This window comes from Euleptes europaea, chromosome 5, assembly GCF_029931775.1.
Source record: "Euleptes europaea isolate rEulEur1 chromosome 5, rEulEur1.hap1, whole genome shotgun sequence".
NCBI classification, from domain to species: domain Eukaryota; kingdom Metazoa; phylum Chordata; class Lepidosauria; order Squamata; family Sphaerodactylidae; genus Euleptes; species Euleptes europaea.
Genome location: NC_079316.1, coordinates 354,928 through 425,182, shown reverse-complemented (window position 1 = coordinate 425,182; position 70,255 = coordinate 354,928). Strand labels below are relative to the sequence as shown.

At 54.6% G+C, this 70,255-nt stretch overlaps 1 protein-coding gene across 1 annotated transcript; it reads right to left on the bottom strand.

Moving 5' to 3' along the window:
• Positions 1-23,309: 23,309 nt before the first annotated feature.
• Positions 23,310-68,430, bottom strand: ATP13A3 (ATPase 13A3). Its single transcript, XM_056850252.1, has 32 exons — positions 68,383-68,430; positions 67,894-68,067; positions 67,395-67,574; positions 66,858-66,928; positions 66,664-66,744; positions 63,921-63,990; positions 63,245-63,379; positions 61,155-61,227; positions 60,464-60,595; positions 60,023-60,202; positions 53,363-53,520; positions 52,810-52,998; positions 47,624-47,685; positions 46,695-46,845; positions 44,945-45,061; positions 43,839-43,856; positions 43,575-43,728; positions 43,367-43,487; positions 40,527-40,651; positions 38,762-38,940; positions 38,129-38,254; positions 36,853-36,932; positions 33,877-33,919; positions 33,648-33,757; positions 30,538-30,634; positions 30,214-30,286; positions 29,423-29,600; positions 28,466-28,653; positions 27,789-27,877; positions 25,783-25,863; positions 24,394-24,483; positions 23,310-23,507 (listed from the first exon to the last, which is right to left on the bottom strand). The coding sequence occupies exons 1-32, from the start codon at positions 68,428-68,430 to the stop codon at positions 23,310-23,312; spliced, it is 3,771 nt and encodes a 1,256-aa protein (XP_056706230.1).
• Between the last annotated feature and the right edge of the window lie 1,825 nt (positions 68,431-70,255).

Genomic DNA, 70,255 nt, shown 5'->3' with positions numbered 1-70,255 from the left:
GGAAGAGGCCCCTTCAGTGGGACATGCAGGGGAAACACAAGGCTGCTGCCCCCCAAAATAAGGCCCTGCGCATGAGACCAGGGCAGCCCCTTGCGGATGATCATAGAATCATAGAGTTGGAAGGAATCTGGCAGTAGGAGATGTGAAAGACCCTTCTCTGCCTGAGACCCTGGACAGCAGCTGCCAGTCTGAGTAGGCAATGCCAACCTTGATGGAGCAAGGGTCTGATTCAGTAGAAGGCAGCTGCATGTGCCGCTTCCCACCCAAAGCCCACTGTTGCAGTGAACATCATGGGAATGGATCCTTGCTTCGGAGCCCCAGCAGGGATGCCCCATGAGAGGGCAAAGCATAAGTCAGTGGGGGAAATCTCCAGGCCCCTTTCCCCACAGGCCCCACGCTCAGGCCGGGGCCAGGGAGGGAAACCGAGTGGCCTCCGTCATGGAAGCGCCATGGGCAGGGGGAGCTGTGCAGAGCCCAGGAGGTCACAGGGGGGTGGTAAAGCAACCTTCAGGGTGGGGGTGGGGAGGCAGGAACCTGGGCCTTGAGGGCGGCCCCTCAGATTTTCACACAGCCACATGCCGACAGCAGGAGAGGGCAGAAGCGTGGGTGCCTTGTGGGGCCCGTGCCACCTCTGAGCAGCCCTTTGGGGTGCCAGAAAGGTGGAGGGTAGCATCTGGGAGGGTCTGAGAGAAGCGGCACGGGCCTCTTGTTGCTCCCCCCCAAAACATTATTTATGGTCTGCCTTCCTCACTGGGACTCATGGCGGATTACACAGCGGGAGTCAGTACAGACAACAGGATGGGCCATTCCATAGCCACGCAAGAGGATTTGGCTTGTAGAACCAACCAGAAGTCTGGAAAACAGAACTGAAGCCCAGCACGAGTGTTAACACGGCACATTAAATGATGCAAAAATTACACAGTAGGATCCTAGTCCTGGCAAGCTGAACGCCGAGTCAGCAGTAAAGATCACAGGGCCCAATGATTTATCCAAGTCACTTTGTGACTCATTTCGTCCTGTGCAACCCTCGATTGTCTGCGCAGAAAACCACCTCTTGAATCATTCAGTTTTGCACAGTTTGCAGAAGGCCAGGAGCCTTCCTGACCTCCTCAGGCAGGGCCCTTCCACAAGGCAGGGGCCACAAAGGAGAAGGCACCTGCACAGGCAGTCCTCGATTTTGCTCGTTTGTATTTCCCAAACTCAAAGCCGGCTGTGGAGCCTTAGAGCCGGGGGGCAACATGGGAGACCCCCACCCCCGACCTCTTGCGCTGCTGCCATAGCTTGGGAGAGAAACACTGCGGCACCGGCAAGGCTTCCGTCTTTCCAGTCCGCCCTCCGGCTCCTGGAGGGCAGCGAAGGGCGACGTCTCCTCCTTGGAGGGTTGTGGCGCTGCTGGTGAATGAGCACGTGACCTGTGCCATGCTGGAGAACAGGGTCATCAGCGGGCTCTTGCTGTGGGATTGTTCTTTGTGGCTGTTTTTATGAGGAAGAGTTCTTGCTTGTGTTCCAGTTCTCAGTCGTGAGCTGCCTGGCTCAGCTGAACATCCAAATAACAAAAACACATGAGTAAACACCAGTCCTGGAGCAGCTGTAGGGCTTGGCAAAGTCAGGTGTGTTTAATCGGACTGCCACAGGGAGACCTCTCAGTCGTGTCGTCCCCCCCCCCCCACACACATACACACTGCATGCTGTGAGTCGGGATGGGCTGGCAGGATCCCCAGGGGTGGGACTGCGACCTTCCTGCTTGGAACTGCAGACTACAGTGGCCGTCCGATGCTCTGCACATGCACCCCCCCCCAGCTGCTCTCCAGGGCAGAGTGCTGCAGAAAGCACATCTGACTCCAATGATAACATCTGGATGCATTTAAGGAGGGCTAAGCATTTTCCAGTGCAGATCTGTTCTGCATCATGTGGCTTGACAAAGCACAAACCCATGTTCTCTCTTCACGCCAGCCAGGCCTTCAAAGAATGGATGACCCCCCCTCCCCCAAGAGGAGGCCTTGACCTTCTGCAAATGGCAGAGAGGAAGGCTCTGGAAGAAGAAGAAGAAGAAGAAGAAGAGGTGGCGGCTGCGGCGGCGTTGGTTTTTATATCCCAATTTTCTCCACCAGGGGAAACAGGCCCAGCGCAGCCCCTCCTGCTGACCCTGCTGCCCTGTCTGGGCAGACAGCAGAGGACCTCCCTTGGGACAAGAAGAGTCTTGAGTGAGAACAGGACATGATCAAAGATATCGCCTTGGCTGGCTGGCGACCAGGATGGCCATTCGGGGCCAGCTGCCCCTTCTCATTACTGCTGACCCCCCGATGGCATGGCTAGGGTTGCCAGCCTCCAGGTGGTGGCTGGAGATCTCCCACTATTACAACTGATCTTCAGCCGACAGTGATTGGTTTCCCTGGAGAAAATGGCTGCTTTGGCAATTGAACTCTACGGCATTGAAGTCCCTCCCCTCCCCAAGCCCCGCCCTCCTCAGGCTCCGCTCCAAAAACCTCCAGGTATTTCCCAACCTGGAGCCGGCAACCCTAGGCACAGCCCCTGCCTCTGGGGCCTGGCTCAGCTCACCCCTGGCTGTCAGGACCACCACCACTCCACATGTTCCTTTGCCGTTTATGGCTCCGGAGGACTGTCAGGGCCGGACAATTTGAACATGGGAGCGGTTTTGTAGATGGGGAGTGGAGCTGGAGAGGGGGACTGGGGAGGGAGCCGGCAGGAAGGGCTGTGGGGGAGGCTGGGAAACGTGCTGAGAACGTTCCAGGAATGCTGTGAGATCTCTCTCTCTCTCTCTCTCTCATTCTCTCTTTCCAGGGATGTGATGAGCTCTTGACGGGCTCAAAGCCAAGGGGAGGTGGCCTGCCCCTGCAAACAGACTTACGGAACTTGCCTTTTCGTGCTCCAGCAAAACCAGGGTTAAAGTGCCCCTCTGTTCCCTGCCCAGCTGCCTTGCCGTCCACCGCAGTAGTGGCGATACCCTGTTTCTTTCCCATCCAGGGCACCAGCTTTTGCATGGGACGTCGGTTCCCCAACAGGGCTAGCTCTCCCAGCAGGGTCAGCCAGCACATTCTTCTTGATGCTCACGGCTGCAGTGACGCTGTCTTTGGTCTACACCAAACGGTGCTCCCAGCCAGCCAGCCACCGTCCTCCGTCTCCTGTGAAGAAAGGCTGGAGGTGGGGTGAGCTGGCAGCTCGCTTGACCGAGCCCATCTTCTCTTCATCCTCACAATTCCCATCTGCTGAGGATCAGAAACATAGAAACACAGAGTTGGAAGGGACCTCCAAGGTCATCTAGTCCAACCCCCTGCACAATGCCAGACATTTACAACTACTTTCCCTGACCACACCCCCAGTGACCTCTGCACCATGCCCAGAGGAAGGCAAAAACCCTCCAGGATCCCTGGACAATCTGGCTTGGAGGAAAATTCGTTCCTGACCCCGAACTGGTGATCGATCAGCATGACCCTAGGCATGTAAGAAAGGGCCACGAGAGCCAAACACTGAAGCAACCCTTGCTGCCCTCCCTCTCATGATCTGCCTAAGGTCACAGAATCAGCATTGCTGACAGATGGCCATCTAGCCTCTTCTTAAAAACCTCCAGGGAAGGAGAGTCCACCACCTCCCGAGGAAGCCTGTTCTTCCTAATGTTTAGCTGAAAACTCTTTTGATTTAATTTCAACCTGTTGGTTCTGGTCCGACCTTCTGGGGCAATGGGGTGTGTGCATATTGTGCACACATGTCAAGCAATGCACGTTCCTGATCACAATGCCCCCGGAGAACTTGGCTCTTCCTGCCTTCTTGAGGGCTTCACAGCTTTGTTTGCAGACCCTTCTCTGGTTGGCTCACTGGCTAGCCAGCTGTCCTTCACCTCACTGGGTAAAGAGTCTTTTCTCTCTCTCCCCCCCCCCACTCCATGGGGGAGTCCAAATGCTGGGAGAGAGGTCTTTGGCACCCAGGGGGTCCTTCCTGCTTCTCCTCCAGTCTCCGTCTAGAGCCAAGCCACTCGCCTCCCTCATGTCAGGAAATGGACTGGACAGAGTCTTGCTTGGCCCCTGGTCTGTTTTGTCTGGGGTCACACCTGGCCCTGGGCAGTGAGGGACATGGGCCTGGGGGGGTGCATGTTGATTCCACAGCCCATCACCGTTTCAATTTCTACTCATTGCAGCCTGCTTCAAAGGGGCCTTTCTCTGTCTCCCCAGTCACCCTTGGGATCCGTGAGCCAGTGTGGTGTAGTGGCTAAGAGCCGTGGTTAGGAGCAGCGGACACTAATCTGGTGAGCCGGGTTGGTTTCCCCACTCCTCCACATGAAGCCAGCTGGGTGATCTTGGGCTAGAATGTCAGGCATGGCCTGAGAAAAGGATGTTGTGGTTTTTCCAGCTGCTGGCCAAGGCCAGCTCTAGCCCTGCAAACAACGTGTTTTGACTGGACTCTGTGGGAATGCTGGTAGAATCCTACCTCCCTGACAGCTCCTGGGAGGGGGGTTGCCATGGCATCCAGATCTACCCTGATTTGCGCTATGCTCTTTCATATATGCCCTGTACCGTGCTTATAGTTTTCATTAGTGTCCATTTGACTCTTAGCTTCTGTTAACCTGTGGATTTTCCAATAAATCAACTCTCTTTTGGACTACTTGTCTATGGATGTCTGTTTATGGGATTATCATGGGACTAGAGCTGACATTTGGACACTAATCCAAAACTATATTTTCATCCCTGGCTGGAGCCCTGGAGGGTTAACCGGGAGGTCAGGTTAGAGCTTTGGGTCAGCTCCCCGAGGATTCGGATCTAGTGCGTGCTATCCTTGAGGAGGCGCAGCGGACTCAAGCTGAGTCCAACTGACTGACTGAGTCGGTCGTGGAGCAGTGGCATCGACTGGTGGCAGTGGCCCCCTGGGAGACACGGGATGCAGACCTCCGTGCCCACAACAAGTTGTGGTGGCTGGACACCTTGCTGGAAGAGACCCGGTTGGTGCAAGAGGACTTAACGCTTCTAACCCAGCTGTTTACCAAGGTTGCGTCCTGTGGGGCGCAGCGGGTGCCAGCGACCCTGATCCGGGTGCCTGTTTCCCCGTTCCCAATTGCGGGAGCGGGAGGGAGAGATGTCCCGGATCCCAGCCAGCGCAGCCGGGATGCGCAAAACGCAGCCGCCAGGACTGTATTGTCTCTTATGGATTTACCGCCAAGCACGGCGTCGGAGGACGATGTGGTTAAGGTACTGCATCCAGAGTTTGGCTCTTCCTCTATGGAGCTTGCCCGCCAGGTTTTACCGTTACTGGGCAATCATAAGGAACTTCAAGTGTTGCTGGAGCAAGCAGCTGAGCCCCTGGTGGCGGCCGCCGCGGCAGCCCGGGCCGCCGCTTTGGAAGCAGCTCAAGCGCAAGCTACTCAACAACGGGCAGCGGAGCAACGTTTGGTGGAGGCAGCCGCCGCTCAGAAGAAGGCCGCCCTGGAGCGGGCGGCCATAGCCACCGGAGAGCGACCAAAAGGCGGGGGGGCTGGAGTGGCCCTTGTTCTCATTTTCCCCGGAGCCCTATCCGCCCCGGGATGTGGCCCGGCGGCGGCGGCTTGCCTTCGCGCCTGACGTACAGGATTACTTTGATGAGGAGCCCGATGAAGAGGACTCAGACTACTGGAATACAAATCTCTGTGTTAGCCAAGCCCGACGGACTAGGGGGGCTGAGGAGGAGATGCATTGGTTCTTGAGGAGGAGATGCATGTTCTGAAGTATCAGAACCAGGAACTGTTAGAGCGTAGGGCCCAAATGCAGGACCAAATGGACATGCTAGTGAGTGAGTACGGTCACTTGCAGCAGGCCCAAACTGTATCCCAGCCCATACAGGCGCAGGTACCGCCACCCTCCCCAGGGCAGCAGCCAGTTCCGGGACAACAGCCGGTTCCTGGGCAGCCGATACCTGGGCAGCAGCCGGTTCCTGGACAGCTGCCAGCGCTGCCCCCAGGACTGCCTGCCCAGCCGGGGGGCCCACTGCAACCGGTGGTACCGGTTGTACCATGGCAGCAGCCTCGATTGCGGGTGACTTTCGACGGCTCCGCAGACGCACTGCCTTGTTTCCTACACCAAGTGGACAGCTATATGAGAGAACAAGGGCATGCATTCCCCACGGAAGACAGCCAGGTAAGGTTCGTCTCTTCTCTTCTGACTGGGAGGGCTGCAGAGTGGATGATCCTGCAGTTTGACACCTGGGCCCTATCCGTCCGCTCTCTCAATGAATTTATGTGAGCGTTAAGACGGTGGTTCGAGGACCCGTTCCAAGGGGGAAATGTCAAGGCTGCCCTCCTACAACTCCGTCAAGGATCTTCTTTGGTCAGGGAGTTTGCTGATGAGTTTCAGAGACTTGCTAGTAAAATCGTAGATTAGACAGAGGCTACCCGGGTGCATTATTTCCAAGACTTACACTCCGAGATTTTGAACTGGGCTTATATGCAACGGGATCCAGCCACCCTGGAGGAGTGGATCCTACTGGCGGAGGAAGTGGAAAGCTGCCGCCAGTTCATTTCTCTTGCCCGGCATCGGGCCAAGGAGGGGGGAGACCAGAAAAACCCTCCTAGGGCCGCAGCTCCTGTCCTGCGGAGACCAGCTCAACCCGCACAAGACCGAGTGTCACGGTTTCAAAGGGGAGCCTGCCTCATTTGCGGTGCTATGGGTCACTTTGCTGCAGCCTGCCCGTTGCGTCCGGAGCAGCCAGCTCCCACTCCCCGGCCAGAGGGGACACCTCGCGGAAGGGGACGAGCTCGGAGAAGAGGCGCCGCGGCTGATCGTAGCGCCGCACCAGGATGGAAAGCACCCCAGCCCTCCATGTTGAGGAGTCTGCAAACGAGCCTTTGCCAGTGGACCCGTCAGGGTCCTGAATTACAATTACCCCGGGAGGAGACAGCTCTGCTTCGTCGGAAAAAGGCCGCCACTGGGACCCCCCTGCTTTGAACTTGGAGTCTTCCCTGGATCAATCAAAAAACGGACTGGGTCTGCGGTGAGTGGAGCAGCACCGCAGACCTCCGCAGATGTTTCTGCAAAACTCAAGGCTCCCTTAATGGTGAGTGAGGTGGGAGAGACTGTTTATGTGGTTGTAGTGTTGCAACATTATAGAAAGGGCCCCCAGTTACAAGTTAAAGCTCTTATAGACTCTGGATGTGCCCGCTCTTTGATCAATGAATCCACTTTTCAGGCACTCAAAGTTAAGTCGGTGTCTCTACCGGCCCCTGTTCAGTTTGCCCAGATGGATGGCAGTGATTTTAAAGGTGGGCCAGTAGATCGTTGCACTTGGGGAGTGGCGATGGGCATAGGCCAGCACTGGGAGCAAATCGACTTCACTATAGCCCCCAATATTCGCTACCCTGTGGTGTTGGGAATAAATTGGCTCAGGGGACACAGCCCCTCCATTGACTGGGGGGCCGAGACTGACATTTTCCAGTCCGATTTGCAAACGACACCGATACGAAGTAGCTGTCAAAACCGTACTCCCATCAACTCCTGCCTTGGCTTCAGACACTACTGGTTCATCCCAACTACCTGCCGAGTATCAGGACTTTGCGGATGTCTTTAATGTACAGGAGTGTGATGTGTTACCCCCACCACCACAGAACGGACTGTGCTATTGAGGTGGTGGGGGATGGGAAACTACCAAAAAGCAAAAATTATCCCATGAGCGCTTCTGAAAGGACAGTGCTTCGTGATTTCTTAGACAAGAATCTGGCTCAAGGCTTCATCCACCCTCTACCGCCCCTTATTCAGCCCCCGCTTTCTTCGTGTGTAAGAAAACAGGTGACTTGCGGTTGTGCATCAACTTTCGGAAACTCAGTGCGGTCACCCAAACCAATGCCTACCCCATTCCTCTGATCTCAGATCTTTTGGGGCAGCTAAAGGAGGGACACATTTTCACCAAGTTAGACTTGGTCGAAGCCTATTATAGAATCAGAATTCGAGAAGGGGATGAGCCCCTAACAGCCTTTTCCAGATGCTTTGGTATGTTTGAATTTTTGGTGATGCCTTTTGGATTGAAAGAGGCTCCGGGGGTCTTCATGCAACTCATTAATGAGATACTACATGACTTGTTATTCAAAGGAGTGGTGGTTTACTTAGATGACATTTACTCAAAAACCATGGATGAACATGTCGCCCTGATTAGGGAAGTGTTGCAACGTCTTAGAAACAATCAGCTCTATGCTAAGGTGTCCAAGTGCGAGTTCCATCAAAAACAGTTGACTTTTCTGGGCTATATAATTTCACACCAAGGGCTCACGATGGACCCAGAGAAGGTGCAAGCCATAATGAATTGGAAACCACCCTCAACCCGTAAATAGGTTCAAAGATTTCTCGGGTTCGCAAATTTCTACAAGGGGTTCCTCCCCAACTTTGCTCAGATTGTGCTGCCCATCACAGACCTTCTTAAGAATAAAGGAAAAGGAAGCGCAGCTAAAGTGAATTAGACCCCCCAGTGCCAGACTGCTTTTGAAAGTCTCAAACGACTGTTTACCTCCGAACCGGTTTTGAAACACCCTGATTGTGAACAAATGTTTGTGGTCCAGGTAGATGCTTCAGAAGTAGCAATGGGGGTTTGCTGCTACAGCGAGGGGGGGACGGTCAACTACATCCGTGCACGTACTTCTCTAAGAAGTTCATGCAGTCTCAGCTCAATTGGCCGATCTGGGAAAAGGAGGCAGCCGCGGTTAAGCATGCCCTCACGGTGTGGAGACAATTTTTAGAAGGTTCTAAGGACCAAAATATTGTCGAAGGCTTTCACGGTCAGAGTTCATTGGTTCTTGTAGGTTATCCGGGCTGTGTAACCGTGGTCTTGGAATTTTCTTTCCTGACGTTTCGCCAGCAACTGTGGCAGGCATCTTCAGAGTAGTAACACTGAAGGACAGTGTCTCTCAGTGTCAAGGGTGTAGGAAGAGTCTAAGGGTTCTAAGGACCCTTTTGAAGTGTGGAGCGATCACAAGAACCTGGAAGTGTTAACGGGGGCTCACAAACTGTCTGCGAAACAGGTACAATGGGCGGACTTCTTTGCCCAATTCCGCTTTGTATTAAAACATGTGCCAGGGAAGCAAAACTTGCTGGCCGATGCTTTGTCTAGACTGCCCCAATACCCTACCAAGATTGAGCGCCCCACAGAGTCTCTATTCACTTCTGCTCAGAGGGGTTTACTGCCCACCCTGGCAGTTCAAACCCACAGACCCGACTCCCAACGCCGCCTTCGAAAGGGGGGGAAGCCCAAAGCCCGACCACGTCAGTCAGCCTGTCCACTCCACTCCCCTCGCCTCCTTCACCGGCACTGACTCCACCACCCATGCAGTCTACCAGTGCGAGTCCCAAGGTGCAGGGACCCATCCGCCCGGGCGAACCGACCACCCTGCCCCCCTCAATGGCGCCGGCTCCTTCTCCTGCAGAGAAGCCTGCCAGCACAGTGCCCACAACGCCGGATGTGGAGGGGCTAGCTGATTCCTTCAGGGAAACTCTCCGTCACAGTTGCCAAGCCGAGCTCTCCGCGCAAACCCTCCCAGCTTCTCTGATTGAACGCGGGGGTTATTGGTATAGAGAATCAAAGTTGTATGTTCCTAAGGTACTACGGAGGGAGGTTCTGAGTCTGGTTCATGGGGCTAAGACCGCAGGACACTTTGGGTTTCTCAAGACGTTACATCTACTGAGGAGACAGTTTTGGTGGGCAGATATGCGATCAGACATGGACTTGTTCATCCGCAGTTGCCCAGTGCGCGCTGCTACCAAGAGTCCCCAGGGCAAACTACCCAGACTATTGCAACCTTTGGAAACCCCCACTAGACCCTGGGAAGTGATCACAATGGATTTTATGAATGATCTACCCCTCAGTGAAGGAAAAACTGTACTTTGGGTAATCACTGATCTGTTCTCGAAACAAGTGCATCTTGTACCTTGCGCAGGTATCCCTTCCGCCCCAAAATTGGCCTGCCTCTTTGTGTCACATGTCTTCTGATTGCACAGTTTTCCGTGCAAGGTGGTGAGCAACCGCGGGAGCACTTACGTGGCTAAGTTCTGGAAAGCTTTCCTAAAATTGGTTGGGGTGGAACAAGGACTGTCAAGCGCCTTCCATCCCCAAACAGACGGCCAAACAGAATGGGTGAATGCTGTGTTAGAATGCTACTTGTGCTGTTATGTTAATCACCACTAAGATGATTGGGTAGGACTGTTGCCCTTTGCTGAATATGATTACAATAATGCTGTGCACCAGTCCACTGGGTTTAGCCCTTTCCGAGCTGTGTATGGACAAGACTTCGGCCCCATCGGCCATATTGGTATGTCAGGGGTGGAGGGAGGTGGAGATGTGGCTGACTGGGTGTACACGATTCAGACAACCTGGCCGTGGCTGATAAAAAATCTGGAACGAGCAAACGTAAATATAAGACTCAAGCTGACAAACACCATTTGCCGGGTAAAGAGTACGAGGTGGGAGATGTGGTTTATCTGTCCACCAAGAATCTACGATCAACCCGCCCATGCGGCAAATTCAGTGCCAAATATGTGGGTCCGTTCCCCATTTTCCTGATCATCAACCCGGTGACTGTAGAACTCTCCCAAAATCGCTAAGGCGAATCCATCCCATGTTTCATGACAGTCTATTGAAGCCACATGTTCCCTCCCCGGAGTGGCATCCTGAACCACTGCCTGAGGCGCCTGCGATGGTGGGTGGGGAGGAGCATTTTGAAGTTGCAAAAATCCTGGACTCACGTATCCATCATGGTTCTCTCCAATTCCTAGTTCGTTGGAAACGATTCAGTCCTGCTCAGGATGAATGGGTGCACTCGCGTGATGTTTCCACCCCTCTCTTGCTGCGAATTCCATGCTGCTTACCCTCACAAACCAGCACTCGAGAACTGAAGGGGGGGCCTTTGGGGGGCAGAAGGGGAGGAGGGAGGTGGCAAATGTCAGCTCTAGTCCCATGATAATCCCATAAACAGACATCCATAGACAAGTAGTCCAAAAGAGAGTTGATTTATTGGAAAATCCACAGGTTAACAGAAGCTAAGAGTCAAATGGACACTAATGAAAACTATAAGCACGGTACAGGGCATATATGAAAGAGCATAGCGCAAATCAGGGTAGATCTGGATGCCATGGCAACCCCCTCCCAGGAGCTGTCAGGGAGGTAGGATTCTACCAGCATTCCCACAGAGTCCAGTCAAAACACGTTGTTTGCAGGGCCAGAGCTGGCCTTGGCCAGCACCTGGAGAAACCACAACATCCTTTTCTCAAGCCATTCCTGACATAGTCACAGTTCTCTTTGAGCTCTCTCAGCCCCACCTACCTCACAGGGTGTCTGTTGTGGGGAGGGGAAGGTGATTGTATGCCCGTTTGATTCTTCCTTGAGTGGTAGAGAAAGTTGGCATATAAAAAACCGACTCTCCTTCTGTTCCGTCTTCTTCTTCTTCTCTTTGGAGTGTTTGGTAGGACAAGGCCGTCAGAAGGTGGCAGAGGTTATGGGTGTGGTGGCACCAGGGAGGTGGATGCGGGGGTCGGGCCATGAGTTCAGGCAAGGTGTCGTGAGTCAGCCTGAGAATTACTCTTCAGAGGAAGAGGAGACTGAACAAGCCCTCACTCCCTCTCAAGAGATAACACCGGAACAGCAAGATGGGGCCTCTGAGCCAGAGGATCGGCCGGCTGAAACAAGAGAACAGGGAAGAGAAAGCCTTTCACCTTCAGGGTCTCCTCCACCAGTGGAGAGAAGGAGAGTAAAAGGCAGAATGGCATTGCAGCAAAGGAGAAAGTCAGCCCGGCTTTTGGACAAAAGACGTAAGTTGGCGCAGGAGGAATCAGAGTCTGAAACCGACAGTTGAGCTGAAACACCTGGAGAGTCACGAAGGCAATATAAGCAAGACTGACCGTTAAGTGCCTCGTGGAAGGAAATGTTATTGCATGCTGACTGTCTCTTATCTTGAGAAGCTTCATTTAGGAGTCCGGTTTGCCGTGGTGTTGAACTTGGAAGAAAGCCGTGCCTGCCGCCAAGACCTTAAAGGTGAGGAACTTGTATCTGTCTGTGATCTTGTTCCTGTATTGTGTTAAAGAGCTGCCGGCCCCTCCCGGCAAGAGTAAAATACGCGTCAGGTCCTGCTTCCTCCAGCATTGATAAGTTGCTGTGTGGGAAGCAGAGACTCAGACCTGCCTGTACGCAACACAAGGAGAGTTCTCTGCCTGACCCCTCCTCCCCACACGAGGTCTTTCTCCTCTCCCGTGGCATGTGGAGGCTCCTTGGGGCAGAGTGTTTGCCTTCAGCACTAAACCAGGAGCAAGCCGAAAGCTCTCTTTGTCCTGGTCCTCTGCTTCTTCTGAAAAGGGGGGGTGTCTGGGGCACCTGGAAGTCTGCCAGCTCCCATTCCAACCCCCCCCCACAAGCCACCGCGTACTTCCAGTGCCCGGTCCCCTCCCAGCTCTCCTGCTCCACAGAGCTTCATGCTGCGTCCCACCAGACAGTCAGGCCTTGGCAGGCAGCGATTACCCCCCCCCATATATATAAACACACGCAGCTCCAGCTCCATAGCTAAGCCCCCCCCCCCCCGCCTTGGCTGCTTCATGCATGAGAACAGCTACTAAAATTAGCCACAGGCAGCAGAGCCGTGGAGGGGAGCTGGGCTTGCACGCCAGCCAGGCAGCCGGCAGACTTCCCCCTGCCGATGCAAAGGCCAGGGGCTCCAGAGGTGCCAGCTGGGCAGCAGGCCAAGGAGCAGAATCCTGCTAGGCCAGGCCAGGTGGGCATATCAGCCCCTGGAGGCTGTGTTGGTGTTTCGAGGGACAGGATGCAACTCCAGCCCCAGCAGGGCCCTCCAGGTGGCCTGGTTTAAAGGCTGCCCTAAGCTGCCCCCACCCCCACCCCCGCATGAAGGTGCTCACTGTGTGGGCCATTGGGGTGTGTGTATGCTGGGGCAGGTGGGGCCTGGAGACCTCCCAGAAATACAACAGATCTCCAGAACACCGTTTCCAGGAGAAAACGACCACTTCAGAGGGTGGCCTGTGTAGGGCATGACGACCCCCCTGCTGAGGTCTGGAGGGGGTGTCCTGCTGACCTGGAGGAGGTGTCCAGTGGGGGGGACGAGGAGGCCCAGAGATGAACAAGGAACTGCCGGGGTCCGCTGTGTGCCCTTGAGGGTGGGCTGAAGGAACTGCAGAAGTTCTTCACACAACACAGTATTTAACTGCAGGGGAACGGACCTCTTGGCAATCTGGAGATCAGTTGCCGTTTTGGGAGATCTCCAGGCCCTACCTGGAGGTTGGCAACCTTAGCAAGGGCTGTAGCCTTCCATCAAGGGGAGGGGCAATTACGACTTAGCTGTGTGCCCCATGAAGGAAGAGACGGGTTTGCTCTGCTCCGAGCTGGGAGGCTCCTGGGAGGAATGGGCTGGAAACAAGACGGCCTCTATTGGAGGGAGCGACAGGCGGTGCGGCCTCATTGGGGACCCCACGGGCAGCGCCGGCCACCCTGTCCCAAAAAACGGGACTGCAGAGCTGGGGAAAACAGGGGACTGAGGAAAAGAGCAGAAGAGGGCAACTGTGATTAGGGGATTAGGCCATCTACCCTAGGCAGGAAGATGGAAGAGTTGCATCTAGAGAAAAAGACAAGGGAGAGGGGCGTCATGATTTATAACATTATGCATGGGGAGAGGGGGAGAAAGTGGCTCGAGGGAACTTGATGAGTTCAACGGATTCAGGACAGACAACAGGATACCCTTCTTTATGCAACTGATGATGAAATTGTGGCTTCGCTGCCAGAGGAGGCGGTGGGTGGGCACGGGGCACAGACGGCTCTGAAAGGGGGTCGGGCAGATCAGCGGACAGCTCTTACCTGCGGCTACTGGCCAAGGGGGCTGAAGGGAACCTCCACAGTCAGAAGGCGTCAGACCTCTGAATCCCAGGGCTGGGAGGCAGCCATGAGGGGCGGAGGGCCTTGGTCTGGCCCTCCAGGGCAAATGTGTGAGGTACTGTGTTGATTTGCTCTTGGTTTTGCCCGTACAAGCGGCTAGAGCCTGATACGAGAGTCAGGCTCTTGACATGAGTCAGGCCTCTGTTGGTATGTTCTCACTCCCAGTGATTCCCTCCCCTCCGTGTCCTTGACTGCTAACAAGCAACCGCTAACGAGCCAGTCCTTGGTTTTGATGTCTGCTTTGCCTTCCTGCCCAAGACTGTGTTATCAATCCCTTTCCCAGGCCTCTGGGTGATGCACCTGTGATGTAGACGTGTTTAAAGCTATGTAGTATTTTCTAAGTAGTCACTAGCAGCTTTGCTTTTGCGAGTGCCTGGCTGGGCCTGTTGCTTCTACAATAAAGTTTACCTGCTTCTGACCTGATCGTCTGAGCAAGTGACTTTTTGGGAATTGCCCAGGGCAGCTGGAGAGCCTCACAAAATGTTTGGCCCCCGGGTGTGGCGGGGTGGTGGACATGGTCAGATCCAGCAGGGCTCCTCTGGTGTCCTTATGAATGGCCTCTCCTCTGCCTGGCACGGAAGCAACACTGAGCCCGTTTGCACCCACGGCAGACCACACCCACAATGCCCACTGCTCTGCCCTGGATTCACACTGCTTGCCACACCAGGGCCCCGACCTTTGATACTGCTGGGTTTGAGACGTCTCTGGGGTGGGTCAGCAAGCCCCCACACGTGGTCCTCCCCAGCAGTCGCTCAGAGACCAAACAACTATAGACACAGCCCAAGGGAACCACCTGCTTCACTCTGCCCTTCCTGTTGTGGAACAGAGGGCATCACTCGCCCACCACAAAGGAAGCCCTGCTTGGGGGGGGGGGGAACGCCCCGGATGCCAAGCCGGGGTTCCAGCTGCCCTGAGAGGCCTGCCTGATTTCTAACAGCTGGGCCCCGGCCTGGAGAGGGCGCTACTGAGGCTCAACAGGGGAAGCACCTGCTCAAAGAGACCGGCTCCACCCGTCGTGGCTCTCTGGGCATCGGGGCCTCTAGGGCAGGATGGCAGCAATTGGGGCAGGCCCTGGCTGAGCCCCTCCCCCGAGCTAGGTCCTGGATTAGAGGCTTCGACAGCTGCATGGGGGAGACCAACTGCCCATCAATGGCTACTAGCCCTGGTCTCTAAAAAGAACCTCCACATCCAGAGGCAGCAAACCTCTGAAAACCAGCATTAGGAGTAGGGTTGCCAGGTGGGTGGTTTCGGTGGGCAACTGCATCACAGCAGCTGCTTTAGCATTCAAACCCCCATAATGCTAAAGTGGCGGTGGCGATGTGGCACTTTCAGGGGTAAACCCGGAAGTGTTGTCATTGTGTGCGCGCGGGCCCCCCCCAGCCCTGCCCCCGAAAACTTCCCGCCAAGCCAGAGGGGGGACCCAGCAACCCTATAAGTAGGAGGCCACATTGGGGCTTGGGCCTTTCTGCCCTGTCTTTTTGGCCCTCCAGAGCAATTCTTTGGGCGCTGTTCGAGAGAGGGTGCTGGACGACAGGGACCCTCGCTGGTCTGATCCCGCCGGGCTCTGCTGAGGTCCAGAACTGTTTGGCCTCCCAGCAATTGCCTGGCAGAGCCGCCCCCCGCCCCCCCCTGCCTGGGCTGCAGCTGCCACGAGCCCGGCAGGCGCTCAGCAGGGATTTTACTGCGCAAAAGCAATACTGAACCCTGAACCCAAAGCCTGTATCTTCAGGACCAGTTTGTATGGTGCTGGTTGTTGTTGTTGTTGTTGCTTCTTCTTCTTCTTCTTCTTCTGTCACAGTATGTCCCTGCATACCACATTCATGCCCGCATGATGCTAGTTTGTTTTTCTCTTTGCATAAATATTAAGACTTATTTAGATCTTTAAAAACAAACATGGCCAAAAAAAAAGAAAACCCTACAAGGAAATCAAGGGGGCACTTAAGCATGGGGGCTATTCAAATAACAATACTGATACAGCCCAGATTTTACGTAAATCATGCAGACCAGGACAGGACGTGCACGCATATATACGCCCCCTGGGTCTGCAGCCAGTGTGGTTTTCATCAGCTCCCCCCACTGGGCAAAAGCAGAGGAGGGGAATTGGGGGCCAGGCGGGAGCCCCTTTCTCCCCTCTGCCCCCAATGCAACTGGTGCAGCCAACACTAGGTCATCCGTCAAGACTCCCCCAAGCTTCCTCTCTGTACAAGAGCAGATTTTCTGTAGGTGTCTGTCCTCATCCGAGGCGAGGCTAAGGAGTGGAGCTGTAGGGTTGCCAACCTTCAGGTACTAGCTGGAGATCTCCTGCTATTCCAACTGATCGCCAACCGATAGAGATCCGTTCCCCTGGAGAAAATGGCCGTTTTGGCAATTGGAAGAAGAAGGAGAAGTCCCTCCCGCCCCAAACCCTGCCCTCCTCAGGGTCCGCCCCCAAAATCTCCCACCGGTGGCGAAAAGGGACCTGGCAACCCTGTGTGGGGCATCGTGGTTGTCCATTTCCGGCACTTTCTAGAACTGCGCTGTCCTTTCTGAGATGGGACTGGGGAACGTCGGCTGTGTTCTGCATTCATTTGGGTCAGCTTTGGCCTCATATCATCCCGTAACTAAAGTCTCCATAACGGAACAAAGATGGGTTTTTCAAGGGCTTGGGGTCCGTTCCCTGGCTGAGGTTCCCAGGCTCAGAAACTGCTGATGTCAACGAGGATTGTTTAGGCTATCTCTGCAGGTGCGGGTCAGCAGCTTCAACCACTTAAGTGGTCAACAAAGTGTCTCGTTCCCAGGCCCATTTCTCACGTGTGCTCCTGGTGTCCCCTGCAGGACATTTAGATACAAGAACTCATCTGGAGGCAGCGATGTGGGCCTCTGTAAATATCTGCTCTGACCTGGCAGAGAGAGAGAGAGAAACAGTGGAAGAAAGAATGACTGGACTTGACCAGCAGCTTTGCAAGATGGAAAAGGCTTAGCAAGATGGGTACCTGAGCAAGACGGGTACCCGAGGCATTCCCTGCTCATCGGTGCAGGAGTCAGAAGTCTAAATAGTAGTGATCTGATTAGATTCAGGGAGCAAGTCTCTCTCTGCTGGCTGTTCCTCAGCATCAGATCCTGGGAAGAAACCCCAAATCCTCCTGAAATGTGGGAATTAATTCTACCTGCTCCCCAACTGTACATAACTGTGTCCTGTCCATCAGAGGGAATCCCTTGACCTGTTGGGTACCACAAGCATGCTTTACAGGGGCTCCCAACTGGAAAGACCACACTGAAAGCTCCAGAATGCACTGTTGGTTGTTGACCAAGCAAGGAGACTCACAAACACCTGCAACTCTGACAAACAGGAACACAGGTCTCTTGAACAATAAGAGCTCAGACTGATGTATTGTTTCAGGGTACTTGGAGAGATGCTATGGGAAAGGCACACTTGGTCCCGAGTGCCAAAGTACACAATAAATGAAGGGAGATTGTTACATGTCCACACCTCTTTCCCCACCCTATGGGAATGGGAACCTCCAGGATGATAAGAACCCATCGGAATAGAGGCCTCCTGCTTAAGGGGACTGAATTAATATTCTGCACAAGATGGAAGGCAAACATAAGACAAACCCTGGCACATCTCAACTCAGGCTGTGCCAGATTGTCAACAGGTTTGAATGTTGATGTGTAAAACAGCAAAGCCCCCCTCCCCATCTTCAGTGTGTGGCTGCTTTAGCACCATTTGGAGTGCCTCTTTCTGACTAACAGATTTCCCAGCATCATGAGGGCCAACAAAGGCCAAGGGGCCAGGAAGAGGGGAGAACGCATCCCTGATCCTTCACACTTTGGAAGTTGTGCGAGTACAAAGGAGTGTTGTGTGGTCCCCACCTGGCTGCCCAAGCACCCCCCCCCCCCATTCTAACTCAAGGGAGAGTAGCGGGGTTGCCTCAGCTACGGAGACAGGCTCCCTGACCCCGGCTGAAGTTCCTCCCCCTCCCACAAAGGGGTGTGAAAAGATCCCAAGGGAAATTGTAGCTCAGCGCCAGTTTTGACCGAGACTAAACATCGCAAGACGCCTTTGGGTTTAGTTCCTCAGCACGGCTGATTTGGACGAGCCTCCTGCTGAGCTGGCGCTTCCTCTTCGAGCCAGAGAGCCCGTTCACAGGGGTCTCTGTCCACACTTCCCCTCTTTGCTGAGTTCCACGAGGGTGCATCGGGGAGCTCTTGAGCATGTCCTGGACAGTGTGGGACCACAAGCTGCTGTTCTACATCGCTGAGCAAGTGGTTGATGACTCGGGACCACAGAGACCGAGCGCTGGCCCACCGCTTGGCTCCTCTGTCTTTAAAAGGGAGTTTCCAACTCTCTGCCTCATGCCTTTTAATCAAAGGGCGATCCCAAAGAGGAGTCTCATTTCATCAAGAGGGTTTGGTAGACACATTTTTTTGTGGGGGGGGGGGGAGGCACAAGTCTCCACAGAAGAGTCCACTAAGACACTGCTGCGAACAGGCTGTTAAAGAATTCCAAAAGGTGAGGGTTGACCTTGTCAGGCGCAATGCCGGCTCTTCCTTGGTAAGGCTTGCTTGTCAGAATGGTGACCCTCAGGGAGGGGCAGTGGCTCAGTGGCAGAGGATCTGCTTGGCATGCACAGGCTCCCTAGTTCAATTCCCAGCATTTCCAGTTAAAACGTTTAGGTAGCAGGTGATGGGAAAGACCGCTGTTTGTCCAAGACCCCGGAGAGCCACTGCCAGTCTGAGTAGGCAGTTCTGACCCCGATGGCCGGAGGGCCGAGTCAGCAGAAGGCAGCTAGCTGCATGTGCCCACGTTCCCTCTCTCCCAGCTATGTTTCCCAGCACCCTCTCCAGCCCAGAACCCCAATTAACCTGTCCCTACCTGCATCTCTCCTTAACCAATCTTTTTACACCGTTGCTCTACTGGACACCAGCGTTCTCCTGATAAGGAGCATGGCTTTAGTGGTTTTTTAAAAAGTATTTTACAGAGTAATTCAGCAATCACACCTCTCAGGCAAATGCCATCTGGTTCTGGCATTGTTACCAGTTGACATGTTTGGGGGGGGGGATTCCTTGGGAAAAATTGGCTGGAGACCCACACTCCTTTCTCTCCTGCATCCTCTGCAGCGGAGACAGGAGGAGAGGACACCCGGCGTTGCTTCCCTCTGAAGGGGAAGGGCTGCAGCTCAGAGGCAAAGGTTCTGCTCTGCAGGCAGGACGGAAGATGTCAGGCCAAGGAGGGGGCAACACGGGCCCTCAGAGGCTGACAGTGACTCAGGAGGCAGCTCTGTTTACGGAAGGGCCGGGGCTAAAGATGAAAAGGCCCAGGGGGGGGGGAGGGAAAAAATCCCACTAGTTCCCCCTTCCAAAGCCTCTGCCCCTAATTGTTCCAATGGAAATACTGGGAAATTTGGATCAGCATGTGGGGGGGGGGGGGAACACCTCTATTGCCAAAAGGACCAGCTCGGAGGAGGTGGGGAAGCCCTACAAAGCTGAGACCTTGGAGAGCCACTGCCAGTCAGTGGGGACAATACCAAATGGCCAGACCCAGTACCAGGCAGGCTGAGGGTTCACCTCCTGGTTCAAGGTCCTCTCTAGCTTTCAGGTAAAACCATGTATCTAACGAAGGGAGAGCTCATGCTCAAAAGCTCCTACCCAATAATCGTGTTGGTCTCGAAGGTGCCATTTGATTCATCAAGACAAAGGTAGTCCCCTGGGCAAGCACCGGGTCCTTCCTGACCCATGGGGTGACGTCACATCCCAACGTTTACTAAGCAGACTTTTGTTTGCGGGGTGGTTTGCCAGTGCCTTCCCCAGTCATCTTCCCTTTACCCCCAGCAAGCTGGGTCCTCATTTTACCGACCTCGGAAGTACGGAAGGCTGAGTCAACCTTGAGCCGGCTACCTGAAACCCATTTCCGTCGGGATCGAACTCAGGTCGTGAGCAGAGCTCTTGACTGCAGTCCTGCAGCTTAACACTCTGCGCCACGGGGCTGGATTCATAGCTAACCATTTATCAATACGTCCCTTTGAACAACTGGATCTCCAAATGTTGTCTCTGCTTGTTTTCAACTAACATTGTATTTGACAGCATTTGGGGCTTTTTAAAACATTGGGCCCTTATAACAAATTCTTCACTTGTTGAAGAAAACTGGGATTCCTCGCGGTGCGCCCAGAGCCTGAGCGGCCTCCCTTGCCCCCTTCTTAGCCTACGACACCCAATTTTGTACTTCTATTATAGATGTGAGATGACTTCCCTTACAAAATCCCTTTTGACTACTGCTTGTTGAGTAACTTCCCCTACCAAAATAGCTTCAGAGTTGACTTGTGAAACTGAATCGTGGCTGGGCGCTGCCGTTTTGTAACCGGGTGGGCATGAGTGGGCAGCCCAGGGCACGGAAAGGGGCAACCTCGCCACATTTTTATTTCAAATAGTTTATAGCAGAAAAACCGATTTTACAAGGCTATTTACAATGTACACTTGTTACACAAAATGCCTTTTTTACAACCAGGTACCATTATGGAGCAGCCAACATGTTTTTTATCTCGGAAGCAGCTGGCTCCCCTTGGGAACCCAAATGCAGCTTCCGGAACAGTCTAAGACGGCGTGGCCTTGTCAAGCAGCAGCTGGTGGTGGAATTGCATCAGTGATCCAACCATTTAAAACTGGTTGATAACGGCGTAAAAATAAACAGATCTCAGATGTCAAAAGGGATGAAACGTTTCATCAAATGTTCAAACAGGTTTTTGAGAATTCAGAATTGTCAGGGATAAAGTCATGAAAACTCAAATCTGTGATGAACAGGGAAAGATTAAAGGGGAAATGTTCCAGTGTCGAGAAAAACAGTCCTTCATCTCTTGCACAAGAGTTGCGTACAGACAGACCAATACAGCAGATCAACTCTTCCAGTTGGCACAATCTTCATAAACACTCCCCGCAAAAAAAATAAATTAACAAAAACCGAGCGCAATTTGTTAACAATTCCAACTTAAAGACTGTAAGGAAATACACATCTTTGCCACTTATTTGGTCAGGACCACCCACGGCACATTTGACAACAAAGCCCCTTCTCCCCCCCCCCCCAGCTTTTGAGATCCAGGGCCAGGCCCCTCCTCCTCACTCAGGCTTGTGGTGCTGGATGCCCCGGGGGTCCAGAGGCGGTGGGCTGTTTGCCCATGGCCCCTCCCCATCACCACAGCTATTGACAGACAAGGGACACCCAACTTGACCACTAACCGTCCACGATGGAAAGCAGAGGAAAGGGGGCATTTCCTTTAAAAGACCTGGTTGTTTATTTTACTTTTTTTAAAAAGTGAACCTGACGTTGAACAACCGCGGCCTTTGGCCGGTCCATTTGGTCTGGGCAGGAACAATAAATAACCCTCCTCAGCTGGCCCGGCTTCCAATCCTCACACGCTCAAGAAAGACTGCATAGCTAGCAAATAATTTAATAAGGAACTCTGAATCCAGGGCAACGCTGGACTTTTCTGCCGCAGACCGCCCGGCCCAGGGAGTTTCCACACAACCTAGTTTCTTCGCTGAATTCATGAGCTTTCAAGGAACGTCTTCCAAAAAACAGTCTTTTAAAATCAAATGACAGACTTGGACGCACAAGTCAGATTTCCCAGCGTGCCCCCCTGGCAGTAAGATGCCACCCGCATTCTGTAGTTCTGAACAGACAAACCCCCCTTTCAACCGCCCTCCACACAAACAAGTGAAGGGAATTAGTCCAGGAATTTCAGGGAAGGTTTTTCAGATGCTGCAAACAGCTGAAAAGCGACCCCAAGCAAGGGGGCCCAGGTTATCCCCCCCCCCATGCAATGCTGGCATGATGCTTTCAGCCCGGGTCTTTCGTGCCAAGGCGTGGGCAGGCCGTCCCTTTCCCCAGTCGCTACAAAGCAGAGATGAGAGGCAGGGAGAGAGACAGTGAGGAAGAGCAGGGGGAAGAGCACAAACAGCGCACAAGGCGGTTGTGAGTCACAGTTCCCAGGTCAAAGGTGCATAGCTACTTGGGTGCCTCCCCACCCACATTAAAATAAAATCACCTGAATTTTAAAACCAGCTGCCTCAGGCTTCTCCCCACCCCACCCCCCACTGCACGGTCAGCTGTCTCCAAGGACGGTCAGCCAGAGACCCCCGCCGGGCCTTAGACGGATTCCTGGAACTCTGAAGCCGGGGCGATCCTGCAGACCGTTCAGCCGCGCTGTGGCCCCACAAGGCCTGCCCCAGACACCATGGCCAGCAGGGGGTAAGGCCCTCTTGGCATCCTTTGGCCAGGCCCGCCCGCACCCCTTCACCCGCAGAAGGAAGGAGCCGAAGGGAGAACTGCTACGCTGCCACCCCAGAGAGTTTTCCAAAGTGAGGACAGAGGCAGGAGCGTTTGGGGCCCAAGCAAGAGGGCCCCCAGACCCCAAATTCCTCCGTGTCTTGAGAAGATCCCCCTCTCCAATCTCCCAGAATCCTCTGCATCAGATTTCTGCGTGAGTGTGTGGAAGGGATCCGTGGCACGGGGCCGAGGCCTGCAGGGCCTGCAACTCTTGCTCCTCCTTGCTGTGAAAGAACTTGCCGGTTTCTGGCATTTTGACCCTCCCCGTGCCCGCCCAACTGGCCTCCTTCCAGCACCTCCCAAGTGGCAGAAAAGCCGGCCTGGGCAGCGCTGGAGTCACGGCAGCCTCCTCCCCTCATCCTGCACAGACTTGGGCAGATCCAGAGGGGCGTTTTGTTTCCTGGCTCCTCCCTCCCCCACTGCATCAGACTGCAGACTGCAGCCTCCACCCGGGGTTCCTGTGGTTGGGTTATCTGCCCACAGGGACCCCCCCACAAGCAACACGGATGGAGGTCACAAGTCAAGGAGCGAGGGCTCTCTTTGGTGAGTGAGGGTCCTTTGCACAGCCCAGCCGGCTGCCAGGAGCCTTTGTGCTTGGGGGGGGGGGGGAGAGAGCAGGGTGCTCTCCCACCTGCTGGCCCAAACTGCCACACCCAGCCAGAAGGGAGAGCCGCTCCCCGGTTCAGCTGGGCGGCCAGCCAGATAGGCCAGCGCTGGCTCAAAGCAAACCATTGGCTGAGCAAAAGGACAGCAGAGACCATGCTGGGGGACCCCTCGAGAGACTGCCGGCATTCCCACCCCCCACCCCACCCCCCGCAAGATGGCCTCTATGAACGAAGCGCCCTGCACTTCCCCACAGCTAGCTGGACAGGACAGGTGCTGCCCTCAGAGCAGAAGGCCGAGGGGCTTCCCCCTCCCTGGAAGGGCTCTAAAGTGCAGCCTGAACGCAGGACGGGCCGACGGAACGGAGGAAATGAGCCCGGGAAAGAGGCCTTTGCCTCGGCTGGAAAAGCACCTCGCCCCACCCGGCAGAGGCCAAGTCTGAGCGACGGAGAGTCCGGCATCGAGACGCTCGGCGGGCCGGCAGGTCCCTGAAGGCGGCGCGTGAGTTGGTCGCCCGCTGCTACGTGACGGTGACGATGCGGCAGGAGCCGTTCCGGAGGGGCGGGGCTTTGGCTTCGGTGGTGGTGCTGGGCTTGGGCGGCCAGTCGGGGTCCACCCGCAGCTCCTGGGCCAGGTGGGCGTACTTGGCCTTGGGGGGCGCCTTGCGAAAGCCCAGCAGAGCAGGGAGGCGGCACCTCTGCCAGCGGTCCAGTGCCTCCTGGGGGGGAAAAGGGCAGAGAGAGAGAGACATGACTGTGACGCCACTGGGAAGGGAAGGGCGGAACTCCCCACATCCACTGCCTGGGACAGGGGGGTGGGGGGGCCTTGAAGGGCGATCCCACACCACTCCGGTAATATGTGCATGAAGGAATCGGGTGGAGGACGAGGGACACGTGGAGCCCCGTTCCTTCGTAAACTGGCTGCCAGAGCATCACGGGGGTCACGGCAAGGGCCGGCTGTGGCGCTGGGGGCTTCTGCTTCTTGAAAGAGGACCTGCAGTTTTTGGCCTCGGACAGCCAAGTGCTGTTTGCTGCAAGGACCACCGGCGCGTTGCTGGGGTGGCCACGGGACCGCACGAGAGGCCGGCTCAGCCGCAGAAGGCCCCCGAGGCCCTGGCCTTTGGGCCCAAAGAGGCGCAACACGGGGCTGCAGTTTCGATTTGGCCTCTTCTTCCCAGAATTGGAAGGGGATCTTAGAGGCAGGAAATCCAACATGAGACCACCCCCAAGGCCAGCCTGCCCAACCTCTTTCAAAGCAGCTGCCCCAGAACTGCGGCCCTGGCAAGATCGCTGGCCGAACCCCCCTCTTTCGTGGAGTTCCCTGGGTTGCCCAAGCGAGCTGCTCCTTCCCTCTTCAGTCTTACTTACCTCGCAGAGCTGTTGCACATGCTCTGAGCTCCCACGGGCAAGACCCCCCCCTCCCCATCACTGAAAAGAGATATTTTATGGGCCACCCTCACCACCACACTGAGCTTACAGGTGTCTGGAAAGGGTGGTGGTGGGGGGACAGGTCTAGCCTCCCGCCCCACACCCACCCCATGGGGCCTCCCACAACACGGCACACGGCATGCTTGAAGGATGGACAGTAAAACACGGAGTTCCAACCTGTGGTGGGTGGGAGGAGGGCGGGTGGGAATCCCCTTGCTTGTCCTGGCGGAAGAGGACTTTCCAGAGCAGCATGTCAAGCAGGGCATTCTGCGGGGTGTCGCAGGGAGCAGGAGAACCAAGAAGACCGTCATCATTTCTGGCTAGCCAGCACTTCACAGACAAGAGGTAGGCGGAGGGTCACCGACCCCCAGCAGAAGGGAACCCCTGGGGGGTTCGGGCTAGCAAGGTTAGTTTACTGGAGCAGAAGCGTTGGGCAGGGCAGAAGGGAGAGCACGTGTGCAGGGGGTGGGGGGTGGGGTCTGTTTCACAAGCATTGTGGAAAGCACAGCTGGACACTTTCACTCCAGTAAATTTGGATCCTGTTGTTCTATAACGACTGCTTGTCGGCTGCCTTGAGCCACGAGGAAAGGCAGGGAACAAATTGCTTGAATAATAAAATAAACCCCAAGACTCTCATAAAATCATAAGAGATGGATGGGACCACCAGGGTCATCTAGTCCAGCCCCCTGCACAATGCAGGAAATTCACAACTATCTCCCCCCACACACACACCCAGTGACCCCTACTCCATGCCCAGAAGATGGCCAAGGTGCCCTCCCTCTCATTATATGCCTAAAGTCACAGAATCAGCACAGCTGACTGGTGGCCATCCAGCCTTTCTCTCTCCAGCCTCCCCAGCCAGCATGGCGAATGGAAAGGTTCTGTGGCTCAGGATAGCAGGTAAGTCATTTTGCACATTTCTTTGATGAGCCTGGGGGAACTGCTCCCCACAGAGTTAGTGAAAGCGAGGTCAACGTATGTCCCCCCCTCCCTCTGGCGTCTGCAGGGGAGGGCCGCTCCAACCCTTCCAAGCCTGCTTGGGGGCAGCATCCAAGCCCAGCTCAGCCAAGGCCAGGGTTCTGCAGGTGCAGTGGGGGAAAAAGGCAGACGGTTCCCCCGTGCCCAGCATTCAGCTTCCCCGTACCACCGGCCTTCACTTTTAAAAACCCAGCAACCCACCCATGTTTCTAGGCCTGACAGCTGCTGCTGAAGATCCCCTGGGGCTGGAGGGGGGGGGGCTCAGTGCCCAGCCGCCCCACAACTCACCACAAAAGGACACATTTCACGAACAGAAAAAACGGAAGAACAGTGGTGAGAAAGAGCAGAGATCGGCTTAGCTGGCCAAACAGCCAAACGCAGATTGCAGAGCCTGGATTTCCTGGCTGCAGAACTCCAGACCCTGAGCCAGAAAAGCCCTTTCCAGCGGGCTTCAAGGCATGGGGCAGCATCACAGAAGGGTGTGGGAACACGGACACTCTCTCCGCAAGGTTCAAAGGTGAAGCAGGGGGAGGTGGCTGCCCCCAGCCCAGCCTCAGCACCCCTCCCGTGTGGCCCCCGATGACTCACCTCCACCAGGACGGACACCGCGCCGTTGAGGAGCACAATGATGAGCATCGCCACTCGCCACGGGAAGGGCACGCACACCAGCTGCAAGAGAAGCGCCCCCCACACGCACACACGCAGGTGAGAAGAGCAGCCAGCCAGCCAGCCAGCCCAGTCCCAACTGCTGGGTCCGCACCTCCTCCTGCTGTGGGCTGGTGGCCCGGGGGGTGGTGGTGGGGGATTGCTTTGCAGGGGGCGCCCCGGCAGAGCAGGAAGTCTGTATTCACAGCTATCTCCACACACATCCCTGTGTGGATGTTACGTCCGGCCTGCTGGACCCTGGATACCGCTTTTGGGCTTCAAGGTTTGAAATGTCTCAGTTGTGGAGAAAAACGACCCTCAAGACACAACCCACCCCCGCCTCCCAGAAGTACCCCTTCTCCCCAACACGCTCAGATAGAACTGGACAGAAGCAGCCGTACAAAGGGTCCTGTTCCCCTCCGCCCACGTTTCCCAGATCTGACCCCAATGAAAAGAACGAGGGAGTTTTGCTACAAGAGGTCTGCTGGAAAGTGGCCCGGAAGGCCTTGGGGGGGCTCCCGCTCCTCCTCCTCCCTGGGCCTCCAGCTGCCCAGCCTTCTTCGACAGGCCTCCTTCTTCACACAAGAATGAGAAGGAAGGGGCCTCTTGCCAGAACCAACCCCCGGCTGAACCAAGTCCCAGGGACAAATCCCGCTTTCACCCTCAGAGGCACATCCTGCACAGGACAAGAGCCCTGCTGGAATTCAAAATATGCAGACAGAGGCTCAGCAGCCCAGAAAGGATATTCCTCCAAGCAGACCAGAGGGACACGGGCGCGGCCCTTGAATCCCCAGGCAGAATCAGGTCCAATAATAATGGGCAGAGGGGCATTTGGAGGGGCTTCCATGAGGCCAGGGCTGACGCCGAGGGCACGGCATCATTTTTTGCCCCTTTCCATGGCATTCAGAATGAATTGTGCACACTAAAAATGAGATCAGGGGAAGCCACACACTGCCCTCCTAGCATGGCAAACTCTGAGCGCAAGCGAACACAGGCGTGCCCTGTCCTGAGCAACCTCCACACCCCCACCCCCAAGTAAGCCGCTGAACTGGATTTCTCTGCAAACTCAGAACTTGCAAAGTCTGCAGAAGCCAAGGAGGTGAAGAAGCCCATGAAACATCCAGCGTGGCAGGAGAATTCCACCCCCACGCACTCTTCCGTTTGGTGGTCCCCACCTTGAATAACGTCCAGGGTCATTCTATAAGAAGCAGGCTTGAGTCCAGCAGCATTAGAGACCCACAAGGTTTACGGGAAATTGACATCCAATACCTGACGAAGGGAGGAGCTCTGGCTCATGACTGCTCCCACCCCGAAACTCTTGTTGGGTCTCTAAGGTGTTACTGAACTCGAATTGAGCTCCCCTACTGCAGACCCACACGGCCCACCTCTGGGGCAATTCTATAAGAGGTTTCAGTTACAAGCTCCCGCCTCCCCTCCCCCTCCCAAGCAGTCCAGGTGCCAACCAGGCAAGACCCTGGGAGACACGTGGCCGGAGCAGCTCCCAGCGGTTCAAAAGTTCCCTCCTCCGGCACAAGGTGGAGAGAGATGCTGCTGCTGCTGAGGGCCAGGAAATGAGGGGAGGGGGATTTCAGCCTCCTCCCCCCTCACCATTTTCCTCATTGTGGCACCACTGGAGTCCAGATCCAGATGCCCGCATCTTGGCCCCAAGAGGACACTCAGCAGCTTCCTGGGGGGCCGTTTTAGATTAGAGAAATGGGGCAGGAAGGAGGACTTTGCCCCTCCTTCTGCCACCACCCCTGTCTGAGCCCAGGTCGCCAGGTCTGATCAACACTGGGTGCGCCAGCCACAGAACTCCCGGCGCCTTGCGGTCTGCTGTCTTTCCCCCCCTAATCCCTCCTGATGCCAAAGGGAAGGGCGGGGTCCCAGGGGTGGGGGGCAGATGAATGCCCGGCAGGGCACGGGCAGAGCAGAGCCTCTTAGGATCATACCTCCAGGGCCCAGTCAATGGCCCTGACTGGATGCAGCATGATGAAAAGCATGAAGGCATACAGAACCATCACCGACAGGACAAAGAGATCTGCAAGACCGAAGGGAAAAGGCTGCTTGAGGCTTCCCCTCAGCAGAAGCCAGAATCAAGTGGCCCCAAGAGAGACGGAGCCCTTGGGCAGCCGACATCCCCAGCCCTCTGGGCAAAACGGTGGCCCGGGGGCAACCAGCCAGGAGAGAGCCGGTTCTCGCCCCGGCTCAGCCCCACCGCCAGTGCTGACGTCCCCCGTCTTCCGGGAGGCAGGTAGTCCCGTCTCGGGCTGGAGCAGCGCTGCCTGGCACTCGGAAGAATGGCGGGCCACCGGGGGAACTTTTCCTTCCCTGGCTTCCCTGGAGCCAACTGCCCTGCTCCTGAAGCCCTTGGCCCTCTGGGGGGGGGGGAGTGGTCAGGAGAGGCGCTGAACCTGCCCTTCCGCCTGGAAGCTGGCCGAGAGGCCAGGCAGTGCTCTCAGCCCTGCGCTCCCGCCGGCCTCCCCAGGGGCAAAACCCGCTCTGGCCCCACGGCAGCAGCTGGTCTGGGAGGCCGCGGGGCCCTCCCCCTCCCCAGAGCCCTGCTCGCCCAACAAACTAACCACCCGGAGAGTAAGCCCCACCCCCAGCACCAGACAAGGGGGCGTACAGTTCTTGTGGCAGGGCTGCCGGAAGGGCTTCCCTTTGGAGAACGCGACGGCCACGGTGAGGTACTGGAAGCTGGAGATGAAGAAGAGGGTGGTGTTCTCGTAGTTGCGGATGTTGTGCTCGTCGTGAAGCGTCCCGTTCCCATGCGTAGAAGCGTTGGCCTCCGGGGCCCCGGGCAAGCGGCAAGCGCTGCAACAGGACGGGCAGGTGGCAAAGGGGCCCACGGAGCGCCGGAGAGAGAGGCGGGGCTCTAGCCTCGCAGGCGGGGCGCCAGGGCAGGAACCTCGCCTCAGAGACCACCCTCCCAGGTCTCGCCCAGGCGGCTGAGGGGTGGAGGTGGGGAGCGGGTGGGGGGGGGTCAGGGCTGACCGACTTAGAAAGCAGTTTCCCAGAAAGCCTTGGAAGTCCTCTGTGCTTCCTTTTCTAGCCCACCCTTTCTCGAATTAGCTCAGGGCAGCACATCATGCAAGGGGGGGCCGGGTGAGAGACCCACAAGCAAGGCAGGAGAGGGAGGAGCCATCTGCCCCCCCCCCCCCAGCAAGCTCCACCGCTCGGCAGGGATCTGAAGCCAGGGCTCCCTGCCTCCAATCCACCACACACACGCATATACACACACACACACACATGTATGCACACACTCTGGCGCCAAGCTGAGGTGGCCATGAGCTCATACAGGTGGGCAGCTCTCTCTCTCTCTCTCCTCCCGTCAAGAGAACGACGGGAAGGGCACCCGGGAGAGAGCATGTGGGCGAGGCAGACCGGAAAAAGCAAGCGGGCCGCTCACCAGCCCTGGTAGCCCCAGCAAGGAGAAGGGGGCCCCATCCTGGAGATGAGGCCCCTGCAAGACTGTCAAGTCATGCCCCACCACAAAAGGCCAGTCAGTGAGGCCAACACAGGGGAATCCATGCACACGCACACACACACCCGCTCCCCAGCCCAGAGTGAGCCCCCCACTTACTCCGAGTGCGGGGTCCACGGCTCGTACCAGGGCTGCTGCCTGACCCAGAGGAAGCCCAGGGCCTGGAAGCCGAGGCAGATGAGGATCTGGGTGAGGACGGAGCACAGCAGGGGCCCGGAGATGAGGCCGGCGGGGGGCCGCTGGGCAACCAGCTCCTTCCAAGCCGGATTCAGGCTCACTGCAGAGACACAGGCGGGCAGGGGTCACGCACTGGGCTGGGCTGGGCGACCGAGCTGGCGGTCCCATGGCTGCCCCCAAACAACAGCCCAATGCAGCCATCTTCATAGACAGGGGACGTTTAGCAAGTCCTGAACCACCTGCATCTTTTGTGCAAGGCTGCATCTCCCCCCTCCCCCAGAAATGGAGAAGTGCAAGGGGCTCCCCACTGGGGCACTGACCCCCCACCCCGCTTCTGAGACTGGACCAGGCCCCCAACCTCCCTTTGCAGCACGAGGGGCTATAAGCTGGCCTCTTTAAAGTCCCGCCAGCCTCTGCTTCTCAGGGGGCTGAACCCTGCGGGGGCCAGCTCCCTGCCCAGGATTTGCCAGGCCCAGGCCCACTTGGCCAGCGAGGTTTTCTGCCCATCGCTTGAGCCACGAGAAGCAAGGAAGCAACTGTGGCCCTGAGCCCACGCACGGGATCTCTCACAGGCTGGCCCCGGAAATTGAATTGGACACAAGGCCCAGACCCGAGAGTTCTCCAGGACTGTTCTCAGGAGGGAAAGAAAGCTGACAAGAAACGAGGCCTCCTTTGGGCGGGGGGTGGGTGGGTGGGGGAAGCGTCGTACTCACTGGTGAAGACCACCACCAGAATGATGGCCAGATCGATGAAGAGGAACTGGAGATCTCCCAAGTTGCTCAGCATCTACAAAGAAGCAGGTGGCACCATCCGCTCGAGGAAAGGCTGCCTCGCGCTGGGGAGAGCCGAGGCCCGTCTCCGGCCGAGCTGCTCGGTGCCTCTCCCTCCCTGGGGCCCAACACGGCAGGGCAATGGGCCTCGCAGCACCGGGGCCACCCACAGAAAAGCTCTGCTGGGAGTTGCGTGCCTGCCAGACGAGGGGGAGGGAGGCAAAAGGGGAACAGGGACTCCCTCTTTGCCAGAAGAGGCACACTCACCGAGTACAGGAGGGTGACAGACACGTACTGGATGATGCTGTACAGGGCCATGAATTTAAACACGCAGAAGGATGTTATCAGAGCTGCCCGGCCTTCCCTGGGGAAACGACAGCAGCCCAGTCAGGCTAGCAGCCAGCGCTGGCCTCAGCGGCACGCAGAAGGTCCCCAGTTCAATCCCTGGTAGGGCCTCCAGTTCAAAGGGCCCGGAAGCGGGTGATGGGAAAGGCTCTCCACCCCAAACCCGAGGCCGTGGACAGCCACTTCTTGACGGGCACAAGCGCCAACTGGCACACCCAACAGCACACAAGCAGGGCCAACCCACAGAATTCAGGAGCGAGGGCAGGATTCAGCCCCCAAGAGCTCCATAAGAACATAAGATACAAAAGACCACCTTATTTCCAGGATGTACAAATTACTACTAGAAATCCACTGCGAACAAGAACGGATTAAACCAACTATGATTACTTGGGCACAAACTTTGGGTCATGATATACTGTTGGATAAATGGGAAAGGCTTTGGTCCCGTGACCTGAAATGTGTTCTTGCTCAATCTATGAGAGAAAATGTTTATAAAATGATGTATAGGTGGTACTTAACTCCTAAAAAGATGGCGAGGATTTATAATGTAATGTCTCCAAAATATTGGAAATGTAACACAGAAATTGGTTCATTTCATCATATGTGGTGGACCTGTGACAAAGCAAAAAACTTTTGGGATATGATTTATAATGTAATAAGGTTGATTATTCAAAATAATATACCTAAATCACCAGAAATGATGTTACTTAGTATGATACCGGACATTATTATGACTCAAAGATCCTTTTTAATTTATGCCACCACGACTGCAAGGTTGGTTTATGCAGCTAAATGGAAATCAATGGACACTCCAGAAAAAAAAGACTGGATACTAAAAATGCTGGAACTGGAGGAGATGGCGAAACTTATGGCGCTTATAAATCAAAAGGATAATTTGCAATTTATGGGAGACTGGGAGGCTTGAAAGAGCTATTGTGAAAATGAATTACATTTGGGGAAATTTGAAGGATATTCTTTGATCTGATCTATTATGTATTAATTTTTTTCTTCTTTTATATGAAAAAACTTTAGACGGAAAGATGGTTGATAGTTATATTTGAGAATGTACTTATGTGTATAAAATACTATTAGGATCAGAACTATACTCGAAAGAGTTTACAAATTTATTCTGAGATTGACGGAGATGGAGGGGAAGTCCCATAGTTTAGTTAAATGTATTATTTGTATTTTCAATAACAATTTTACATTTTTCTTTATTCAAATGATTTATATAAATTGTTGATATATATGTGTATGTGTTTTAAAATATAAAAACCAATAAAAATTATTATAAAAAAAAGAACATAAGAAAGGCCCTGCTGGATCAGACCAAGGCCCATCAAGTCCAGCAGTCTGTTCACACAGTGGGCAACCGGGTGCCTCTAGGAAGCCACAAACAAGATGACTGCAGCAGCACCATCCTGCCTGCGCTCCACCGCACCCAAATTAATAGGTATGCTCCTCTGATACTAGAGAGAATAGGTATGGAGCATGACTAGTATCCATTCTAACAAACAGCCATGAATACCCCTCTCCTCCATGAATATGTCCACTCCCCTCTTAAAGCTCTCCAAGCTGGCAGCCATCACCACATCCTGGGGCAGGGAGTTCCACAATTTAACTATGCGTTGTGTGAAAAAATACTTCCTTTTATCTGTTTTGAATCTCTCGCCCTCCAGCTTTAGCAGATGACCCCGTGTTCTAGTATTATGGGAGAGGGAGAAAAACTTCTCCCTGTCCACTCTCTCCAAACCATGCATAATTTTATAGACCTCTATCATGTCTCCCCTCAGCCGCCTTCTTTCCAAGCTAAACAGCCCTAAGCGTCTTAACCGCTCCCCATAGGACAGTTGCTCTAGTCCCCTAATCATTTTGGTTGCTCTTTTCTGCACCTTCTCAAGCTCTGTAATATCCTTTTTTAGGTGTGGTGACCAGAACTGTACACAGTATTCCAAGTGTGGTCTCACCATAGATTTGTACAAGGGCAGTATGATATCAGCAGTTTTATTCTCTATTCCTCGTCTAATTATGGCCAGCATCAATTTGCCTTTTTTTACAGCAGCCGCACACTGGGTTGACATCTTCATTGAGCTATCCACTACCACCCCAAGATCCCTTTCTTGGTCTGTCGCTGCCAGCACAGATCCCATCAGTGTATATGGGAAGTTGGGATTTTTTGTCCCAATATGCATCACTTTACACTTACTCACATTGAATCTCATTTGCCATTTTAATGCCCATTCTTCCAGTACGCAGAGATCCTTCTGGAGCTCTTCACAGTCCGATTTTGTTTTAACCATCCTAAATAATTTGGTGTCATCTGCAAACTTGGCTACTTCACTGTTTAACCCCAACTCCAGGTCATTGATGAACAGGTTGAAAAGCACCGGTCCCAACACAGATCCCTGAGGCACCCCACTGCTCACATCCCGCCACTGGGAGAACTGACCATTGATTCCTACTCTCTGCTTCCTATTTTTCAGCCAGCTCTCAATCCGTAAGAGGACTTGTCCTCTTATCCCATGACTATGAAGTTTGCTTAGCAGTCTTCAGTGGGGGACTTTGTCAAAAGCTTTTTGGAAATCCAAATACACAATATCTACAGGCTCATTCCTGCCCATATACTTGTTGACGCTTTCAAAAAACTCTAACAGGTTAGTGAGACAGGACCTACCCTTACAGAAGCCATGTTGGGTTTTGCCCAGCAGACCTTGCCCTTCTATATGCTTGACAATTCTATCTTTAATAATGCTTTCCACTAATTTACCCGGAACAGACGTTAAGCTAACTGGCCTGTAATTTCCTGGGTCCCCCCTGGAACCTGCAACAAGAGCTCCTGCTCAGAGCAAGCTGCTCGCCATCGCAGCAACGGAGATGCGCCGGAACAGCCGAAATCTCCAGAGGCGGAGGCAGACTCTCCCCTTGGAAGAGGAGCTCGCCTCTCCCAGGAAAAACCTCTGCCCAGCTACCCAGCGATGCCTCAGTGAAGCAGCATCTGCCGTGATGGCCGGACACCTCCCGAGCAGCTGTACCTGATCAGATTTGGCACGCAGGAGATGCTGGGGGTCCTGGAGGTGAACGGCGATGCCACGGAAGCCTCCAGCTCAGACAAGGAAATGCCGCCGTGGGCCCTCTTCAGTGCCTGCCAGCAGATTGGGGGGAGGAGGAGAGAGACAGAGAGAGAAGGCGAGCAAGTGAGGGTTCGATCTTCTCCCCAGGCAAACAGTACCAGGTGAGGGAGGGAAGGAGGCGGGTACTCACCCCGCAGTCGTTCGCCCCGTCGCCACACATGCCCACGTAGTAGCTGCAAAAGCACAAACCCCCATGAGGCTCCTGCTGGAGATCAGCTTGAGAGCCCCTCCCTCCCCCACACTAGGTGGGCCTCAGCCCCGGCAAGGAGACCCCTCAGCACAGCGGCACAGCGACAAGCTCCACCGGGAGGCCGGAACACCCCGGGGGACATTTCCCACCACCAGCAGAGGAAAGCGAGACTCGCTGTAGGGACACCCGCTCAGCTTCTCGCCCCCCTGCTCGACTGGATCTCGAGGAGTCCTCTTGAGCCCTGGGGGCACGGGCAAGGCAGGCCTGGGGGGGGGCAAGGGTGGGGGAGGTGCTGGTAGAGAGCCAGCCAAAGCGGAGGGCCAGGCCCCATGAGGATGAGTCGGCCAGCTGCTCAGATGGGACTGCTGGCGATAAGACGCGGCTGCTCTGCCGCTTGGGGGAAGAAACCCAGCATGGAGGCGCCCCGAGGAAGGCCTGCCGACCTCTGCCAGCCAGAACCACCAGCAGCAGCTCCCTCACGGCATCATCCCACACAGGAGGGAGGGAGGGAGGGAGGGAGGGAGGGAGAAGCTGGTGCCAACAAACCCAGCCAGCAGCATGCCAGGGCAGAAAGGGGGGGTGCTGAATTGGACTGGTTCCAGGCGTGGGTGACCACGGAAGGGTGGGCCGGGCTGAGTCGCAGGCTCTTCCCCTCCGCACCCCAAGGGCAGGCAGCCGAACGCCCAGCAGGCAGGAGCACAGCTCGAGGGATGATTTCTGCCCCAAAGGTCTGGGGAGATTGCAAACTGGGGCCTAGGGGGAGGGGTTATGGGGTGGAAGAGGGTCAGGCAAGTGAAGCTCCATCCAGGCCAGACCAAGAGACTCACGGTGAACAGAGCAGTCCCGCCAGGACAGAGGAGACACTTGCCCTGGAGGGGGCTGCCCTCCCCCCCCCCCCCAGCAAGCGGTTTGGTTGCTCAGGGGTTGCTGCTGGGCCCTGGTCTCTATGGGGAGGCTGCGGTCTTCCCCCGGCTGAAGAGCAGCTTTCCCCAGCACTGGCCGAGGGGAACATCCATGGCTGGCTCTGAAAAGCCTGCCCTGGGCCCCGGGAGCCACGCTCTGATCACGCACGTCTGAGATTACTGCAATGCGTCCCATGGGGGGGGGGGGGCTGCCTCTGAAGATGGTCTGCAAACTTTCAATTGGTCTATAATGCAGCAGTTGGATAAAGGGATGGGACCACCCCTGTGAGCACCAAGAGCTGCACCGGCTGCCTGTCTGCTTCCAGGCACAACCCAAGTGCTGCTTCCTACCTCCAAAGCCCCAAGAGGCCTGGCGGCAGGGGGCCTGAGGGACTCTTTAGCCCACCAGCTGAGACCCTCTCCTGAAGCCCTGCTCTCCTAGGTCACCCCCCTGCAGGGGGGGGTGGCCGCCGAGGAGAAGGGCTTTTTTGGTGGTGGCACCTGGCCTGTGGAATGCCCTTTCCTAGGAGGAGCTCCTGGTACCTACTTTTTTGGGAGAGGTTTATAACATTATGCTTGGGATAGAGAGAGTGGGCAGAGATCTTTTCCTTCCTCTCCCAAAAGACAAGAACTCAAAGGCATTTAATGAAGCCGACAGGCAGGAGATTCAGGATGGACGAAAGGAAATAGTTTTTTACACAGCAAATGATTAAAATGTGGAATTTGCCACCAGTGGGCACAGGGACGGCCACAGGAAGAGACAGCTTTAAAATGGGATTTGACAGATTAACGGAGCGGAGGTCTCTCAGTGGCTACTAGGGTGGGTGACTAAAGGGAACCTGCCCATTCAGAGGCAGTCAACCTCTGAATTCCAGTGCCAGGAGGCAACATCAGGGGAAGGCCTCAGCCTTCGTGTCCTGTTGCTGGACCTCCAGAGGAACTGGTTGACCACTGTGTGAGGCGGGATGGCGGACTGGATGGACCCTCATTGGGTCTGATCCAGCAGGGCTCTTCTGATGTTCTTCTGCCAGGCAAAAACACTCCTTTTCACTCAGGCTATTAACTCAGGGGTTTTTCTCTTCTTCCGCTGTCTTACAGCCTGTTTCTGGCTCAAGGCCTGCTTTATCTAACATTATTTTAGGCTGCTCAACATGTAAATTGTGCTGTTTTTATGTCCTGCCTTGTCCTGATGGCTCTGTTGTATTGTTTTAGCTGTACACCACTCCAAGTGGAAGCGGTATAGGCATTTTCCAAATAAACAATAAATCACAGGGGGGGGGGGGGCTCGACCCAGGCTGCTGACCAAAGTCCAGGGTCCAACGAGCCTGAGCCAGGCGGTAATTCTTGCGCCACCAATCCGAAGGGAGTGCTTGAGGTAGGACAAACAAGCCAAGAACACCCTTGAACGAGGGGAAAGAGCCGCTCGGCTTGGGGTCCAGGGGAAGAGAACACAGCAGGCACAAAATGCCCAGCCCTGGTGCTCTGACTCGGGGGTGGAGGAGGCGCTTGCCCCTTCCGTGCCCTGCCTGTGGAGACCTCCCTCTGTCTCCCGCCCCCACCGGTGCCACCAGCAAGACCCCCAGCGGAGGCCTACCCTGTGTGAGGCCCACCCAGCCAAGCGGTCCCCTGGCCCAGCAGCCCCCGGAAAGGGCGCATCCAACGCTCCCAGTGCTGAGCACCCGACTGCCCCAAGCAGGAAGAGGCCCCCTTGCTTGAGAAGCCCAAGCTGGTTCCAGGGAGCTCCCTGGGACCAGAGGGCTGCTCAAGCAGGAGGGGGGCTCCTCCTGCTTGGGGCAGTCTGGTGCCCCCTGAGAGGGCCCCGGGCACTCCGCCCACGGTGCCCCTGCTCCACCGAGTGCCAGCTGCCGCCACGCAGAGCCCCAGGTCAGAGCTGCTCTCCTGACCCTCCAGCTTGCATACTCGAGACCCAGGTGCAGCTGGGGGGCGGGGGGGCTGCTGCTGGGTCCTCTGCCCACTCCAGAGGCAGCTGGGTCACAAGGGGCACGATACTCACTCAACGTTCTGCAGCGCTTCCACCAGCTGGGTCTTCTGATCTGGCGCCATGCGGGCAAAGACGGTGCCATGCAGCACAAGCTGTGGGGGGGGGGGGGGAGATGGGAACACTCTCAGCGATGCCCACATCCTGTCGCCTTCAGATCACAGAGGCCAAAGTACTTGTGAAGCCCCAGGGGCAGGGAAGGGCCATCCAAGCTCTGCCAGGGCCAGACTTGGGAGGCAAGGCACTGGGGAAGGCAGCTGCCAGCCGGCTTTGGGTTTGCGGGCTCTCTGCGGGGTGAGGGCTCCTTGGCCTGCCCACAGGGCTGGTGGGCCGCTGGCAGCTCTCCTGCGACAACATCTAAAGACAGCAAGTGCTCGACTGTGGGGCCGTGTCTCAGTGGTAGAGCCTCTGCATGGCATGCAGAAGGTCCCAGGTTCAATCCCCAGTGGAATCTCCAGTTAAAGGGGCCAGCTAAGAAAGAAGGTGATGGGAAAGACCTCAGCCTGAGACCCAGGAGAGCCTGAGTAGACAAGACTGACTTTGATGGACTAAGGGGGGGGGGGGTCTGATTCAGTACAAAGCAGCTTCGTGTGTGTGTTCATGATGCGTCAACAAAGAGCTCTCTGCTGGGCAGGCTGAGAACTGCTGTTGTGGGATGGACCGCCCCGTGGAAAGAGACAAGGGGCACTCGTGGGGGGGAGGTATGGGGGGCTCCTATAACAGGCACACAAACACCATCAGTCACACAGAAGGACTTCCGGCACAGCCCTGCCCGTTCAGAAAGGAAAGCAACAAACTCCAGACCTCAGAGCTTGTGTGTGTGTGTCCTGCTAAACACACACACACACACACACACACACATATATCTATAATTTTGTTAAATCTTTTTTTCCATTTGAAACATACTGGGCGAGGAAAGTACAAGAAGAAGAGTTGGTTTTTATATGCCGGCCTTCTCTACCACTTAAGGAAGAATCAAAACGGCTTACAATCTCCTTCCCTTCCCCTCCCGACAACACACACCCTGTGAGGTAGGTGAGGCTGCGAGAGAGTGTGACTAGCCCAAGGTCCCCCAGCTGGCTTCGTGTGTAGGAGTGGGGAAACCAACCCAGTTCACCAGATTAGCCTCTGCCACTCATGTGGAGGAGCTGAGAATCAAACCCAGTTCTCCAGATCAAACTCCATCGCTCCAAACCACTGCTCTTAACCACTACAAGACACGTGCCCACCCCACCCACCCACCCCGTTCTTCTGCGCAGAAGGAAGCCAAGAGGCCATTCCAGATACAGACCTTTGGCAGCAGATCCTGAAAGTGCTCCTGGATGACCGCGAAGGACTTCCCACTCATCGCAAAATGGTACTTGGTCACGGGGAGGAGGTCCTCCAGGTTTTCCGGGGCCAGTTTGATAGGGATCTCCTGCCACACAGATGGGGAGGGCATGACTGACTCATCCCTCTTCCCATTGCCTGCAGCAAAACCTCTCCCTTCCTCACCACAAGGACATTCCGACCTGCGGAAGCTGGGCAGGCAGAGAGCTCCCCTCCTCCTGCGGTGCTGCTTCTCCGTTTCAGCCCACCCACCCACACTCGTCTTTGGCCTGGGACGGAGAGCTTCCTTTTTCCTTGCGGGGCAAAGAGCAGCTGCCGGTGATGGAAAGCCAGGAAAACAGTCCAGGGAAGCCTCACCCACGCCAGGCCCAAATTCTGTTCAGGGAGCCTCCCCATTGAAAAAGGGAGAAAGGAGGAGGTGCTTCCGAGGATGGATCTCCTGGGCCTCGCATCGTTTGGACCTTAGAGTCCCCACCGAGTCTCCGCAACGGCTGCTTCCGGCCCTTCCTGGCATCCCACTCAGCCCCTGCTTGGACTTGGCCAAGACTCCCCCCCACCCGCCTCACAAGCACAGAGGACAGGGGCCAGGGGCTACCTCCGGATGAATGGCTGGCGAGGGATCGGTGCCCTTGCTGAGCATGTCCGCGTAGTGCCATATGATCCTGGCAGGCTGCCCGTCCTTCGGAACAAGCGCTTCTGCAACGATCACCTTGTCTGGCGGCTGAATCATGCCGCAGTCCCGAGCCACGGAGATGGCCGTCAGCAGGTTGTCGCCTGCGAAGCAAGCAGAGAGGGATGATGGGGCTCGGGTGCCACCATTGCTCTCTCTCTCTCTCTCTCTCACACACACACACACACACAAAACCATCCAGCCACAAACAGATGAAGCTGGCTTAAACTCAATCAGACCATCAGTCCATCAAGGTCAATCTTGTCTACTCAGACTGGCAGCCGCTCTCTGGGTCTCAGGCAGAGGTATTTCACAGCACCTACTGCCAGATTCTTTGTAACTGGAGATGCCGGGGATTGAACCTGGGACCTTCTGCATGCCAAGAAGATGCTCCAGCACTGAGCCACGGCCCCTCTTAATTGGCCCAGAGTGACATCTTAGCACCTTCCATAAATGGGGCACCGGTTTTTCCTTCCCAAGCATCTGATTTCGCATTAGCTAATATTTGGCTTAGGTGTTTAGAATGTTTCTAAATTTTAACATTACTTTTTAACTTGGAATTGCAAACATTTGGTCACACAGGCTTCTCAGAAAGCAGAATGCCCCCTCCAAACCAGCGCACTATCAAACGCCCCTGCCTTGTGTGGCCATCAGGCAAAAAACCCAGAGCCAGCCGAAACACGGTCAATTAGGGCTACACAATATCGGGGGATACTTCAAGCATGGGAACCCGAACACAATCCCTGTGCCTGCCTCAGCCATTCCCGCTGCACTGCCAAGCCAAGCCACGCTGAAGGCCCCCCAGCAGCTGCAGCGGCAAGCCCTGCCAGCCGGCCCTCAGCCCCAGGAAATATGGACGAGTGCCGCTCTCTATGCTCAGAGGCGGTGGAGCTCTGGCCGCCAAGTACTGGGGGGGCGGCGGCTTTGGCCTTGGGGGCCTCCCGGGCATATAGCTGGCCTCTGTGGGAAACAGGATGATGGCCCAGGTGGACTTCCCATGGTCTGCCCCAGGTGGCTTGCTGGACCTTCTCTTGAAAAAACGCTAATGCGATGATCTTGGGGTGCATCAACAGAGGCATCACATGCAAATCACAAGATGTCATAGTTCTGCTGTACACTGTATTGGTCAGGTCATGCATGGAGTCCTGTTTTCAGTTCTGGAGGCCTCACTTCAAAAAAGATGTGGACGGAATGGAGCGGGTGCAGAGGAGAGCAACAAGGATGATCAGGGGCCTGGAGACCAAAGCCCTACCAGGAAAGGTGAAGGGAGTTGGGAATGTTCAGTCTAGAGAAGAGGCGGCGGAGGGGGAACAGGATTGCTCTCTCTGTTCCTGTTGGCGGCAGAGGATCATAGGATTCACAATAATGGGGTTAAATTGCAAGCGGAAAGGTACCAACTGGATATTAGGGGGAAAGTTTTTACAGTAAGAGTTGTTTGACAGTGGAACTGGCTACCCAGAGAGGTGGTGAGCTCCCCCTCACCGGCAGTCTTTAAGCAGAGGCTGGACAAGCACCAGAAGCAGCTCCCCAGAGCCTCCCTCTCAGTGCAGCTGCGACCCAAGAGCCCTGCAGGCAGCCCCCACCCCAAGACCAGGCTGGCAGCTCACCACCTGCAATTGCCAAGTCCAGCTCCCAAAAGAGAACAGCCTCTGCAGCTGGTCCCGAAGCACCACAAGAAGAGTTTGCTCACCTGTCACCATGACGGTGCGGATATTGGCTTTATGCAGGTCTTCAAGCACCACCGGAGTTTCTTGCTTGAGTTTATTCTGCATTATAATTAAGCCCAAGAAATCCATATTGGCCTCGATTGCCTCTCTGCAGTGGAATGGGGGGGGGGGGAGAGAGAGAAGAAACGCTATTATGAAAGCTACAAACTTCCAGCTCTGGTCGACTTATCTGACAGCAAAGAAACCAAGACAGCGACCAGGGAGGGGGACGCAGCCAGGTTTGTAGGAAGCGTCCCATTATCCAAGTTAGCAAAATCCAGAGTGGACCCTGAAGAACCCAGAGACAGGGCTCAAGGGGGTGACCGGGCGACAGCCGGGCAGGAGAGACGGATGGGGCTGGATCCAGGGAACCATGAAAGGAACAAGCCACACCGAAAGGGGTTCTCCATTCCCCCTGGACCCCCAAAGCTGCTCCAGGGAGTGGGAAGAGAGAGAAGACAGTGTCAGCGCTTGCGATCCAAGGCAAAGGAGCTCGATTTGAGCCCAGGAGCACCTCAGAGACCAACGGGATTTTCAGGGCACGGGCCCCTGAGAGTAGAGGCTCCCTTGGGAATTCTGACCTATCTGACGAAGGGAGCTTTGGCTCTTGAAAGCTCATAGCCCCAAAAGCCTAGCTGGTCTCTGAGGTGCTCCTGGACTTGAATCTGTGTGTGTAAAAAGTGCTGTCGAGTCGCAGCCAACTTACAGCGACCCCAGCAAGGGGCTTTCAAGGAAAGTGACTAAGCAGAGGTGGTCGGCCATCGTCTTCCTTGGAGGTCTCCCATCCAAGTACAGAACCTGCTTAGCTTCCGAGATCTGACAGGATCAGGCTGTGCTACACCACTGCACACTCCACAACTGAATCTAGCTGCAAGCAAAGGCAGCTAAAGGAACAGAAGAGCAGCCCCTCCTGGATCAAAGCAATAAGGGTCCATCCAGGCCAGCCTCCTGCTTCACCCAGCAGCCAGGGAAAGGAGGGGGAAGAGCAGCCCAGGCCCTTCCCTGATGCAGCTGCCCAGCCCCTTCCCTGATGCAGCTGCCCAGCCCTGGCATTCGACGGGTTCTCCCTGGAGTCACCAGGGCCACTGATGGGCCGCTCCCCTGATAAAACTACGCTGCACTACAAGAGAGAGAGAGAACAAAAATCCCTCCATCCACTTTCTCCACCCATCTCCCCCTCCCCAGTCCTTTTTTCTAGACTGGAAAATTCCAGACTCTTGAGGCTTTTCTCATAGCAAAGGTGCTCCAATCTCTTAATCATCGTGGTTGCCCTCTTCCGGATTTTTTCCAGCTCTGCAGTGTCTTTTTTGAGATACAGAGACCAAAATGGCGCCCCCCCCTCCCCATCATCCCACAGTTAGGTTAAGGTAGCCCCCCTGTGAAAGCAGCAGGTCATCACTGGCCCACGGGGAGTGGCGTCACATCCCAATGTTGATTACCTGCGTGTGTGTGTGTGTGTGTGTGTGTGGGGTGTTCAACTGCTCGACTGTGGCCAACAGGGGCCACCTGCTACCCTTTTCTGTGAACTTCCCTCTTGATATTTTATAGTTATTTATGATCGCTGTTGTTTTTAAGCTGGAGTTTTATGGTTTTATGTTGTTTTAAATGTTGTTACCCAACCTGAGCCCTGACCTGGCTAGGAATGAGGGTGGGCTAAAAAGAAATAAAGAAAATTTTAAAAAATGCTTGTTCACTTTCTCCAGGAACTCCCAAAGGTTGGCAAGGCAGGACTTCCCTTGGCTGATTCCCTTGGCTGATTCTCCCTCCGCAGGCTCTGGTTCCCCAGTGTGTTTAATTGCCATCTCTGTAGTCTGCCTTGGACAGATGCTCGGCTGACTAGACTGCAATTCCCTGGATCCCCTCTGGAGCCCTTTTTAAAATACGTGTGACGCTCGCTACCTGTCAGTCGTCTGGCAGGGAGACCGATTTTAGTGACCAGATACAACTGATCAACAGATTCCCATCTGAATTCTTTCCCATTGATACGAACTGGGGCTCAAGGGCATCGCAGTCACTGTTGCCAATCGGTGAAGCATCGGGTACTTCTCACGCCTGGTCCAGAGTCCTGCTCAGAACCAGGCTCAGGGTTGCCCCCTGCCTGCTTGGCTCTGTGACCCGCCAGTCTGAAGCACAGTCCTTGACGGCATCCAGAGACCTTCCTCTCTGTAGCACCGCAAGCACGGGCGGGCCCGGCTCCCCTGCCTTGGCTGGGAGGCTTCTGGCATCAGCACCGAGACCCCTGTGCCTCCTCGCCCGCTCTCAGGGTTCCCTCAGACCCTTACACAGCACCCCCCCTTCACTGCCCTGCTGTGGCGGGCAAGTCCTTGTGGGCTCCTAAAATCTCACCCCGAGTGTTGACAGCATCAACCCTTTGGGTCTGAGTCATCCCGGACCAGACCCTCCCCAGCCCGAGAGCTTCCTTTCCCCCAGGAGAGCCGGGAAGCTGCTCTGTTGCCCCCTTTCTGAGCCTGGTTCCTTTTTGGTCCCAGGGCAGCCTCCCCCGCTCTCCTGCAGGAACAGCCAGCTCTCATTCCTGCCTGCTGGGGACCGACTGACAAAGGAGGCCCGAAGCCCAGCGGGAGATCTGCTCTGACCCAGCCGGACAAGGCTGCTGCCCTCTGGCCTCCATGCCCAGCTGAGGCGGCACTGACAGGGGAGGAGGTCTGTCCAACTGCTGCTGGACACAGGGACCCCACCCCAAGAGAAGGCAGAGAGCAGACTCAAACCACCCAAAGCAGACCCACCCACCCCCGGGGGGAGGAGAGAAGTGCCAGCCGTTGCTTTGCACCTGGGCAGCAAAGCCCCAGGGATCTGGCCAACTTACCGCCCCACGTTCTGCACTCTGTGCCAAGTCAGCCTGGACTCCAACCGCCGGTGTGCGACGGCGATGACCCGCAGCCCCTGCTTCGTGTACTCTTCCAACACCCGCTCAAAGTCAACAGGCACTAGCAAACACCAAAACAACACACACTCAGAAGGGTCAGCCCTCCTCGCTGCAGCGGGTCCCGAGGGTCTCACACGCCTCTCTTTACCTGTCTCCGGCTTGCACAAGCCAGCTACCACCTCGGGCGCCCCCTTCACATAGGCATCCATCTTCTTTTGCCCAAGGGCTCTGGCCACCACGCACATCCGCTGAAGTGCAGATGAAAACGGGAACTGCCGCACTATCCCAATCTCGTAAGTGGCCTGATCCGGCAAGAGGCAGAAGGAGAAAGCGAAGACGAGCATCAGGCCGACCCCTTTGCAGGCCCGTCCCGGGGAGCCCCAAAACCCAGAGAAAGAGCACAGGTACTCACCGGAAGTTCAAACAGCTCCTGCCAATGGAAAGAGAGAAGAAGAGGGCATCACCCCTGGCACAGCCCAAAGGCACCACAGGCATCCCGTTGCTACCCTCAGCCCTCGGGCAGGCAGGGTTAGGGTGGCCCTCGAGTTCCCTTGCTTCCCCCCGCCACCTCTAACCCTTCCTCAGAAACTCCCTCTGGCGTGTAGCCTTCACAGAACCCCCCTTTAGTCCCGCCCCCCCGCCCAATAATGAAACTAAACCCCAGCCTCTGCAACTGAAACAGGAGTGGGTTCTTCCTGCTGCCCCACAGCCCCAGCCATCTGCTACCCCCCTTCCAGCACGTCTTCAGATTACACAAGAGATCCAACAGCCTGGTTCTCTCTCAAGCCCCAGGGACTCGACAGCAGTGGCGAGGGCAGAACAGCACGTCATGCGGCACTGACCGCCTCTCCCCTGTCACTCCTGGACATCAGGGGTCAGGACCTCCCCCAGGTGCTCTTTCTGGAGAAAAACTCCTGCGAGCGGCTCTCTCAGGGTCCGCCGGTGACTCCGCCGGTGACAATACCGTCCCCAGGCAGTTTGCGCCCCAAGAGCTCCCCAAAGGGCAGTGAACGTCTGTTTCTCGTTTCTTGGACCCCAGAACAAAACTGCTTTTCTCACTGGGTTAATTGCTTTCAATAGGGTGACACGCATACATATACCACCAAACATAAGTGTGTGTGTTTACATTTGCAGAGCACCTGGATTGTGTCACCGAGACTTCTGTGGTCAAACACAATCCTGTTTCATGAGGGTTTGTCATTTGTAAACACCAAGGAATCAATCTGATGTAACCAATTGTCCCCTTTCCCCTCCCCACCTGGCAACAAACACATTTTTCCTGTGTCCTGGCAAGATTAAATTACTTTACTAATTGGCCAGTGTTCCCTCTGCCCCCGCCGTTAACATCCCAGTAGAGGACCATCACCCCAGGCCTCTCATTTTTAGCCACCCCACTGACCCCTCCAAGAGCTGGACAGCAAGAGCAAGAGGCCAGGCCGGACACACAAGAGACCCCAGGGCTTGGGACCAACCCACAGAAGAACGGGGGAGAGTGCAAAGCCGGGGGCCCCTCCCTACCAGGTCCTTGTTGGCTGCTGGCTGGGGCTCTGGAAGAAGCTGCTTGGGTGGCCGGACCACAGTGGGCATAATACGGTTGTGAAGGGCGGTTTCCTCCTCGGTCGCCTCTTCAAGAATCTGTGGGAAGCACATGGCGATGGTTAACTGCTGCATCACGTTCCACAGTCAGAGACCGCAGGCATGGCTCGGGGGTGGAGCCTCTGCTTGGCATGCAAAAGGTCCCAGGTTCAATCTCTAGCTTCTCCAGTTAAAAGGTTCAAGGAGTAGGTGGCGGGAAAGATCCTCCTCTGCCTGAGACCCCGAAGAGCCACTGCCAGTCCGAGTAGGCAGGAGTGACCTTGATGCGCTTGAGAGAGGCACGTGCCGGGGTGGGATGAGTGGGGCTGCACCCCTTCCGGCTTGCCAACTCACAAGCTGCTGCACACGCCTGACCTAAACAGTGCGCAGAACCAGGTAATGGCCCTGACCGCGGGGGCTGGATGGCCTCCCTCCCTCCCTCGTGCCCATTTGTCAAAAGCAGACCTTTCAGGCAAGGAACAGGGAGAATATTTTGGGGCTCTGCAGGTATGCAATTTTCATTACTGCCAATGACGAGTACAGTTACATTCCTCTTCCAATGGTGACCCTTGCCCCCGGCAGAAGGATAAAGACCAGCCACAATTTCAACTCATGTAGAAGCCACGGGGTCTTCATGGAGGGGGCCAAAAGTCTCCCCCCCCCGTGGCAGCAAGCGACCCACCCACGTGTTGCTTCCCAGACATATCTTCGTATTCACAATGCAATCTTTAATCATAATGGTTTGTCTGTCCCTAAAACATTAAAGTTTGAAAAAAAAAACACCACGCAGACAGGTTCCCAGGCCCAGCTACCTCCAATCTCCTTTCAGGCTGCGGAATTTCACGTGGCTCCTTTTATCACTTGTGATGTCCTCTGTGGCTCTTCCTATTATTTGATTGGATTGTTGCTACTCTGTGAGCCACCTCAAGCTCACCTCGGGACAGGTGGCCACACCTCCTCCTCCCCTCAGCCACCCCGCTCACCTCCTTGCCCAGGCAGGGCTGGACAGAAGGGGAGGGGCGGGCAGCCTGCTTCCGGGCAGTCCCTTCTCCTCCTCACCACTGGCCCCCAGCTCTGCCAACGGCTCCAGGGGGGCTGCAAAGCGTCGGTGCTGTTTGGGTGGAGAGGGACTGCCCGCGACAGCCTGTGCTTCTTCCCAGCTCCAGCAGCGCCACGGCTCAGCACCGCCTGCCTCAGGCTGCCTTCTCCCCCTAGCCCTGCCGATTCATCTTCTAGGCAACCATATAAATGGAGGATGAGGATCTCACCACCGTTTTTTAATTAGGGGAGATTTAATCCCCCAACACCACCTTTTTCACATTTTGCTGCAAACCTGGGTTTGTAGGGGGGGGGGGGTTGCTTTGTTTTTTGCAAACCTGGTTTTGTGCAGAAATCTCCCCTAGCTTTACTAGGTCCCATTGTGTGGATTTTTTAATCTGCACCCTGAGGTCCAGGTTCAGCATTACGTAGATTGATAAATAAAAGCATCACAACCAAACTGCAATTGCTAGAAACCGAGTAAAGGAGACTCTCCACCACTGATGGAGAAGTCCATCTTTCCTGTCTATAAAAATAAGTACTGGGAGTTCTCACATAAGTGTGCACCCTTCATTAAGCCATTCATTCCTGAGGCAGGCCCCTCCTGGCCTTCCGGACCCCACCCCCCTTCCCACTGGCAGGTGTGGCTCCTCACCCAGCCGGTAGCTTCGAACATCTTCAGATCCAGGGGGTCCCCAGAGATCACGCCTTCGATCTTGGTGAGGGAGTGGCAGGCGGCCATGCAGGCCACAAAGGGAGACTTGACCAGCAGCTTGCTGAATGCGTTTTCCTCTGGCAAAAGGAAGCTGAACACGGAGACAATCGACATCAGTTTGGGGATAGCATTTGCACTAGAACAGAATGTCTGATTTCTACATCCCCAGATATCCCTCTATTTAAAAGGCTCGAGTGAACGATCTTATCCTATGAACCTGGCAGAGGAAGTAGTAGAGAAGAGCTGCTGGTTTTGCGGAGGACGCAAAATATTTGGGGCAACTAAGGGCAACTCGTAGGTTATCCGGGCTGTGTGACCGTGGTCTTGGTATTTTCTTTCCTGACGTTTTGCCAGCAGCTGTGGCCGGCATCTTCAGAGGAGTAACACTGAAGGACAGTGTCTCTGTGATACTCCTCTGAAGATGCCGGCCACAGCTGCTGGCGAAACGTCAGGAAAGAAAATACCAAGACCACGGTTACACAGCACGGATAACCTACGAGAACCAATGAACTCTGACCGTGAAAGCCTTCGACAATATTTTTAACTAAGGGCAACGCTTACTGTTTTTTAAACTATGGCTTGGTCTGCTTGAGATTTTGCTTTAGACCCCCGTGGCTCTGTGCAATCTCTCTCTTCTACGTCCTGGTTGTACAGTCTGGGAAATGGAGCCCCCTCCCATGGCCTGATCAAGTGTCACCCAGATAACCCCCCCACACACAAACACGCCGGGCCAGCTGGAACTAACACCAAGGTCTAACGTGCAGCCTCTGGGCATCTTGGCTCATCGGCCTGACCCGAGCGCCGCCCAGGCCTTTCTGCTCTCTCCTGGCAACCGCAGCATTCTGCAGCTCAGCTCGACAAGGACTTACCGAGCGTTTTCCACTCTCTGGATCCCCCAAAGATCGAGGCCATCTTCAGTCAGAGTGCCTGTCTGCCGAGGGAAAGCAACATTTAAAAGTCGCGTTTGCCATAGCAGGGAACGTTATCTCATGTGCAAATCCTCCTTTTTCTTCTGCCGCTGCTCAATGGGCCCAGTCCTCATTAATGCCTGAACGGGAGACGGTCCAGGACCTGGGCCTCTCGCCTATGCATCTGCAGAGCTGCAGTTCCAGAGGACCTCATGCCTTAAATTCTATTCTGTCCTCTATTCTGTAAGAACGAAATTTCTTGCAGCGCTTCTAAATGACCTAAATCTCTTTTCAGATTCTGAGAAGTTGCTCTCTCTCCCCTCAGCTGCCGATCCACTTGTCTCCTGTAGCGTGTCGCTCTTTGCCTGAGCAGCCAAGAAAATTCGGGCTAAAGCTGTATTTAATCAGGGCATTAACGACTAGCATTTTTTGATCAGACTGCTTTAATGTTACTATTTATGACTAGGTTTTATATGACAGATTGTCAGGGCCTTTGGCCGCAAACAGTAAACTTTATCATATCGTATTGTACTTAGTGAGGATTGAGCTTGAGCAGGGAGGCAGGGGCGCCCAACAAATGTTTCCTCACCCCCCCTTTGCAAAAGAAAGTGAAAGGCAGGGGAGAGGAAAGGAGGCAGGGTCTCTGCGATGAAGGCAAGCGGGCCGAGGCTCCCTTGATGCAGCCCGGGACACTAAGCGGTCGAGCTGAGGCAAAAGGCTACTGGGGGAATGCTTAGAACATAAGAAAGGCCCTGCTGAATCAGACCCAGGCCCATCAAGTCCAGCAGTCTGTTCACACAGTGGCCAACCAGGTGCCTCCAGGAAGCCACAAACAAGACAACTGCAGCAGCATTTATCCTGCCTGTGTTCCACAGCACCCAATATAAGATAAAAGTTCCAGATAAAAGTGTGGACTGCCCCCCTTGCTCTCCCCAAACAGCCTCTGCCACATTCTGCCCTCGCTCAAGGGGCAGGAAGGGCAAAATTTCCCATAACCACATGGCTCAAGTGAGTGGCAGGGCCCTCTCTTCTGGCCCCCCTTCCACAGCAGTAGGTCAGACAACAGCTGCTGCCAACAGGCACAAAAACTTGCAGGGAAGAGGCTGCGAGGAAGACATCTTCAGTTTTGCCCCCCCCCCCAACTGTTGCAGAGAAAACCAAATCCCATGAAACGGCAGTACACCAGGCTCCACAGAGGGCAAGAGTGAACATAAGAAAGGCCCTGCTGGATCAGACCCAGGCCCGTCAAGCCCAGCAGTCTGTTCACACAGTGGCCAACCAGGTGCCTCTAGGAAGCCCACAAACAAGACGACTGCAGCAGCACCATCCTGTCTGTGTTCCACCGCACCCAAAATAATTGGCATGCTCCTCTGATACTAGAGAGAATAGGTGTGCATCATGACTAGTATCCATTTTGACTAGTAGCCATGAATACCCCTCTCCTCCCCTCTTAAAGCCTTCTCCTCTCCCCTCTTAAAACCTTCTCCTCTTAAAGCCTTCCAAGTTGGCAGCCATCACCACATCCTGCCCATTGCCCCAATATGCATCACTTTACCCTTGCTCACACTGAATCTCATTTGCCATTTCAATGCCCCCATATCCCCTACAGTATGCAGAGACCTTTTTGGAGTTCTTCACAGTCCAATTTTGTTTTAATCACCCTAAATAATTTGGTGTCATCTGCAAACTTGGCCACCTCACTGTTCATCCCCAACTCCAGGTCATTGATGAACAGGTTGAAAAGCACCGGTCCCAACACAGACCCCTGAGGTACCCCACTGCTCACATCCCTCCATTGGGAGAGCTGACCATTGATTCCTACTCTCTGCTTCCTATTTTTCAGCCAGCTCTCAATCCATAAGAGGACTTGTCCTCTTATCCCATGACTATGAAGTTTGCTTAGCAGTCTTGGGGGGGGGGGGACTTTGTCAAAAGCCTTCTGGAAATCCAAATACACAATATTGCTGAAGGCTTTCACGGTCAGAGTTCATTGGTTCTTGTAGGTTATCCGGGCTGTGTGACCGTGGTCTTGGTATTTTCTTTCCTGACGTTTCGCCAGCAGCTGTGGCAGGCATCTTCAGAGGAGTAACACTGAGACCCTGTCCTTCAGTTTTACTCCTCTGAAGATGCCTGCCACAGCTGCTGGCGAAATGTCAGGAAAGAAAATACCAAGACCACGGTCACACAGCCCGGATAACCTACAAGAACCAACAAATACACAATGTCCACTGGCAAATTCCTGTCTACATAGAATCATAGAGTTGGAAGGGACCACCAGGGTCATCTAGGCAACCCCCTGCACAATGCAGGAAATTCACAACTTCCTCCCCGCCCCCCCCCACATGCTTACTGACACTTATTCAACTGCCCATAGAGGAACCTTTTCAGGACACCCTCCTTCCTCCTCCTGCTTTCAGGGCACAGCTTTAGAAGGCCACACCTGCCCTCCAATATGCCCGTCATTCCAGCCCCGAACATGTGGGCCCGGCACGCACCCCTCCCAACCCCAGTAGCCAGCAACCATGGAAAACCTTGTTCACGCAAGGGAGATTTGCTCTCTGGCCAGAGGAAGCACAACGGAACGGGCCTTCCCAGAGATCAGAGGCGGCTTGGCTACTGCTGGCCAGTTTTCTTCTCAAAAAGCCTGCAGGAGCAGGCCAAACATGACCGGGGCAGCGAAGGACAGTTCAGCCTCTTCAGAAAAACCAACCCCCTACACGCTGGGGCTGTAACGGACACTGAAAGGGTATTGAGAACCTCATAAAGTTTTCCCTCAGGCCTGCCTACGCCACTCAGAGCCCAAGCATTCTCACTCCAACAAAGGACAAATTATTCTGTGGCGGTTCAACGCCGACCCCTCCCTCCTGCAGAAATGGCTGACGTTGAAGGTTTCATTAAAACGGTATTGGGGTCAGTAACAACTCCAAGCACAAGGGAGAAAATATGAAAGGCTGGACATGCGAGGCATTGGGGGGGGGGGTCTAAAGGACCCACTCTGGAAAAACCTCCACTGAACACGACAATACCCTGGTTAAAAGAAGGAGGCACAAACCCTTCAGGGGTTCCTCAATTCTAAGTTTTGAGTTATAGTCACAGAGTCACAGAATGATAGAGTTGGAAGAAGGGACCACCAGACTCATCTAGTTCAACCCCCTGCACAATGCAGGGAGTTCACAACTATCTCCCCCGCCCCACAACCCAGCGACCCCTATTCCACGCCCAGAAGACGGCAAAAAGGGAAAAAAACAACCCTCCAGGCTCCTTGGCCAATCTGGCAGAACGCACAAAGTCCTCCATAAGAATTAACCCTGGGGGTCATTACTGACCCCAAATACCAGTCCTGCACATTCATATTCATTCACTGTGAAAAATAATCTTCAAAAAAATATCATTTACATGGAATCCTCAGCAACAGCATTTCACTGTTGTTTTTTAAGCCATGAATTAATTGGGGCCTACCAATTAACAGGCGGCATCCCAATCCCTACAGCTGCCACAAACCCCGCCCATGTCGGGACACACACACACAAATTCTGGGAGCGGGAATCCACTGGGGAAGGGAACTGTCCCCCCCCCCCCCGGACTGTCCCAACACGCCACCCGTGACCATCTGCCGCTGCCATTTTCAATCCAACAATCACAACTGATATGCAAGAAGGGTGGGGTGGGGGTGGGGATTACATTCTCCCAGCAATAACTGGATATTTGCAGCATGGCTGAGCTTTGGAGAAGAGACCTGTGGTAGTGTGGGGGGGCAGGGACTTTGAGGTCAAAGAGCTGGCAGGAGAAACTCAGCTCAACCCGCCTGCAAGAGCAATTCCCGCCATCCACGCAACAGCCTCGTGGGCCAGGCGGAGACCGTGGCTGGTTAAACTGCTGGTGGAGGAGGCTTTAGAACTCTCTGAGCCACATTAAGATTCTAAGCAAGGAACACCAACAAACATTCGCCCTCACACTCAGTCAACAAGCCCAAATTGTCTTGTGTCGGATCCTATGAGGCACGAGCAGAGAGCGGTCCAAAGATGTTTTTCCCCCACCTGCCCCTGCAGCCCCTTAAGACCCCTGAAAAGCTCAGGATCAGCGTTACAGGAACCCCACAGACAAGGGGCCAGGGGGCACAGGGGGTGGCTGTGAAGGGGGTGGGCATCAGGTGGCCCTTTCTGGCCTTTTTCATCATCAGACACCACATCGGTGGGATCACGTCCCCCGTTTTCCTTCAATTCCAAGAAGCCCCTCCGGTGCCCCATGGTGTTTTGTCCAGTGAGTTCATCTGACCCTGGTGGCCACTCAGAGGGTGGGGGAAAAGATCATCTGTGCAGTTGAGAGGCCCCAACCCAAGAAGGCAGCCGGGGGGGGGGGGTCAAAGAACCAACACTGTGGGGGGCCCAGCCCACCACCCATTTTCTTCTGTTTCCTTAACGGACTGTAGAAAAGGGCAAGAGTCCAGTAGAACCTTAAAGACTAACAAAAATATTTTCTGGTAGGGTATGAGCTTTCGTGACTAAAGACTAACAAAAATATTAAAGACTAACAAAAATATTTTCTGGTAGGGTATGAGCTTTCGTGAGCTCATACCCTACCAGAAAATATTTTTGTTAGTCTTTAAGGTGCTACTGGACTCTTGCCCTTTTCTACTACTGCAGACAGACTAACACGACTACCCACTGTGACTTAACGGACTGGTAACAGTTGATTTTGACCGACGCAAGTTGGAAAGTTTGGCAGCGGGCCCGAGGCGTGGCCCATGGGCTCTGTCGTAAAGTCCTGGCCCTGGCATCCCAAAACCTTGACACCGCTGACCTTAAGGGACAGATCTGTCATCAACCAAAAGCAAGCACAATTAATTCTATCTGCTGTTTCATGGGTGTTCTAATGAGTGTTCTAATGAATTATTCCTTCCCCAGAGGCGTTGGGATCAGGCAGGCCCAGCAGGCCACGCAGGACGACTAGGAGCGGCCGAGGCGGCCGCCCTGTGCCAAGTTTCCACTCTGCCCTCAGCTCTGTTTAGCACAATCCGCACATAGGATCCAAGAGGAAAGAGCCTGGCTGACCTCAGTGAGGTCACTCTGAAAGCCAGGCTGGGGGAGGCTCTCGGCCCCCTCAGCACAGGATTTGCCAAGCAGAAGGAGGAACCCAGCAGGCCAGACCTTGTCGAAGCAGACGAGATTCAGCTGGCCGCAGATGTTGATCCTTTGCGGGCTGATGCAGAAGATGCCGACCTTCTTCAGTCGCCTCTGTGCATAAACAATCCCAGCAGTCATTGCAGCGGGCAGTGCGGGGGGGACGGTGATGGTGATGATGTCAAGAGACTCAATGATGATGATGCCAGCAGGAACCTGCAAGAAGAGGACGAAGACGACGAAGGCCAGTGAGCTCAAGCAGGCACATGGGGCTTGCCTGGGAACACTCTTCAAAGAACTCATGGGAGATAAGACCATTGTTTGGAATCGTGCGGTGCTCCTGAGCCCCAGGATCGGTGTTTCTAAAGGATATTCATCGAACGAGCAAGAGATGAGGGGCCAGGGCCTCAATCCAACAGTTGCCCTGAGCGTCTGCACCATTGCATTCCCACCTGCCCAACTGCAGCAGGGCTATGGAGGGAAACTGGAATCGGACATGCCTCTTGCAAGAAGAGGCTGTGGATCTACTGCGTCTTGAGGCTAACCCAAGAGTTCACGGAGTCAGAGAAGAAAAGAATACCTTATGAAGAATGCTGTTGACAACCGTATACAGAAATCCAACACCGGCCACCCCAACAAGAAAGAGCAAGAACATGTAGGCATCCCTGTAGAGCTTAAAATCGGTCGGCTTTGGGTACAAGATGGAACGCACCAGCTGCCCCTTCGACGTGCTGAAGCCTACAAGAGACAAAAGGGAGCTTTAGAGAACCCTGAAGGAGCAGCAAACACACCTGCACACACACATAAGAACATAAGAAAGGCCCTGCTGGATCAGACCAAGGCCCATCAAGTCCAGCAGTCGGTTCACACAGTGGCCAACCAGGTGCCTTTAGGAAGCCACAAACAAGACGACTGCAGCAGCACCATCCTGCCTGTGTTCCATCGCACCCAAAATAATAGGCATGCTCCTCTGATACTAGAGAGAATAGGTATGCGGCATGACCAGTATCCATTCTAACTAACAGCCATGCATACCCCTCTCCTCCATGAATATGTCCACTCCCCTCTTAAAGCTCTCCAAGCTGGCAGCCATCACCACATCCTGGGGCAGGGAGTTCCACAATTTAACTATGCGTTGTGTGAAAAAATACTTCCTTTTATCTGTTTTGAATCTCTCGCCCTCCAGCTTTAGCAGATGACCCCGTGTTCTAGTATTATGGGAGAGGGAGAAAAACTTCTCCCTGTCCACTCTCTCCAAACCATGCATAATTTTATAGACCTCTATCATGTCTCCCCTCAGCCGCCTTCTTTCCAAGCTAAACAGCCCTAAGCGTCTTAACCGCTCCCCATAGGACAGTTGCTCTAGTCCCCTAATCATTTTGGTTGCTCTTTTCTGCACTTTCTCAAGCTCTGTAATATCCTTTTTTAGGTGTGGTGACCAGAACTGTACACAGTATTCCAAGTGTGGTCTCACCATAGATTTGTACAAGGGCAGTATGATATCAGCAGTTTTATTCTCTATTCCTCGTCTAATTATGGCCAGCATGCAATTTGCCTTTTTTACAGCAGCAGCAGCACACTGGGTTGACATCTTCATTGAGCTATCCACTACCACCCCAAGATCCCTTTCTTGGTCTGTCGCTGCCAGCACAGATCCCATCAGTGTATATGGGAAGTTGGGATTTTTTGTCCCAATATGCATCACTTTACACTTGCTCACATTGAATCTCATTTGCCATTTTAATGCCCATTCTTCCAGTACGCAGAGATCCTTCTGGAGCTCTTCACAGTTCGATTTTGTTTTAACAACCCTAAATAATTTGGTATCATCTGCAAACTTGGCCACCTCACTGTTTAACCCCAACTCCAGGTCATTGATGAACGGGTTGAAAAGCACCGGTCCCAACACAGATCCCTGAGGGACCCCACTGCTCACATCCCGCCATTGGGAGAACTGACCATTGATTCCTACTCTCTGCTTCCTATTTTTCAGCCAGCTCTCAATCCGTAAGAGGACTTGTCCTCTTATCCCATGACTATGAAATTTGCTTAGCAGTCTTCGGTGGGGGACTTTGTCAAAAGCTTTTTGGAAATCCAAATACACAATATCCACAGGCTCATTCCTGCCCACATGCTTGTTGACGCTTTCAAAAAACTCTAACTGGTTAGGGAGACAGGACCTACCCTTACAGAAGCCATGTTGGGTCTTGCCCAGCAGACCTTGTCCTTCTATATGCTTGACAATTCTATCTTTAATAATGCTTTCCACTAATTTACCCGGAACAGACGTTAAGCTAACTGGCCTGTAATTTCCTGGGTCCCCCCTGGAACCTTTTTTAAAAATGGGTGTTACATTGGCCATTCTCCAGTCCTCTGGGACAGAGCCTGATCGAAGGGACATAATACATATCTTTGCTAGAAGTTCAGCAATTTCCCATTTGAGTTCTTGAAGAACTCTAGGATGAATACCATCTGGTCCCTGTGACTTGTTAGTTTGCAGTTTGTCTAGATGTTCTAGGACTTCCTGCCTTGTTACCACTATTTGCCTCAGTTCCTCATTTTCCCCTCTCCAAAATCTCTGTTCAGGAGAAGGAATCTGCCCTGTATCTTCAACAGTGAAGACAGATGAGAAGAATTCATTTAGTTTTTCAGCAATCACTTTATCCTCCCTTAGAGTTCCTTTACTCCCATTGTCATCCAATGGTCCAACTGCTTCCCTAGCTGGTTTCCTACTCCTAATATACTTAAAGAATTTCTTATTGTTTGTTTTGATGTGTTTAGCAATAAGCCCCTCAAAATCTTTTTTGTATCTCTAATTATCTGCTTGCATTTCCTTTGTGCAAGTTTGTGTTTGCTTCTGTTCGCCTCGTTTGGGCAAACCTTCCAGTCTCTGAAGGAAGACTTTTTTCCTCTAATTGCTTCCTTCACCTTACCCGTTAGCCATGGTGGTGACCTCTTGGACTTATTACCACCTTTCCTGACCTGCGGTATACAAGCTAGCTGAGCCTCTAGTAATGTGGACTTGAGTAACCCCCAAGCCTTTTCAAGAGATTTAACCCTCTTAACTGTTCCTTTCAACTTCCTTTTTACCAGTTTTTTCATTTTAGAGAAGTTCCCTATTTTAAAGTCAAAGGTAATTGTGTGAGATTTCCCAGTCACTTTCCCACTTACATCTAAATTAAATTTGATGCCATTGTGATCACTATTGCCAACTGGCTTAACTACATCCACATCCCACACTAAGTCACCGGCAGCACCACAGAGTATTAAATCCAGGATCGCTTCCCCTCTGGTTGGGTCTATGACCAACTGTTCGAGGGCACAGTCATTTAGAATGTCTAAAATTTTTATCTCTTTGGCTTGTCTGGAGCATACATTTATCCAATCAATATGAGGGAAGTTGAAGTCTCCCATTATTACTACTTCGTTACCTTTACATGCTTCCTTAATTTCATTCTCCATCTCAAGATCACCCTGAGCCATTTGGTCAGGGGGCCGGTAGAACGTCCGAAGTACTAAATCTCCTTTGGGACCCGAAATTGTCACCCATAAGGATTCTGTGGACGAGTCTGCCCTTTTTATGATCTCTAGCTTATTAGACAATATGCCTTCCTTGATATGCATAGCAACACCCCCTCCAATACGCCCTTCCCTGTCATTTCTATACAGTTTGTAACCAGGGATGACTGTATCCCACTGGTTCTCTCCCCTCCACCAGGTTTCTGTAATGCTCACTATATCTATGTTTTCTCTTAAAACCATGCACTCTAATTCCCCCATTTTTGCTTGGAGGCTTCTAGCATTAGCATAGAAACACCACACTGTTTCTCTCTTCCGACTTGCCTGGCATGTGCCTTTGGGCATCATTCTTTTCCCATTCCCTTTCATGTCCAAGTAATTCCCATGTGGGCAATCTGAAACAATTTTCCCTTTGTCCATATGCACTGAGTTTGCCCGAACCGGATGCTTCTCAGCTCCTGTCGGCTTTCCCCCCAGGTTCAGTTTAAAAGCTGCTCTGCCACCTTTTTTATATTATGCACCAGCAGTCTGGTTCCATCCTGGTTCAAGTGGAGCCCATCCCTTTTGTATAGGCCCGGCTTGTCCCAAAATGTTGCCCAGTTCCTTACAAATCTAAAGCCCTCTTCCCTGCACCACCGTCTCATCAATGCATTGAGACTCACCAACTGTGCCTGCCTAGCTGGTCCTGCACGTGGAACAGGTAGCATTTCTGAAAAAGCTACATTGGAGGTCCTGGCTTTCAGTCACCTGCCTAGCAACCTAAATTTGGATTCCAAGACCTCCGGACTACATTTCCCCACGTCGTTGGTGCCAACATGCACCACAACCACTGGCTCCTCCCCAGCACTATCTACCAGACTACCTATATGACGGGTAATGTCCGCAACCTTCGCACCAGGCAGGCAAGTCACCGTGCGGTCCATGCACCCACCAGAAACCCAGCTATCTACATTCCTAAGGATTGAATCCCCCACTACAAGAAGCCCCCTCCCCTCTGAGGCACATCCTCGGTACGAGAGGATATCTGTTCATCCACCAAGGAAGAGGTCCCTTCTAAGGAACCACATTCCCCTACCTCAGTGAGATGGCCTCCTTCCCCAAGGGCTCCACCATCCGTGACTGGCAGGTTGCCATCACCTTGGGACTGGGATGTGACTATTTCATCCGTCACCTCTCTCTCTGCCTGCCTCAGCTCCTCCAGTTGAGCTACCTTGGCCTCAAGGAAGTGAACTCGCTTCCTGAAAGCCAGGAGCTCCCCACACCGAGCACACACCCACGACTTCTGTCCAGCAGGCAGATAATCATACATGTGACACTCCATGCAGCACACTGGATAGCCCCCCAACCCCTGCTGGCTTTCTACCTTCGTAACTGCTATTTTATTTAGTTATTAATTATTATATTATTCTTGGGTGTTGTAACCCTGCCTTTTACTCTCTTGCACTCTTCCTGTACCAAATAAGAACTGAGTGCCGAAGTTCCTTGCCCTGCAGCTATCTGCTACTAATTCACAGGGATATTCAGTTGTGTGGTACTCCAACTGGATGGAGCAGTTACTCTGCCAAGATAACAAGATTTTATACTCACCCTACAGATCCCCAGTCACGATCCACAGGCTAAGAGCCACAGGGCAAGAGCAGGAGCCTTGGAATTTAAATGCTTACAGCCCCCACCTCTCTCACACAAGCTCCAATCACAACAGCCCCACTTAACAAGGTAACAATCAAGCTTTCAGGCAGCTATCAACCTTAATCACCCACTGGCACAACAACTACAATCCTCTCCCAGCAAACCTCAATTAAATTCTCAGTTTAGTTAGGCTTCCCAGTGTTTAAAAAAGGCAAAGTTTAAACTCACCCCTGCCTGTAGTCCCCAGCTTAGCTCAGCTGAATCAAAATGCAGCCTCTGGAGAGCAGGAGCCTTGGAATTTAAATGCTCACAGCCCCCACCTCTCTCACACAAGCTCCAATCACAACAGCCCCACTTAACAAGGTAACAATCAAGCTTTCAGGCAGCAATCAACCTTAATCACCCACTGGCACAACAACCACAATCCTCTCCCAGCAAACACAACTATGCCACCGGTTAGGAAGCAGATGGATTCTTTAACGGCGCAGAAAATCCGACCATAACTGTGCCTAGCTCTTTGGGAAGGCCCCCCAACAGAAGGGTTACGGAGTGATCTTCAAGCACAAAGAAGCTCTTCAGAAGGAGGGGCTTCCTTAACAAAGAGGCGAGACCCTCCTGCACCCAACATACAAACACACCCCAGTAGAAAGTATCGCCTGTGTCAAAGCCAGCAAGGACCGCTGTCTACCAGCGACTACCAAGAGTCACGGTCAGAGGAGTCCGGACTGGGCAAGAGGGCAGGTTCCCCCCGGCATGAAAGGGTCTTTTGGCAGCCCCTTTGAGGCTGGCTGTGGAGAAAGCAGGATGGCTTTGGTGCACCACAGGAGGTGCACCCGAAAATCCAGGCTGGCTCGCTGCAAGACCCAAGAGGTCAAAAAATAAGGCCAAGGCCAAGGGTGTGTGTGTGTGCAAGTAAAGTACAAAAAAAAGAAGGTATTTTTATTTCTCAGCTAAAAATTCCCCACACATTCCACTAACAGGCTTCTTCAGGGGAAGCTGTATAAGTCTTTCAGTGTTCCTCCAACAAGAGCACAAGATCTTGGCCTTATTTTTTAATCTCTCAGTGATGGGTGCGGCCCTTTTATTTGCTCACTGCAAACTCCAAACACAAAACCCATGCAAGGCCTTTTATTACAGCCAACCAAACTCCACACTTTGTGCAATCGACTCTTGAGGACCATGAAGCCGCCTGAAGAGTCCTGTAAAACTCAACGAGCATGCACAGTGGGCCGCGTTCCAGGCAGGGCACGTTTCTAGGCAAAGCCCCCACAGCTGCCAAAGAAGCACTGAGACCACCAGCAATAGCAGGAACAGGTAGTGGCTAATTTCACACCTGCTGAGAGCGCCTGAATGAAGGCAGACATCTTCTCACCTACTACAGCTGTCCAGTTAGGGTAGCTAATCTATGGCGAGGCATGCTTCACACAAGGGGGTGGGGTGCTGCTGCCAATGCTTATGCCGAAGCCTTTTGTGCATTGCTGGGGCCTCTCGCCCGCCCAGGCAATTCAGCTCCTTCTGCCCCCCTTCCCCATTCTCTCCTCTTTCCTGATGGGTGCACACGGGGGGGGGGGGCATGCACACTGAGAACCTACCCCACATATCTGAAACTGGGTCCAGCCCAGGCAGGGCCCCGTCACACACAGGGTGCCACAAGATTCCCTTCCCTGCTGTGACCAGTGAACCCAGCTGCCTGCCTGCGATCCTTCAGGAAGAAGCCGTGAGGGGGTTCACACAAGGCAGCAAGGCAGAGTGGTCAGAGAGCAAGATGGAGGCGAGGGCCGCCTAAGTGCAAACTTCCAGAAAACCTGACCTGACAAACGTGGGCCAGTCACTGCCTCTACTCTACCTGCAAGGTTGTTGTCAGGAGACAGAGGGGCAGCATGCGACTCCTCCCCCCGAGCCCTTTGGTGGAGAGGTGGGATAAAAAGGTAATAAGCAAATGAAGCAGTCCTTCATGAAGCTCTGGTGCGGAGCAAGAGAAAAACCCCAGTCCAAACCGCTGGAGAATTCCTTCTCTCCCCTCCCCAGAGCCACGTGCCCACCATGCCTGAGCCGCACAGGCCTCCAACCACAGCCAGGCAAACCCACTGACCCGTCCGGACCACGACAGCCTTGACCAACTCTGCCGTGTAGAAGCGGGTCTGGATGACGGTGGTGCCACAGAAGAGGGTGTGCCGCCGGTGCCCCTCTGGGCTGTAGGCTTCGGCCTCCAGGGCTTTGGGGTCCTCGCTGGGATTCGGGAGGTTGGTCTTGGTGACGGGGACGCTCTCGCCTGAAATGGGAGGAAAGGAGGGGCTGCTGAGGCCCCCAGACACACAGCCACTCGGCCACTGGAGGCTACGGGGGGGGGGGGGGGACTCTTCCATCGGGCAGCTGCTCTCTAGCGGGGTCTCAAGGGGGGAAAGGAGACCCCTCCCTCAAGGCCCCTTCCGCGCACCAAGCGCCAATGGCAGGCTGACTCCAGGGGGGGCCTCTTCCCAGCGTGCTCCCAGCCCGGGAAGGGCCCCCTGTCCAGATGAGCCAATCTGCCTACCTGTCAGCATGCTCTCGTTGACAATGCAAGTGCCGCTGACCAGCACCGCGTCACACGGCATGATCATCCCATTCAAGGGGATCACGATGACGTCTCCAGGCACGAGGTCCGTAGACAGGATCTCTTCTATGCCTGAAGGTGGGAGAGAAAACAGGAAAATATGCACAGGCCCTCCCCAATAACAACAACCCCCCCTTGCTGGAGCCACGTCAGCCTGGTGCTGCGGAAGGCAGTGAGTGCAGAAAGGGCCGGGAGGGGGGGGGGTGACCAGCAAGAGACCGGAACAGGAGTACACACATACACACCCCACACCACTTTCCAGGCTCAGCAGGCAGACCCTGTGGTCCCAAGAGGAGGGGGAGGCCTCAAGCACAAACCACATGCTAATGCGCCTCCACTGTCCATTGAGCATGGGAGGAACAGGTTTTGATCCACTGAAGTGCTTGACTGGGGGGGGGAGGGATAGGTGTGAGGGAAGCCAGACCAGAGGAGAGGAGCAGCTCTACACGGGAGTAGTAGAAAGACCTATAAGACCGGCTGGCCGGCTGCACCCGAGGGAGGCAGTAGCAGGGCTGGGGTGTGAAGCGCCAAGAAAAAAACCCCTCCCAACCCAAGCACCAAGAGGCCAGGGCCCCAGGAGGACCCATCCAGACACAGACCTTCCCCAAGCAGCGACGCCCCTCCGCCCTACCTTGATCTGCTGTGCTGACCGACACCCTCACGACGCTGTGCGCCACCACCATGTCGTGGAGCATCATGTATTGCTGAGGAGAGAAGGAGAAGCGGTCTCAGGCAGAAGCACGGGGCCCCTCTCCAGAACGCGCAGAGTTGGCTTCTGTCCCAAGAGATGCTGAGGGACAGGAACACCCGGCCCCAAATGGGGCAGACAAATCCAGAGCAGGAGAAAACACCCCCAAGCCCAGCCCACACATACCCCCAGGAGACCGCACTGGGCAAATAAGATCCCCCAACGTGGCCATCGTTGTTAGCAACACTGGCCGACAACCCCTGAAGGCAGCGTCTGCGCCTCCTCCACTGGCCCCACTGAGAGGCCTGAGTGTCCGAAATGGGGCTGTGGAATCCGGGAAGGGCCAGAGGACAGCCAGCAGGCAGAGGGAGGCACCCTGGCTGGCAGAGAAGTGATAGGGGCCAGCTGGAGACTGTCCTCTGGGCCCCCATCATCATCCTGTGCTCCTTCAGCCCCATTCCAAGTACAGCTTCTCTTCCCCTTGGGAAGCTCCTCTCTGGAGCCCCTTGACCTCGGGGAGCGAAACGCTTAGGGCTGATTTGTTTGGAAAGAAGGCAGTTAAGGGGAGACATGATAAGAGGTCTATAAAATTATATATGTTATGGAGAGAGTGGACAGGAAGAAGCTTTTCTTCCTCTCTTATAATACTAGAATGCAGGATCATCTGCTGAAGCTGGAGGGTGAGAGATTCAAAACAGATACAAGTATTTCTTCACACAACACATAGTTAAATTGTGGAACTCCCTGCCCCAGGATGTGATGATGGCTGCCAACTTGGAAGGTTTTCAGAGGGGAGTGGACATGTTAATGGAGGAGAGGGCTATTCATAGCTACTAGACAAAATGGCTACTAGTCATGATGCATCCCTATTCTCTCCAGGATCAGAGGAACACGCCTATTTTATGAGGTGCTGTGGAACACAGGCAGGATGGTGCTGCTGCAGTCGTTTGTGGGCTTCCTAGAGGCACATAGCTGGCCACTGTGTGAACAGACTGCTGGACTTGATGGGACTTGATCTGACCCTGCAAGGCCTTTCTTATGTTTTTATGGGTGCTTGCTTAGATTCTGCCCCATGGGTAAAAGTGAGGGAGGAGTAAAATGCGGATCTGGGGCATTGGGGCTGAAATTTATTTTTTAAAGCTGGCAGTTGTACTGATGAAATGTAGGCGTATTTTGAAATGGGCTCTGTGTTTTATGAGGCCCGGAAGCCCAGAGCAACCCTGCAAAGGGGGGGGGGGGAGAGGAGGAGGAGGAGAAGACCTCAGAACAGACACCCTGCGAGGTAGGTGAGGTTGAGCGAGCTGTGACTAGCCCAAGGTCATCCAACTGGTTTTATGTGGAGGAGTGGGGAATCAAACCTGGTTCTCCAGATCAGAGTCCACTGCTCCAAACCACCGCTACACCACGCTGGCTCTTTCCAGCCCCCTCTCTCTGCTCTCTCACAGTCCCGCCACGGGCTCTGGCCTCCTTCGAGGGCAGCCACCGCCGCCGAGTGCTCGGGAGGCCTGCTCATCTCCTCGCAGTGTACTAGAGTGAGGGTTTTATTTCTCCCAGTGCAGCCAAACCTGAAAATCCCTCAACCCGTACATTGAGCAGCACCAGGCAGGATCAGGCCACAGGCTCAACCAGCATCTTCTGCTGAGCAGGCAGCAGCCACCCAAGAGATCCTGGAAGGGCAGCGAGGAGGAGTACCACCCTGGCACGTCTCCGAGTGGCAGTGAGGGGCACACAAAGGGGCCCCTCGGCCTGGGCCGACTGCGATAGGCATGGCCATCTGAGACTCTGCAGCGTCTGCCGCCAGCAGGCTGAGATCGTTCTCAGAACTGCGTCCCTCCCTAGGAACCTTCTGGAAAGCTCAGCTGCTGCCCTGACTAGAATGATTCAGTCCTAAAAGATCTTCCAGACCAGCACGAAACTGGGACAGAAGGGAGCTCGTCTTTGACTTCCTCTGGAGTCCAGGAACGCACGGGGGAAGTGGGAGGGAAGCGGGCTCCGTGGTTCCTGTGGAACCTCCAGGTCCCCGGGAGCCCTACCTTGCGGATGGTGTACAAGGAGCTCGCAACAGACACCAGAGACATGATCACAATGGCCAGCGCATAGTAGTAGTACTCGTCAGTGCTCCACAGGATCACACTGAATAGCTGGAAAATGTAAAACGGATTGAGAACCTGGGCAGGGCAACAGACAGGCAGGGAGGGGAGAAAAGCAAGGTAGGTTAGACCCTTGGCAGAAAGCATTTTTATTTATTTAACAATTTAATGCCGCCTTTCCACCCAATCAGGGCCACTAAGGTGGCAGCACATGAAATACATTAAAACATTTGAACAATTAGTAACAGGAAGGGCCTCCCCTGGCTCACCAGCCAAAGCCGTAGAAAGACCCCTCCCCCGGCCACCGCTGCCACCTGTTTATGCAACAGGAAACCGGGGTGTGTGTGTGTCCAGGAGCACCCCAAGCTACGAACCGACTCCTCCAGGGGGAGTGCAACTCCCACCCAAAATGAAGACCCTCCGCCCATGCTCTCCGCTGCACTTGGAAGTCTCGTAGGACTTAATTTGACAGACACCTTTTAAAACCAGGGCAACTCCTCGTGTGTCAGAAAGGGAACTACCTGCCCCCCACCCCACCCCCAAAGCAGGAAGGAGCTGGAAAAAGGGCACTGGTGTGGCACAACTGCCCCCCCCCCCAATAACCACTGCCAGTTCTTACCTCCTTAATCAAAAGTTTAAAAACGGAAGGCACCTTCACGGCAATCTCATTGACTCCGTAGAATAATCTCCTATATTAAGACATGATTTTTAAGAAGAGTTGAAAATCCTGCTTGTCAATACAGAGAATTTCCTTTCCACCCTACAGCGGCAAGAGTCGGCAGCGGATGGGATATGGCGCACGAGGGAAGGCAGGGTGCAACACCAGCTCATATGAGCAACAGGCCACAAATCACATGACTAGGAGCGGGGCTGGGGCGAGAAAAAACACCACACTGGTGGGAGGGGCCAAAGAAACAATGAGCTGTCGTCCCCCACCCCCCATTTCCCCGAATTCAGGTGTAGTTCCCCAAGTGGCAAAAGCCAGCCTCACCACTCGGCATGACTCAGCCACGCCCAGGTAAGAGCAATGGAGGGGGCATGGCTTGGACCAAGGGGCAGACCAGTGCAGGGGCAACCCGAGGCCGTGGGTGGGTGGAGGATTCTCTGCCGGGACTCCCTCCGTTTGGTTGGTGTCCAACTTTGCCCATGTGTGCCACAGACAGGGCACAGGGCAGAGCGGGGCTTCTGCTAGCACACGGGCTGCCCCTTGGATGCCCTAGCAGAGGCAGCTTGGCACCACCTCTGGAGGTCTTCTAGCGAAAGCACAGAGGGACGACCGTGGCAAGCCAGGGCTGCTGGCCTTCAAGACAGGCAGAGGTCTGCCTGACGCAGCTCACTGGGGACCCAACGCACCCATGGGTGACACAGGCAGGAACGACTCCGCCACACCCTCCTCCTCTCTGGACTCTGCCCTTCCCAGCAGCGGCAGCGGCCCTGTGTTACCCTGCAGCGTACCAGCACCTTGCCCACGTGAGACCGCGAACCTTCAGCCCAAAGGCTCCAGTTGGAAGTTCTTTTAGAGTCAACTGCGTGCCCACTGGGCTACCCCGCCACCCCCTTTGCCCTCGCATGTCCTCTGCTGTGGCTTCCTCACTGGGGAACGGCCTGCCTGAGGAGGCCAGGAAGGCTCCCGCCCTCCTGGCATTCCCCGAACACTGTGAAACGGAACTCTTCAGGGGGGCTATTCTGATCCAGGGAATCAAACGGTAGTTTGCAGTGCAATGGTTCAGGAGGGAAAAGATTGTAGTCTATGTAGTTTGGTTTATTGGAGGCCGTTACCTGGCTCTTACTGCACTGTGGTCTATTCTATTATTTATTTATTGGCACTGTGTACCGTGTTTCCCCGAAAATAAGACATACCCATAAAAGAAGCCGTAGCAGCATTTCTAAGCATTTGCTTAATATAAGCCATACCCCGAAAATAAGGCACCCTGGGGCTGGTGTGGAGAAGACCAGGAGGAGCCCGGCTGAGCAGATGCAGTCTCCCGGGGCTGCTTCAAAGGCCTGGCAACCAGCGCGCCCGGGGCTGGGGTGGAAAAGACCAGGAGGAGCCCAGCTCAGCAGATGCAGTCTCCCGCAGCCGCTTCAAAGGCTCTGCAACCAGCGCGCCCGGGCCTGTGGGGGCGGGGAAGACAGGAGGAGCCCAGCTGAGCAGATGCAGTCTCCCGCGGCCACTTCAAAGGCCCGGCAACCAGCGTGGCCCGGGCCTCTGGGGGCGGGACCGGAAGGGGGTGGTAAGGGGAGAACGGGAGCCGAGAGGGAGGACAGTTCTGATTCCCTCGGAATAAGACATCCCCTGAAAATAAGCCATAGTGTGTCTTCTTGAGGAAAAATAAATATAAGACAGTGTCTTATTTTCGGGGAAACACGGTATATGATATACATGACTCAATAAAGGAAGCCACAGCCTTTAATTTGCAAGATCTGAGCAAGGCTGTCAAAGATAGGACATTTTGGAGGACTTTCATTCATAGGGTCGTCATGAGTTGGAAGCGACTTGACAGCACTTAACACACACATATGATATACAGTGAGGAAAAAATTAAAAACGGAATAGACCACAGTGTAGTAAGGGGCCCTCGTTAGTACCTGGATGGGCCCAAGTATCAAGCCATCGAGACCTGCTGCAAGGGGCCGGAGGCTAGGGGGCGGGATGGGCAGACTCAGCAGTGCTCAGGATGCACTTTGACATAGGCAGGCTCAGGGGGTCTCACTCTCCCCCCGCCCCATCAGCCCCATTAGGGTCCCCCAGAGTGCCACAAGCACAGGCAGCGGGGGAATCCACTCTCTCCACCAACAAGTGCATCGCTCCGGCTCTGCCTCTTCCTGCCATGTGACTGATGTCACACCCCTTCCGGTCACACGCTTGTAGGTCAGTGGGGCCTCCCCTTGCTGCTGCCTGGGCTGAAGACCTTTCACAGGCAGGCTGCCTGGAGCTTTGGGCTTGGACATTTCAAACCCAGCAGCGTCAAAGGAAGGGCCAGCTGCCTGATGCAGTCCTGACCGGCACAGATTTGCCCAGAGCTCAAGAGAAGCTCCTAACCAGCACCAACAGCTGGTGCTGAGTTGGGCGCCGCCCTCCCGAGAGCCGGAAACCATATTTCAACCCTGACAACCAGCTGGAAGTCCTAAGGAGCTGGAAAGACCAGGCACCTGGGAGGATTCCTCTCTCAATTTATAGGTTTGGCACCCAAACCTAGAAACGTCAAGTTACTTTTTAAAGGAAAACCTCCGCTCTAAGTCACTAACCACCCCACCCGCCCACAGACACTGCCTTGAGTGTGAATAATTGTCCCCACCCCGCATGTTAACAACCAGCCATGTACTGTTACCAGGATGGGAATCAGGTGTCGGAAGAGTACCTGTAATCACGGATCCCTTTTGCTAGACCAGCACTGTGCTCACGATGGATGGAAGAACAGGAAACGGATTCGTCCAGGCCCCTAAAGCAAGCAGAGATGATCGGGTGAAACGGGTGTTCCCGAGACGCAGAAGAGGTGGCTTTCCTTCTGCATTACACCTCTGAGGGCGCCCAGAAAACCACAGCACCTCTTACTTTATGGAGCTGAAGTTTTGCACCCCCTCGTTCCAGAAGTACTTCACGCTGTGGTGGGTGAAATGCCGGATCTGCAAGGCAGAGAGAGGCAGTTTGTAGGATGGTCCCTGGCCCTCGCTCACAGGGGCGCCTCCGAACCGAGGACGGAAGCGCAGGAGGGCTGGGAACTCAGAGCAGGAGGCAGTGCCACCACGCCACTCCAGAGCCCCACGCCAGCCAGAAAAGCTGAGCACAGCCATGGGTAGGGGGATGCAAACAGCTGCCCCTGCCACCAGCTCATTGCTAGGGGCCAAGGTTTGTGTTGCTGCAGCCAGTCTCAGCAGCGCTCTGCTAGTGCAACTCCATCTTGGGATCAACACAACCCCTCACACGGGGTGTGTGTGTGTGTGGGGGGGGGAACTAACTACATGTGGAGGGGGGCTCCTCACTGACTGCTTATAGAGCAAGCCCCCTCCGGAAAGCAACCATTGGTAGTCAGCACCCCCACCCCCACATATCCGTGACAGATGCCAGAAGAATTCCGCGCAGTGGGGGTACCTCCTGTAGGTGACCCTGGGAGAATCTGTGCCGATCCTTCTCTTCAGTGGCCTCTGCATGTAAACGGTCACTGATGCCGTTGGTCATCGCCTCGGCCATGAACGCCGGAGTCTGCAGCGGACTGGATCCCAGAGAAAGCACAACGCGAACCTTTGCGCAAAACCAGCTGTGGAATTCGTCCTGGAGACACAAAAAGGAGAGAAAAAGGCTTTCCAAACTGACAGCTGCGTGAGGGCCACAGCTCCAGACAGACTAGCCACTGGTCACTACACGGCCACTCCTCCCTCTCTGGGAACTGCTGACCCCCACCCAGAGGAAGATGCTGCTGATAAAACAGGCCCTCGTATTGCAGCGGGCCAGGAGAGAGCAAACAAAGACACGCCAGCCTGCCAGTTTTCTGGAGTGAGAGATGGCCCTGAGTCTCCTCTAGCCATCTCATGCCCTGGCCGTGAAAAGAGGGGGTCCTGAGAGGGCTCGGGGCCCTAGAGCTGGTGCTCACCGTGGTCCTCAGAAGCACCACCTGGCAGCCCCGGAGAGGGGCCCTCCTGCACATCGCTTTCACACACCATTCGGGCATCCAGTAGAGGAGGAGGAGAAGGAAACCGCCAGAGCAAAGCACCCCTGCGGCGACCAAGGCCAACTTCCACCGGCAGAGGTTGTAACCGTAGATCTCCTGCAGGGAACAACCGGGGGAAGCCCATCAAGAGATACTGACGGAAGAGCTCCAGAGTGTGATGTTCGGGGCCAGAACTGCTCCCTCCCAGAAGCACCACAAAGCAAGGTTTGGAGAATGACAGGCCCGTGGCGAGCCAGTCCCTGGCAGAAGGGGACCCCTCTCCCCACCCCTGGCTCCAGAGCAAGGAGCCCTTTGCGCCTCCGGCCTTAAGTTCCAAGGGTGCCCCCCTCAGGGGTGGCAGAAACGCCCTGCAAGCGTTTGCCCCAGAGAGGGAAGGCTGGCATTTCTGCACAGTTTAGAAGCGCCCATTACCATCTCCTCTTCCTCGCCTTTATTGATGAGCTTCCCCTCGTTCTCCATGTCCCCTGCGGCGTGGAATCCTCGGCCTCAGACACCGGGACGCCTGGAGGAGGGTGGGGGGGAAGGGGAGGACACGGACACCGTGAGGGGACGCTTGCTCAGGACGCCTCCATCCACAGGGCTTGCTGATGCCACCAGAAACCCAGAGCGCCAATGGGGAGGAAACAAGGATCCCTCTTGTGCCCCCCTCCCTCTGCGCTCTCTCTTGCTAAGGGACTGCAGGGAGTTGTACTGTGGAGACTGACTGAATCCCCACAGCAGTCAGGCTACAGGTGAGATAAGTCACCATCACCCTGCAGGGCAAGGAACACAGAACGCAGGGCCTCTGGCCCCAAAAGGGCCTCCCATCTTGGGCTGGAGACATGGAAAGCAAGAGCGTTCGTGTGGCTGAGTGGCTAGGGTCTTGGACTAGGGCCAGGGCGGGCAGAGTTCAAATCCCCACTCAACTGTGATGCTCACAAGGGGATCTCAAAGCCAGTCCTGAACCCCTGAACCTCCTCCACCTCGCAGGGTTGGTGTGAACGTAGAATGGACGGCTGGGCGGTGGTGCCCTGAGCTCTTCTGAGGAAGGGCGGCACGAGAACGTGACCGGGAGCATAGCCAGAGGAGGGGGTGACAATACTGAGGAAGCCTAAGTGTGTTTTTTGGGGACGGGGGGAATGGGAGCCCCACCTCCTGGGCAAACCAACGGTTTGAGGCCAGTTCCCAGAAAAACAAGAAGCGGGGAGGGCCCACTCCCCCCCCCATCATTGGATTTTTAATGCCTATCATTGTATCACCTGTACCCCTCAGACAAATAGATGCCTGGAGCCTGGGGCACTGCCCCACAGCCCCCTTCTCCCCCACACACACGTAGCTCAGTTCGACCCTCCTGGGTCCCCTTCCCATTTCCTTGCAACATCCAACAAAAGCCAAGCGCAGAGCGTTTTCTGCAACGTGTCTCAACGGTGGTGGCAGAGCCTCATGCGGACTCCCCCCCCCCTCGGGCGGCTTCCATGGGGGGCCCTCAAGGCACCTGGTCGGCCGCTGTGTGAACAGACTGCTGGACCCGATGGGCCTTGGTCTGATCCAGCAGGGCCTTCCTTCTGTTCATATGTTTACCACTGCTCTCCGGCCCCATTCCCTCCCACCTTCACATCAAGGATGTGTCCCACCGTGCCAGCGCATGAGTGCGCCTTGGGCCATTTTGCAGCAGCAGCCTGTGTTTAGAAGCATCCGCATGACACTGTCCCCTATTTGTCCTGCTTCTGTGCCCCTCCCTCCCCTGGCTGCAAGATTGCCCAGGCCTGGTTTGGTATCACCTTCTTGGAAAGACTCCAAAGTAGCTTTGGATGCTGTGTGGACAGAAAGGTGCATATTTTTGCAGGTCCTGCCCACATCAGCACCGTTTGTCTTAGCTCCCAAGGTCACCATCAACCCCACCAGAGGGATTCATGGGGGCTTTAAAAACAAAACAGTAAGACAGGTCACTACAGCAGGTACCAACATTCAGGATTGGGTGTTCAAATGTGATGCTGTATCGGACAGGCGATCAATCTCCCAGTCTAAAGTCTCACCATGGTTTAAAAGGGATTCGTCTTTGGAGGTCTTTAAGCAGAGGCTAGATGGCTATCTGTCGGAAGTGCTTTGATTGTGGGATCCTGCATGGCGGGGGAAGGGTTGGGGTCACTGGGGATGTGGGGGGAGGCAATTGTTAATTTCCTGCATTGTGCAGGGGGTTGGACTAGATGACCCTGGTGGTCCCTTCCAACTCTATGATTCTATGTCAGAGCTTCGTACCTGGTCAGTATCCCCTTCCATAACCTCAGAATAGCTTTTACCTCCC

What these genes read in the sequence shown, in the direction of transcription:
- ATP13A3 (XM_056850252.1), bottom strand. Translation starts at nt 68,430, where the DNA reads ATGGAGAACGAGGGGAAGCTCATCAATAAAGGCGAGGAAGAGGAGATG. An exon ending in CAAAACTTCAGCTCCATAAA is followed by an intron (nt 66,745 to 66,857) that starts GTAAGAGGTGCT and finishes TGCTTGCTTTAG; the next exon opens with GGGCCTGGACGAATCCGTTT. An exon ending in CTGTCACCCTCCTGTACTCG is followed by an intron (nt 30,287 to 30,537) that starts GTGAGTGTGCCT and finishes GCTTCTTTGTAG; the next exon opens with ATGCTGAGCAACTTGGGAGA.